The 56842-nt window shown below is 44.0% G+C and overlaps 1 protein-coding gene and 1 long non-coding RNA gene across 5 annotated transcripts; one reads left to right on the top strand and one right to left on the bottom strand.

Moving 5' to 3' along the window:
* Positions 1-15011: 15011 nt before the first annotated feature.
* Positions 15012-33173, bottom strand: LRRC52 (leucine rich repeat containing 52). The gene is made up of 2 exons (XM_014841158.3): positions 32481-33173; positions 15012-15464 (listed from the first exon to the last, which is right to left on the bottom strand). The coding sequence occupies exons 1-2, from the start codon at positions 33100-33102 to the stop codon at positions 15139-15141; spliced, it is 948 nt and encodes a 315-aa protein (XP_014696644.1). The 5' UTR covers positions 33103-33173; the 3' UTR covers positions 15012-15138.
* Positions 32833-45112, top strand: LOC106831131 (uncharacterized). 4 transcript variants are annotated; one of them, XR_006519934.2, is made up of 6 exons: positions 32833-32948; positions 33252-33362; positions 38124-38231; positions 41771-41852; positions 42221-42343; positions 43761-44222. It is a non-coding gene; the product is annotated as an uncharacterized lncRNA (long non-coding RNA). The 4 variants fall into 4 exon arrangements; XR_011498230.1 differs by having other exon boundaries at positions 43764-44222; XR_011498232.1 differs by lacking the exons at positions 32833-32948; positions 33252-33362; positions 43761-44222 and adding exons at positions 33439-33536; positions 44343-45112.
* Positions 45113-56842: the final 11730 nt, after the last annotated feature.

Genomic DNA, 56842 nt, shown 5'->3' on the forward strand with positions numbered 1-56842 from the left:
GTGCTTCCCTAGTCATGCTCACCTATTCAGGTGCTTTTCTCAACTTGCATTTCTAAAAAAGGAAATCCCATTTTGGTTTGCTTTTGATTCAGCTCTCCTTGTTGCAGCTGACTTGATATCTGGGGTATTTCCCTTCCTGGTCATGGCACGTCAGAGCCACAGGGATGATCTGACCTTGTCCCAGTTAGGCGGTTTTCTCGTCTGGGCCCTGGTGACAAGGGCCCAACCTTTTTGGCACACTGGATTCTTTGCACGACATCAGGCAAGTGATAGATTCCTTTCTGTCTCTCTGCCTTGGCCTGGGTACCGGGATTCTGGAGTCAGGTTACATAGGTTCGAATCCTGCTTGCTGACTGTGAGCTTGGGCATATTGTTTAACCTCTCTAAGCCCCCATTGTCTTCATCTGTAAAATGAGGACCAGGAGGTGGTTGTGAGGTTTAAATAAAGCTATGCTTGAAATGAGGGTGCCTGCTTTACGGTAAATAGTATTGCAATTATTGTTATAGATGATTATTTTTATTGTTTCTCCACTTCCTCAGTTCAAATTCTGTCAGTCTTGCAAGGCCCAGCTAAGTCCCTGCTTCATCCACGAAGCTTTTTCTGTCCGCTCAAGCCAGCAAGAAACTCTGTCCTAAATTCTCTTGATCGTTCATGTCTGAGATTGATGCTTGATTATTCCCTTTAATATTTAATGTTGTGTTACTATTTAATATTGTACTAGGTGCTAATTTGTTTCATCCTTGGGCCCTGGTGTAGAGAAAAGCCCTTGAATACTGATAATAAAGATTATTTTTGTTTTAGATTTATCTTTGTTTTAGCCTCTCCACTACCAGTTATGTGGTTAGCATTAGCTTTTCTCTCTGGCGTCATGATTGAAGATGTACAGGTCAATACACTCAACATGAACTCATTTGGGATACACTGAGATAAATTGGCAGCATCTACACTGCAAATGGCAACATCCTTGGGTCCAACATCCAGCTGACTTTGTCCACTTGCTGTTCTTACTTGATGGAGAGAAGGTTCTTGTTCAAGGAGAAGTGCATTTTAAGGCTCAAGCGAGTCTCTGATGGAAGACCTTGTTTTGACACTCATCTCCTCCTAAAGCTGGTGATTCTCAGCCCTGAATGCACAGTAGAATCACCTGGGGGACTTGGAAAAAAAAAACCTGATGCCCAGGCTACATTCTGGGCAGTTAAACTTGAATCTTTGTAGTGGTGCCCAGATATAGTATTTTTAACAACCTTACTGGCTGATTTTATTATGCAGCCCCGGTTGAGAACATTGCACTGCTCTAAAGTCAGGTTCCCCAGCCCTTCCACCTGGTGAATGGACTTTAGCTTGAATTACCTGCGTTCAGTCTGTTTTTCTGGGGTGTTGACAGCAACTAGCTTGTAGGAATTAGCTTTTAAGAGAGCATGGATGTCTTAAGGGTCCAGACCGTGCCATGAAAGAGACAGCTTATTATCTGAGAATGCCTTCAGTCAGGCTGCTCATGGACACTCCGTATGCCTAGGAATAGAATTTTCCTTGTCCTGGGTCACTGGTGCCATAGCAGAGAACTGACAGGGCTCCCCGAGGACCTAAAGTATTTATAACTCTTACAGTATTTCTGCAAGGTGAGCTTTGCTGCCAGAGGCCTGAATCGGGGCTGTTAAGAGTCACTAAGGTGGAGGAGTTGGGCACAGCTGCTGCAGGCTGCTGCGAAAGAGCTCTTAGTGCTGAGAGAGAGGGGCTCAGGTGTCCTTCCCAGAGAACAGAGAGGTGGAAGGCCGGGAAGGAGACTCACCCAGGCTTATTCACCACGTCTGAGATATTTTGCAGAGGAATCAATTAAGACCTTTTGAAAAACAGACTTATTGGGGTATAATCTACATATCATAGACTTTGTCTCTTTTAACTGTACAATTCAATGAATTTTAGTAAATTTACAGGGCTGTGCAGCTGTTTCCACAGTTCAGTTTTAGAATATTTCCATCACCACCAAAAAGATCTTTTGTGCCTGCTTGCAGTCAGTTCCTGCTCCCAGCCCAGATCCAGGCAACCACAAATCTGCATCTGTCTCCATAGTTTTGCCTTTTCTGGATGTTTTCTATAAATGGAGTCATATAAGATGTAGTCTTTTGTGTCTGGCTTTTTTTACCCTGCATAATATTTCTGAGGTTCGTCCACGTTGTAGTATGTATAAGTATTTTGTTCCTTTTTCTTGCTAAATAGTATTATATTGTATGGATATACCACATTTTATTTATCCACTCATCAGTTGATGGACATTTGGATTGTTTCCACTTTTTGCCTGTTGTGAATAATGCTATGATCATTCATGTGCAAATTTTTGTGTGGCCATATGCTGTCATTGCTCTTGCGTAAATAGCTTAGAGTAGACTTCTTGGGTTGTATGGTAAATTTATGTTTAGCTATTTTTTTCTTTTGGTGAGGAAGATTGGCCCAGAGCTAACATCTGTTGCCAGTCTTCCTCTTTTTGCTTAAGGAAGATTGTTGCCGAGCTAACATCTTTGCCCATCTTCCTCTATTTTGTATGTGGAACGCCACCACAGCATGGCTTGATGAGCAGTGTGTTTGTCCATGCCCCGGATCTGAACCTGTGAACCCTGGGCCACTGAAGCAGAGCATGCAAATTTAACCACTACACCACCAGGCTGGCCCCTGTTTAGCTTTTTATGAAACTGCCAAATGGTTTTCCAAAGTACCATTTTATATTCCCACCAGCAACGCATGAAAGTACCAGGTTCTCCACATCCTCACCAATGCTTGTTATTATCTGTCTTTTTGGTTCTGGTGGGTGTGATATGGTATCTCACTGTGGTTTTAACTTGTTATTTCCCTAGTGATTAATAATGTTGAGCATCTTTTCATGTGTGTCTTTACCATTCATGTATGTTCTTTGGCTAAATGTCTCCTCAAATCTTTTGCCCATTTTCAAGTTTGTTTGTCTTATTTTTTAGTTGTAATAGTTCTTAATCAATACTAGATATACATTCCTTATTAGATATATGATTTGCATATGTTTTCTCCAATTCTGTGGCTTGTCCTTTCACTTTCTTAATGGTGTCTTTTGAAACTCAAAAGTATTTAATTTTGATGAAATGTATCAAAATTTATCATTGTTTTCCTTTTTGAATTGTGCTGTTGGTGTCTTACAAGAAATCTTTGCCTACCCAAGGTCGTGAAGATTTTCTCCACGATTTTAGGAGATTCTACATTTTCTTCTAAAACTTATGATTTTAACTCTATGTTTGGGTGTATGATTAATTTTGAGTTAATTTTTATGTATGATGTGAGTAGGGATCTAAATTAACCTTTTTGCTTGTGGATATGCAATGGTTCTGGCACCAGATTTTGACAGGATTATCCTTACTCCTTTGAATTGCCTTGGTGCTTTTGTTGAAAATTAATTGACCATAAATATAAGGGGTTATTTCTGGACTCTCAATCTTGTTCCATTGATTTATATGTTTATGGTAAGTACCACACTGTCTTGATTACTGTAGCTTTACAATAAGTTTTGTAATTTGGAAGTCTAAGTCCCCAACTTTGTTCTTTTTCCAAATGTGTTTGGCTGCTCTGGGTCCTTTGTATTTCTATCTAAATGTTAGAATCAGCTTGCCAATTTCTACAAAAGGCCTGCTGGGATTTCTTTGTGTGTGTGTGTTATTGAACCTATCCTTCAATTTGGAGGATAATTGCCACCTCAACAATATTGAGCCTTCCAATCCACGAATACGGAATGTCTTTCCATTTATTTAGGTCTTTAATTTTTCTCAGCCATGATTTGTAGTTTTTGGTGTACAAGTCTTACAACCAATACTTGTTTAGAGTTTGTGTGGTCTTGCTAGGGAGATCTGTCTTTTTTTTTCTTAGGGGTCTCATTGAAAACGATGGAGAGAGATGCACAGCCTAGCAGTCAAGAGCAGGGTGCAGTGTGGTGAGCGGGAAAAGCACTGGCCTGGGGGTCAGAAGAACCAACTCTGATCTGCAGCAAGTCTCTTAAAGTCTCAGTGTGCTGATCTCTAAGATGAGCATAATATAATTTATTTTGCTTCAAGGTTGTGAGGATTGGAGGTAATGTTGGAAAAGGCTGGCATATAGTAGGTGTTCACTATTTGGTGCCTGGCACTGTTGGTGCCTTTGATGGTGATGATGATAATTATACAGCATCGTGTGTTCCATTAAAGGGGAGAAGCAGCACTGGGGGAGGTGCTGCTCTTGGGGCTCTCATCCTGGCCATGGAGTTTCTTTGCAGCTCAAGGTGAAGCTAATGATCCACAGTGAAGTAAATACACCACCTCATTTGATCTTCAGACAACTCATTGAGTTAGCTATTTTCATCCACACTTTGTACCAAGGAAATTGATGTTCAGAGAGATAAAGTCAAGTTCCCAGGGTCACAGAGCTAGTAAGAGGCAGAGCAGGATCAAAACCCGGACTTGTCCAGCTCCAAATCTTGTGCTTTTCCACTATCTCTCATGACCCTGCTACCTCCACTAGGTCTCATCAGGGGATCTACCAGGCAATGATAAATTCTGGGCAGAGCATATAACTCCTCACAGACAAATGAACACTGATAAGTGAGTAATAATACATCTTGCTTATCTTTCTTACTTAACATGTTAAAGGTTTAATTTTGACTCACGATTCAGAAGGCAGGTGTGATTTTTGTACCAAGGATTAGATGGGAAAACCAAGCTTAATTCATAAGGGGTGATCACTGTGAGCTATAACAAAAAGTCACGTGGTTTACATGGCCGTAGAGACTGAGATAAAAGGCAACCTTGTTTCCTGTTTTTGGTGTGACCTGACTTGAGCACCCAATTTCACCTTATAGCTTACAGTTTTTCAACTGCAGGAGCATTTGTGGGGCTTGTGTCAGCATGAGATTTCAGATCCAGAGCTGCAAATGTCCTCCTGCTGGCTGCTCTGGACTTGCTCAACAGCAGCACAACTAGCCACAGAGGAGTATGGTCTAGAGCTGAGCCTGCGCTGACGGTTCGCCAGTCTTCTTCTTGCTTCCCGTGCAGGAGATCTACGTTTGATTTCTAGCACATCCTCTAATATGGCAATATGGAGAGTGCCCGGGCTTTGGAATCAGATGATTTTTTGTCTCATTTCCGTTATTTACTAGCTTTGTGATCCTGGGAAATGTGTTTAACTTATCTGAGCCTCAGTTTGCTCATGTAGAATGGTGAAAATAATTGTCATGAGGATTAAAATGACTCAATGTCTATAAATTGCTGATTAGTGCCAGGTGTATACTACGTTCCAGACAAAGAGTAACTTTGCTCCTTTCTACTGGAGTTTGAAATGACTAGATTTAGTTTTGAAGAAATCTCACTGTGGACAAGTATGTTAGTCAGATTTTGCTGCAGTAACAAATAGCCCCCAAAGCTCAGTGGTTAAAAATCACGTATGTTTATTTCTTCCTCATGTCACCTGAGGGCTGAATTAACTGTGCCTTTGCTGGGTTTCACTGGTTAGGTTCTGCTCTTTGTATTTTCTCATTCCAGGATCCCAGGTGAGAAGCATGCTGCTCTCGTGATGGAGGGCAGAAACTCAAGAGAACTGGAGCCAATCCATACAAGCATATTTAAAGTTTCTGCTTGGACGTGGTATAGATCACACCTGCTCACATCCATTGTTGTACGGCCAAGCCCAAAGTCAGTTGGTGGGGAGAATACTCTACCCAAAGGGAAGCAAGGTATGAGCTTTGTAAATGAATGAACAATGGACCTTAATTAACAGGAAAGAATGTTGATAGAGGCAATTCTTGGTAATCCAATAATTAATCATTACGTATGTGGAATATTTGAGCCTCTGTTTTTGTCTTTCCCTTTGGCGGTGGTAGTTTGTGTACTTTTTCAGTCTTTCTGTTTTAGAGCAGAGCTCATGAAAGACCATTTGTCAGTGTCTAAGAAAAGACTTTCCCACCTCTTATTCTTCTCAGCCACTTGCTGACTCATCCTTCTTTGCTCATTTTAATGCTGGATTTCTTAGGCTCCTCTCTCTTCTCCTTCTATACTCTTTTCTCTGTGGGACATCATACATAGCTATGGCTTCGGCAGACTACTCTCGGAGGAATCTTATCTCAACCTTCTCAGCTCAGATGCCTTGATCCCCAGACCCATATAGCCAGCTGCCCTCCTGGCATCTCTGTGGTGATGCTGTATACATCGCAATATAATAAAACCCAACTCTGGTCACACTAAGTGTACCCTCTAGGACCAGAGCAGCCAGCCAGTTGTGTACATCAAACAGTAGAATTCATCCTTGCTACCTCCTTGTCTCTCACTCTCTTATCCTATTCATCTTCAGAGACCCTTGTCTTTACTTCCTAAGGGCCTCACTGATCAGCTACTTCTCTCCATCCCCACCGCCATCACCAAACCATGGCTCTCCTTCACCTGGAATCTTGCAGTATCCCCCAACTGTCTCCCTACATCCTCTCCTTCCCCTTCTAATCTGTTTTCTGCACTACAGCTACTGCCGGAGTCATTTTTTTAAAAAAATTCAAGTTTGCTTGTATCTCTCTTTGGCTTAAACCTCTTCAGTGACTCTCTATAGCTTTTAGGATAAAGAGCAAAATCTTTTCCATGGTCCTCAGGGTCCTCCATGATGAGGCCTTTTTCTGACTCTCCCATTTTATTTTGCATCACTCTTCTTCTTATTGTCTATATTATAGCTACAATGTTCTCCCCTTTCAGATCCTTGAATGTGTCACGCCCTCACCTACCTTGGGGACTTTGCACCTGCTTCTCTCTGGAATGTTCTTACTGTGACCTCCATCCTTGAAATCTTGGCTCACATGTCCCTTCCTTGCTGAAGCACTCCCTAGCCTCTCCAGGCTGAGAGAGTTGTTTTCTCTTCTATGAGCTAAAAACGTTTATGCATATCTTTCTGTGTGTAGAATGTGTCTTGTAATGTTGTTGTTTGCTTATGTGACTCTCTGCCTGGGCTGTGAGGTCTGAGGGCAGAGCTCTGTCTCATTCTATAAACACTTTTTCATTCTTTTGATCTTAAATAAAACTATGTAAAAGCCCTCTGTATGGTTTAGAGAAACCAAAATTCTCTGCTAAACCGCGTAGTCACAAACATAGAAATTTGGAGATGGAAGGGATGTCAGAGCTCTTTTCCACCATCTTTATTTTAACTAACAAAGAAATTCAAGCCTAGAGAGAGAAAATGACTTATTTAAGGTTATGCAGCAGATGTCAAGTAACGTTAATCTTCCGAGTCCCATCTGAAAAGGATGGGGTGCTAAGCGGACTCATTCTTTCCCTGAAGTTACCATTTTTCAAGGGCGTACTTTGTGCTAGGGATTGTGTTAGGTCCTTCCTATAAAAGATCTTTAAATTTTAGAACCACAAACTGAGTTTAATCCCATTTTATCTTGAAGGAAAATGAGAATGACAGAGATCATAATGCGTTCAAGGTTCATGCAGCTCATGAGGAAATGTCTCACTATGTGTGTGATACTGATCCTTAGGGTGAATTTCTTTTTACTTTTTGCTCATTGAGTCTGGATAAGGGGTTAAGACCAGATCAACCTAGGAGACTTTAGTAGAAGCTGGTAATCTTTAAGAGGCTTCCTAGTAGGAGATGTGCTAGGTTTCTGTGTTTCACTGTGAGGTTGTTGCAGTACGAGCTTCGGCGAGACTGCCATTCAGAGCTTTCTGGAGCTCCTACCATGTATATTGCTCTGGGCCAAGTTCAGTGGAGGTGAAGAACTCTAAGTCATGGACTGCCTCTGAGGGAGACCAGATCGAAGGATTAGGCCAATTCTGATCCACTTTGCTGATTGAGAATGAGCCCACAGTCACTTAAATGAGTTCAAGAAGTGGCGTCCAAGTAGACCCCAAGTCATATACCAGACTGTATGCTTCTTAAATGTTCCTCTCGGCCTGAATAATTGGCCTGCTTAAGAATCCACTTAGTCTGCACCGTTTCCTAATCTGATCCTTGTCAAACACTTGTCATGGCCTTCAGATTGCCCCGCATTCCCAGTGGCTCCCCCCTTACTCCTCAGCAGGACCAGAACTATTACTACCAGAGCCGATTGCCAGTGTACTCTCCCCACCGTCTGGCTACTTGCAAAGAATAATCCTTTTGAGTCTTGATAGTAACAGGTGATTTGTTTGGCCTTATTTTCTAACGTTAGCTTGTCGACAACCTGTATCAAATCCATAGGCTTGGAATTCGAATCCTAGAGACAAGGAGTAGTTAGTGACAGGAAAGAGCTGCTGGCAGAATCACGCAAAACCGAATTTGGAAAAATTTATTTTGTTAATTTGCCTAACATGGAGTCTTCTTCTTTGCACAGAGAGGGAGATTAACTTGGTAGAGAAAACACAAACCATGGTGTCAGGAAGACCTGGTCACTGAACATCTGGTACTAGGCAGGTGAAATAGGGCAATTGCTAACCTTTTTAAACCTTGGTTTTCTTATTCGTACAATGGAACAGTAACATCTTTCAAAGTTGCGGAGAGGCCTTGTGAGTTGGAAATCACTCTGACAACTTGAGGTGCTGTTCTGTGTGGAGCTCAGTCCTCTCTTCCTCAGGTGGGCTCTGTTTGAGGAAGCGTGAGGGGCAGGGGGAGTTGTGCACACCATTACCCACGAGGTATCCTTAGCCCCGTTGCAACCTTGACATCTCAGAGATTTCAGCTGTGTAGATGGAGCAGCAGGTCCCACCCACAGCCAGGGCTCTGCCAGCTCATTCAGGCAAAGATCTGGCAGAAAGAGCAACTCTGACAGATGGGCCCGGGGCTGGGGGTGGTCACCAGACATTGCTTCCCTGTCACCCACCTTGGTTAACCTCAGGTACACAAGGTTAAATTACTCATACTCCTCAATGGCACCTTATCATCATTTTCCCATGCTGAGTTCCTCTCATTTAATTTAATCCCTTTACCCTCACTCTAATTCACCATCCCGTAATGACATTCATTTAATATGTTTAAAAGTGTATTTGAAATGTATGTAAGTGGTATGGTGTTGCAATCATTCAGTTAGTCAGCAAAAATTTAATTAGTGCTTCTTTTGTGGTAGGCTTTCTTCTAGGCCTTGGGGGACATCAGTGAACAAAACCGCAAAAACCCCTGACCTCACAGAGGTGAAGGTGGGGGTGGGGAGAGAGCACTTATTACTTTTCAGACTCCTGTTCATTTTACTTATTTGTTACATGTGAATCGTTGTCTAAGGTAACAACAGAGCAGGGGAAGGGGGACTCTGTGTGTGTGTCTGTGTGTGTGTGTAGAGGATTTTGAGGGCTTGTAATTCCAGGCAGAGGGAATAGCCAGTGCAAAGGCTCTGTTGCAGCATCAGTGCCTGGCATGTGTTAACAACAGCGGGGCGGCCAGTGAGCTGGGGAAGAGTGAGCAATGGGGACAGCGGTAGAAGATGATGTCAGTGAGGTAAAGGGAGTGGCAGGGGGCAGGGGAAGGGAGAGGAGGCAGATCAGGTAGGGCCTTGTAGGACATTGTAAGGACTTTGGCTTTTGCTGTGTGGTTTCAGGGTTTGGAATATCATGGAGGGTTCTCATTATGTTTCTCTGTTTTTTCACTCGACGTTGTGTTTTTGAGAACCATCTGTGTTAATTGCTTAGAACCATTCTATAGCACTCTATAAATTTTACCTGGTGACTCTTCCAACTCCCTGCCACTACACATCATACTGCAGTGGATGCCCTCATGTGTGTCTCATTATGGATTGTGTGATCATTTCTGGGGAGGTACACCCAGGAGTGAGTGGACTTGCTGGGTGGTCGGGTGGGCACACACTTAATTTGGCTTAAGTAGTGCCACATTGCTTTTCAGGCTGGCTCCACACATCTGTGCTCCCTTCAGCAGTGTACAAGGGTTCCCGTAGTCCCACATCCCTGCCAACATGTGGCATTGTCCATCTTTCACTTCTTTGCCAATCTAGTAAGTACACAGTGACATCTATTGTTTTAATTTGCATTTCTCTGATTACTAATGAGTGTGAGCGCCTCTTATATGCTAATTAGTTTTTTTGGGTTTCTTCTTTTATAAATTGCCAGTTCATACTCTTGGCCAATTTTCCTACTGGGGTTCTTGTATTTTTCTTTTGATTTGCAGGAGTTCCTTGTACATTCTGAAAATTATCCTTAGTTGTTTTCAGAGGGTTAGATTTGAGGTGGCCTTTGAGGTAACCTAGTCTAACCAACCCATTTTAGTTAGGGAAACTGAGACCCATCAATGAAGTGACTTCTGAAGATCACACACGTAGTGGAAAAGCTGAGACGAGAAGTCAGTACTTTCCCCATCATATCATGTGAAGTGAGGATCCTTTTCTCAGGGCAGGAATGACTCTTGGGTGTTGCTGGTGCCCCATCATCTGCATTTCTTTGCAGCAGTAGGACGCGTACCCTGACCTGTTGGCCGAGACCAACTTTGGACCCAAGAGGCCATTGACGTCTATGAGGCCCTAGGTCTGACGACTGTTTCCTCCTTCCCACTCACACTATCACTACTTTATTTTAACACTTTATCTCCTCATGATTGAGCACTGCTTTTCAAATATTAGTGTGTGTAAGAGTCACCCAGAGAACATAGTAACATGCAGATTACTGCCTCCTGAGGATTTTGAAGCACTGAGAGATCCTTAGGATTCCGATGCAGGTGGCCCGTGGACCTAATTTTGTGAAACACTGCACCAAATAGTTTCATTAGCTACCTGATCGATCTTCTGTCTCCATCCTAGAGTCACTTCAATCTGTCTTCCAGCCTGCCAAACAGAATGATGGTCCTTCCCTGAACACATCTCTCTTTGTCATCCCGCCATGCTTTCACCCTTACCATCCATCTGAAGTGCTCCTTCCTCTGTAAAATCCCATGGTTTACCAACATCTAGGCCAAACCTGGTCTTCCCTAGAAAGCCCTCTCTGATTTTTCTGGGAATCAAGCTCAGGGGCACAGTGCAAATGAAGAAATATGGCTGGGGGTAGGAACATCCCCCTTGCTGGCACATTGTCCTGTGAAATCATGGTGCACACCCCTCTGTGTAAGGGGGCTAAAGACATCTCCTGAAGGTAGCAACACCCTAGACCAGCCAGTCTTTGTTTTTTTAAAAAGCACTGCTTTTTATCAAGTATACACACACATGGTTTATTTAAAGAGTTGTAGTTCTACACAATTTGTTATGAGAAACAGCAGTTTCCTATCCCTTTTTGCATGTTTTTTGCTCCCCAGAGGCAGACACTTGAAACTCTTTTTGCTGATTTTTTTTTTTGATATCTCTAAAGAATATGCTTATCTTGTTCCTCTTTGATTTTGTGGTTTTAGGCACTGTCTGTTGACTTTCCACTGAAGAGGAAAAGGATTTAACCTTCCGTCCTCCCCCACACCGTCCACACATGCCCCTTCTCATCCCCTGTGTTTTATTGCTTGGCCAGTTTTTACATCCAGTATGCCATGGTGGGTCTCTCTGCCTCAGGGTCTGGTACTACTTACCACCTGGCTGTCCATATCAGAAATTCAGGGGACCAGCCCCGTGGCTGAGTGGTTAAGTTCATGCACTCTGCTTTGGTGACCAAAGGTTTGCAGGTTCGGATCCTGGGAACAGACCTACACATGCTCATCAAGCCATGCTGTGGTGGTATCTCCCATAGAAGGACCAGAATGACCTACAACTAGGATATACAACTATGTACTTGGGCTTTGGGGAGTGGAAAAAAAAAGAGGAAGATCGGCAACAGGTGTTAGCTAAGGGCCAATCTTCCTCACCACAAAGAAAAAGAGAAAGAAAAGAAAAAAGAAATTGGGCACTCTCCTTAACTCCTTCCTCTTTCTCCTAATCCTCCCTCCACTCATTCTTCCCCAACCTCCCATATCCAGTCACTCATGGAATTCTGTCCACTCTCCCTTCAACATAACTTTTAAATTCATTCACTTCTGTCTGTTCCCACTGCCACTGCCCTTCCTGTCACCTCATGTTTCCCCGAGAATATTGCAGTAATGCTAGTCTCCTCACTTCCTGTCATAATTCCCTCTGGTCTCTTCTTCACCTTACAGACAGAGTGAACTTTCTAAAGCACAAATTAGACCATGTGATTCTTGTGCGTAAAACTTTTGAGTGTCCCTTGGGGTCCACAGGGGAATGTTCAAATTCCTTATCCTGGTGGGCTAGACACAATACTCTCTTTACCACAGCATTTTGTCTTCCTCCCACACGGACTACATTTCTTTGCCGTAAGGCTGGGGCCATGTGAAATGTGAGCAGAACTGACATGTGTCATTCCCAGGCAGTTAAGATCAAGGTGCCTATTGCATCTCTTCTCTCTTCTGCAGTGGTCCTCTGAGGCCCATGTTCTAGGTGCTAGAGCTACAGGTGGAGGAGGGCTGCTCTACTCACATCAGACTTGAGAGTGAGAAATGAGTCTTTGTTGTGCCAATGAAACTTTGGGGTTTATCTGTTGCTGCAGCACAGCCTATCATAACCCTGAGTCACACAAGGTCTATCTAAGGTCCTTCAGGGGCTGGCCTTGCTTCTCTCCCTAACTTGATTTCTCCTCTCTTCAACTCTATATTCTAGCTATAAAGATGTGCCGGGCTCTGTCCACTTCCAGGCGTTTGCACGTGCAGTTCTCATTATTTAGAATGTCTTGTTACCCGCTCCCTCTTTGTCACTCTGCCTGCCTAGTCTCAACTCAACCTTCAAGCCTCAGCTTTGATGTCCCTTCCTCTGGGAAGCCTTTCAAGATTCCCTACTACTACTGGGTGAGGTGCCCCTTAGAACCCCGTGCCTACCCTTCACTTACCACTCTGTCTCCAAATCACCCATTTTTGTGTCTCTGCCAAACTAGACGCTAAGCTCCTTGAGCCTGTTGACTCTGCCCATTTATCGTGCTCTCCTCGGGGCCAGGCAGAGTAGGTGCTGGCTCTATTTCTTTTGGTGGAAAGATCCGGGAGATCTTAGAGGAGCGGCTGTTGTAAAAGCTCCAATTCAGATTTCTTTTCCTAAGACTTTCAGGGTAGTTGAATTCCTGAAAGAGTATTGAGCAGTGGTTTGGGGGGACAGTCTATAGTCAGACAGAGTTGGTTTGACTTCTGCTGCTCTTACTAGCTGTGTAATGTTGAGCAAGTTGCTTGACCTCTTAAGCCTCAATTTCATTACCTAATGGGGATAATAATAATATACCCCCTTGCAAAATTATTGTAGTAATTAAATGAGTTGATATATATAAGCCCTTAGAGAAATGCTTGGCATACAAAGTGCCCAATAAATGTTAGATGTATTATTATTTTTAAGAATATCCTAAATGCAAATGCGGTAGCTTAGATTGGATCCTGGAACAGAAAAAGGGCATTGGAGGAAAACTGCTGAAATCCAAATAAAGTCTGAAGTTTAGTTAATAGTAGTATTCCAATGTTAGTTTCTTGACAGGTGCACCACTGTGAGATAACTTTTGGGGGAACTAGGTGAGGGGTATATGGGAACCCTGTGCTATCTTTGTAACTTTTCTGTCTAAAATTCTTCTGGGATATCTGATTATAATTGCTATTCATTTTATTCTCACAATGTCCCTATATGTGAGCACTAGAATGAGTGCCATTTACAGATGAATAAACGGAGGCACAGAGAAGTTAAATAATTTGCCCACGGTCACAATCCGGATCACAGAGTAGGAATGACTGTTGGGTTGGGATTTGAACAGAAAGCAATAGTAAATGTTAGTTGAGCCCCTACTTTGTGTAAGGCACTACCCTCTGTGCTGTGGCAATAGAGAATAACAGGCGGTCTCTGTGCTCAAGGTCATTACAAATAGGAAGCCCAAGTTCACACAGAGGTAAGGATGGAAGTGGGGACAGGAACGTAGCTCATGCTCATAACCATTGCGCCAGACAAACTGGTGGGAGTTACATGCGATTCACAGTGGAATTGCAGAGGTTAAAACAGATTTGGTTGGAGGCTTAGGGACAGCTGGCTTCATGAGTGGCGGCTTTGATCTGAGTCTTGAACATGAGCATACTTGATCTGGGTAGAGAGTGAGGGAAAGCCTGGAATGGCCTTTGGGCCTGGGTTGACTCACCCCTGTCTCTGCTCCCTTTCCCTTCTTCTGAGCCGCCCTGAGAGCTGGACCCCACTGGTGTATACTTGGCTATTCCCTGTAGTACCCCATGGAAGACAGCAGCACATAGTACACAGGGCACAGGATTTGGGGGCAGGCAGCATGGTGTCCAGCAATTGCTCTGCTGCTTATCAACTGTGTGATCTTGAGCTGGTTCCTTAGCTTCTCTGAGCTTCAGAAAAATGAAGGGAACAACGACCACCTGACCTGGTTGTTGTGAGTGTTGACTGGGTGAAGAAATGTGTATCAAGCTGGGTCTGAGGCTGGGTTCTTGGTAAGGCCTCAGTCAGTGGGCCACCTCTGCATGCCTCACTCCTTTGTTTTGTCCAAACTTGATGAGCTGGTTATGTTGCCACACATTTCCTAAGGAGGCAGCTCTGTGTAAAGGAAAAAATGTGGACTTTGGGAGGCTGTGCTGCCGACTGGTTGGGTGACCTCGGTCACTTGTTTAACCTGTGCAGGCCTCAATTTTTCACTAAAAAGTAATATCAATGTTATAGGATTGTTGTGACAATGTTATAGGATTGTTGTGATAATTATGAGATGGATATAAAGATGGCCCATGGACATATTCCATTAATGTCAGTTCTTGTCATTGTGCCTGGTATTCTTTTCCATTTGATTCATATTAATCTTGACTTTCCTGCAAATTGTTTGCTGTTTGCTGAGGACAGATCTTAAATCTTGTATTTCTCGTATCCCTCCCTCCAGCACTTAGCTTAGGGGCATAGTTGGAGCTCATTAAATATGAGTTGGCCTGCTTTTGGGGTGGGCTTCCTCAGCATTTAGATGAATCCAATAGCTTTTCTAGACTTTTCTAGACTCTGATCTACGTCATCCTGCTGGACTCAAGGACATGCCCTTAGGCTGGTTGAGAGGAAAAGGACCAACCTGTGAAATGGCCACCAAACATTTTATTTATTTTACTAATAGGTTTCAATATCCAAGACAGCACTGAGGGAGTAGGAAGGGGAGGGCGAGAGAGAAGGCAGGGGGCCTGAGAAAAATGTAACAGAGAGTGTTCTCTGACAACTAAATCAGCTGAGGGAACCCATCATGGCCTGAGTCAGCACTATGTGGAAAAATCGTCCTGCTGACTTCCACCCTCTGCCCGTGCTCGTCCTCAGCCTCATCCTCGCTCGACTTGCGGAGGGCATTCTGGTAGAGCACGGCACACACGCCTGTGAGCCAGGCGGCCACAGTGCCCGCGGAGAAGATGCAGAAGCCGATGAGCAGCAGAAAGATGTAGTCTTGGCGGTCCAGGTGTGTGATGCACATGTACCGGAGCGGGTTCCCCACCTGTGTGATGGGCCACCCTGCCAGCTCTGTGGGCTCCACGCACGTGGCATTTGCATCATCTATGAGGAAAAACATAGCAGGCAGAGTGCTGAAACAGCAGAACTCCTGGGGTCCTAAGGCCAAAGGGGACCTGGAGAGGCTGTCTGGACCTTCACTACTGGAAGTGTGGTCTGTGAGTCAGCAGCATTGGCATCACCTGTACCTCATTAGAAATGCAGAATCTCAGGTACTGCTACCAACCCTCTGAATCCTAATCTGCATCTTACTAAGACCCCTGGGTGATCTGTGGGCACATTCAAGTTTGAGAGGTCCTGAGCCTGGGCTGCTTCTTGACATGGTCTTAGCTGCTTTCACGTCACCTCCTGACAATGGACTTTGCTTCTTAAGGATCCTCAAGGAATGAGAGACCACAACAGGAGCTGGGAGGCTGGAAGCTTAAGCAAAATCGCCATGGAGTGTGGACACTCCACAGACCTCCACAGATGTTCATCGTCTCCCTCTCTCCCCTCTTTTTGACCCCCACCTGCCCCCTTCAACTTGTCTCTTTCCCTTCTCCTGTGCCTGAGCCCAGCCAGAGACCACCCAAGGGCATCACGCACCACTTGGCTCGACTCTCAGGAGGGACGAGTTTCCCTGAAAATGCCTACTATGTGTTCGCTGTGTGCCCCCACCTGCCACCCAGGAGAAATCGGGGGTTGGGGGGCTCAGGGGAAAGAGACAACCAATAAGGGAAACAGTTCTGCTTCTAGTGGTGATGTTGGCCTCCCTGGCTGATCACACGATCTACAGAAGTCTTCCGTCCTTTTTAGCAGCTGACTCAGCTGCCTGGCTACTTCTCTGAGCACCTTCCCATACTGAGCACCGTGGATTTTAGTATATAACAGAAAACAAAGTGGGCTCTGGAGCCAGACAGACCAGGCATCAAATCCAGACTCTGTCCTTTACTAAGGTTGTAAAGTTTTGTAGGATACCTGATTCTTTCTCTGAATCCCATTTCCTCATCTTACAAGTGCCGAGAATGACACCGCGGGTGAGAAGGCAGGCTGCTGTGCCTGGTGCACAGTAGTTCCACAGAATACTCTTGCTCTGTCCTCAGCCCTGCCTGTATCCAGCTCTGTATACTCCGCCATGCTGGTGCTGAGGTGCCTTGTGAGGCGTCCAGGTGAATATATACAGCAGGCATTAGATAAATGAGCTTAAACTCAGGGTTGAGACCAGGGCTTGAGACAACCACCATCAAAATCATAAAAGCGACTAATATTTACTAACCTCTTACTACACACTGAGTGATTTGCAAATGTTATCTTGTTTAATTCTTATAACAGCCTTGGAGTACATCATAGTGTCATCCTTGTTTTACACATAAGGAAACTGAGGCTCCGATAGGTTTAACAATTTGAAGATTTGAGATAACCTGCACGATCTAGGCAGGAGACAGAAGACAGAATACCGGACTGAGCTATCTGAGCTTGTTTGGCAGAAGTGGGAGACACGAACAGAAGCTAGTGTGGACAGAAGCTTCCTCTAAGCTTTAGGGTAGAAACTCCAGACTAGGTGACCACGGAAGTTAGGGAAATCGGGCTTAGACTGGAGCTAGAATTAGGAGAATTAGAGAAAGGGATACAGAAGGGAGCTGACGGGGGTGGAGGCAGTTGGGTTTGGGCGGCTGGCAAGAGCTGACCAGACCAAGTGCTCTCTGAGTCTGCTCCAAGCTGGACATATTCCCTGTACCTTGCTTCTGTGTCAGGGCCCCTCCGGTGAAGTCGTTTGTTCCTTTCAGGAAAATGGTGTGAAACATGATGCTGTTAGGACTCACTCTTGGAGGAGGCGGTAGACAGAGGAGGGAAAGCCAGCACAGGGCCTGTCACATCTGCCATTTGCGATGATTACAGAAGAAAGGAGGGGAGGAAGCCCCTCTCTAGAATGACTCTGGGATGGTGGCCCTCAGGGTGACCCTGTCCCGTGGGATTGCTCTCAAGTACAGGCAAAGGCGTTGGGGCCTTGGGCCTCCATTTCATCTTGCTGTCAAGGGGCAGGAACATAATTACACCTCTAGACCTCTCTCCAGTCACCTGGTTTGAGGCCCAGGAGGTCCCAGAATGGGACTGGTGAGGAGCAGGGGAGGCTCCTGGAAACTCAGGAATTCTATGGGAAGAGCTCAGGTCACCTGCCCAAACTATCAGAGACATGGCATGGGAATATACAAAGAAAGATGTATTTGAGAAAGGAAACTGTGGGATTCTGAGGGTCTGAGGTGTGTCTAGGAGGGTTTATCTCATTCTATTTTTAAAAAATTGGGCTCTCAAATTGGGGCTTGGGTGGCAGAGATGAGACTAAACATTAAACGCACATTTCCCCATCACGGAGCATTACCTTGAAAGGAGCAATTAGGCAGTGATTTTAATGCATTGTTAGGCTGCTCTTAAGTGAGGGATGTGGGTGGTTCTGGGGGGAGGGTTTCTCTACCGCCCCATTCTCTCTCCCCCTCCCCATTCCCTGATACTGCCAAGGTGCGGGCTCTCTGTGTCTCCACCATTTCCTCATTTCCCAGCTCCAGGCCATTTCATACCCTCCTGCCAGGTTTCCCTTACGCAAGCACAGCTCATCCCAGGCACGCTGTGGCTCAAAACCCTCTTCTGACTCCCCTCTGGACCTCCGAATAACATCCAGACCACCTGGCCTGGTGTTCAGAGCCCTTGGCACTGCTCTTTTTGCATCAAATGCCTCTTCCTTCAATTTTTGCGTGATCAAGTCCTTCCTATCTTTCAAGGTCTAGCGTAAACGCATCTACTCTTAAGAGCCCATCCTCAACCCCTCATCCTCATAGCTCAGAGGACAAGTGATTGTTGCCACTCCTGAACTCGTCTACAGCATTTCCTCGTATCACTCTTACTGAATCTGTCACCTTCTACCTTGTTTGGTGGTTATCGGTCAGAAAAGAGGTGCGTTTTTTCTCCACGATGAAACAGACTTTTCGCTCTTGAATGTGTAATCCATGTCTGATCATTACTGTTCTTGTTAATAAGAGCTATCATTCATTAAAAGAACTACTTAATTTTTAAATGTTTGGGGATTTTCTAGTAATATTTTTATTATTGAATTCTAGTTTAATGCTACTGTGGAGACCTACTCTCCATGATTTCAATCCTTTGAAATTTATTGAGAATTTGCTTTATGGCTGAGCAAAAAGTCAATTTTAATACATTTTGCATGTGCACTGAAAAAAATGTGTATTCGATCCTCGTTGGGTACATTGTTCAATGTATGTCACATAGGTTGTGGTTTTATGAAGATATATATCTTTATTGAGTTTCTATCTTTATTGGCTTTTTATCTTTTTTGACTTTTTATTGACTTTGACTTTTAAAAAACTGTTGTCTCTTAGTCAAGATTAGTCCCTTAGTTGTCTGTCAGTTACGGTGAGCAGTAGATTAAAGTCACCAGTTCTGATTGTGCATTTGTCTATTTTTCCATATAGTTCTGTCAAGTTTTGCTTTACATATTTGAAACTATGTTACTAGAGGCATACAAAGTTATAACTGTTACATCTTTCTGGTAGATTCCCCTTTCCTCATTGATCAACGCTTCTCTTTATCTCCAGTAAGGCTTCTTGCCTTGAAGTCTACTTTGACATTCGAATGGCTGTATCAAATTTCTTCTGTTAGTATCTCAAGAGTCCGTTGCACCCCTATGTTCATCGCAGCATTATTTACAATAGCCAAGACGTGGAACCAGCCTACATGCCCAGAAACTGATGATTGGATAAAGAAGATGTGGTATATATACACAATGGAATACTACTCAGCCATAAAAAAAGACGAAATTGGCCCATTCACAACAATGTGGATGGACCTCGAGGGCATTATGTTAAGCGAAATAAGTCAGTCAGAGAAAGACGAACTCTATATGACTCCACTCATAGGTGGAAATTAGTATATTGAGAAGGAGATCTGATCGGTGGTTACCAGGGAAAAGGGGGGGTGGGGGGTGGGTACGGAGGGGGAAGTGGTGTACCCACAACATGACTAACAAAAATGTACAACTGAAATTTCACAAGCTTGTAATCCATCATAACATTAATAAAAAAAAAAAAAAAAGAATATCATCTCCAAATGGGAAAAAAAAAAAAAAAATTTCTTCTGTTAGTGTTTGCATTATGTATCTTTTCCCATCCTTTTACTTTTAATCTTTCTATCTTCCTGTATTTAAGGCATATTTTTCTAAGCAGCATGTGGCTGGGGTTTTTTTTTCATCCAATCTAGCAAACTTTGTATTTTAATCAGTCCATTAGCATTTAATGTTAGACTGATATATTTGGATTAACTATTTGTTTTCCATTTGTCCCACTTATTTTATGTCCCTTTCTTTCTACTTTCTTGCCCTCTATTTATTATTTCATTCCTTTTTTTTCAGTCTGTTAGTCAAACATTTTTTTCCTAGTCTGGTATGACTTTAGAGATTACAGACCCATCTAGTGATCCTGGAGTGCCTGAAATGTGCTAGGCACCATATAAGGTGGTTTACAAAATTAAACTCTACTCTTGACCACCCCACCAGATAGTTTTAATTATTCCCATGCTACAGAATGAATAAATTGTTCATCAATTATTCCCTCTCTGGCTTTCTTGATCTCCTTGCCACTGACAAAAGGCTACCAGGTACTGTTGTGTATGCTGTACACTGCACAACTCCACGGCCTTCGTTCACATTACCCAGCGGTGACTAGACCTTATGTTATCCCTCCATCCGCCCCACTCTGTGGGCCCAGGGCATTTGCTCCAGTTAAATCTCCCAGGTACGATTACAGGTGTCATTAATGTTTAAATTCTTCCTGCAAATATTTCCTATGGAAACATAAACTACCCCCTTGTTTATTTCCACACATGGCATGTTGCTCACAGGCAGAAAACCTGTCTGCCAGCATCAGATGAAAGCAGGCGAAGACTTTCTTTGGCCCAGAACCACACCTATTAGTGCGGGAGCCCAGGACGCTGCCCTTTCAGAAAACCAGTCTGAACCCAAGGGTTATAAGAGAAACTGTCCCTTTTCTTGGCCTGCAGAAGGGAGCACAGTTCTGCCTTGCAGTCTGCTGCAGGTTCCCAGGATTTGGCACCCCAGGGGAGCCAAGCGCAGGCTGCCCTGGGCCCCCTGCACCAGCGTGCTTGCTCAGGAACTGTCTGGGCTGAGCGGAGGGTCAAGCCTCCAGGTGGTGGCAACAGAAAGTGAGTGGACGGAATTTGGAGCCTCTTCTCTCTGTTAAACTGCAGCTACCCCTGAGAGCACAGCACCGGCTTCTATCAGCTTAAGCACTTTGTCCTGAAACTTCCACCTTGCACCCAGAGAAAGGTCAATTCCCCCGTTTCTCCTCATTCGGCTCCAGCTTGCCTGGGCATCATTAGTACATGTGCTGCCAAAGCGAGCACTGCCTGGACATCATTAGATGTACAGGATTTTGTCTTCTTTCTTATTTTTCCCTCCAGCTAAGTTATGTATTTGTCAAGGAGGTGGATTTCCCACCTATTCATTTGTCTGCCTCCACTCACTAGATTATGAACTCCAGGAAGACATGGATTTGTTTTTCTGTTTTGTTCACTGTTGCATCCCCAACATCTAGAACAGTGCTTAACACGTTCTAGAGCTCAAAGTATGTTTGTTGAATAAATTAAGTGTTGTTTGTTATTAACATCCCTAGGGGTCAACATCATTGGCATCATGCTCAGCTAGAGGAAAGGGAATGTGGGGAGACAGAAGACCATGGCTGGGTCGGCTAACCTCTTGCCGCCTTGGACGACTCTGTACTAGGCGGACTCTAGTCCCTGCTTACCTCGTGAGAGTTTGGGGAGGATTCAGTGAGCTAAGGGGTGTGAAGTCCTGGAGGAGGCAGGAACAGATGGTCTCCAGGACTAAATGGAGGGGTTGGCCTGGAGCTGGGAAGGGTCACCTCTTCTGTCCTCTGAGACTGCAGAGAAGGAAATGACGGTAAGTGCGGACGGGGACGAGTGTGAGGAGGCAAGTGCTGCAGGCACGATGGTGAAAGGTTGTTATTATTGTTTCCCAATTACTGTTTGAGAACTGTTTGAAAGCAGAGACCCCATTTGACCACCTTTGTATCCCTAGTGCCTGGCATACAGTAGATGCTCAATAAATGTCTGTTGCATGCATATGGGAGAGATTGGGTGGATTAGTGATCTGATCTCATACAGCAGTGCTTAAACTCTTGTGCCTTTGGCCTTGCTGTGTAGGACAGCTTCCCCGATTGCAATTGGAAAGGATCACTATTATACTCGGCCATACTGTGGATGGCCCAGAAGAGATGACTCCCCCAAGGGAACCTAGATTGGGTCGCATAGCAGCCCAACAGCACCAAAGCCAACTGGCCAGCAAGGCCCCCTCTCAGACCCTCAGGCATTGTCCTCTGAGCATTTCTAGCCCTGGCATTGGCGTCTACCTCTGCCTACCTAGAGCGTGTCTTTCTCATTGCTCAGCTGTCTTCCCACGATAGCATAAGCCAGCGTTCAGTAAACTATAGCCCAGGGGCCAAATCGAGCCTGCTGCGTGTTTTTCTGCCTATTTTTGTAAATAAAGTTTTATCGGAACACAGCCATGCCCATTCATTTACGTATTTTCTATGGCTGCTTTCACACTACAAATAACAGAGTTGAGTAGTTGCAACAGAAACCCACAAAGCCTAAAACATTTACTATCTGGCCTTTTATAGGAAGCATGTGCTGACTCCTAGTCTAAACCAACGCTGGCATCTTGAAACCTTAAAGATCGGGATGATTTGGGTTTGGGCAGTACAGTTCCTAGCTGATACAGTTTTTTTCCTTGCATAAAGAGTCTATATTTTTGTAAAGGTTAAACGCGATTCATAGACTCTTGGAACATTGTAGAAAAGACCTTGAAATTCAGCAAGTTCAACCGGATTATTCCTGTGCTTTAAAGGTGCTTTAGGCTACAGACTGGTATTTTGCATAAGTGGTTGTATATGGGCATGATTTAGAGGTAGAAAGACCCCTTTTCCTTGTAATACTTTCTCATGTGCTTGTCAGTACCCAGAATTCGGTCAGCAGGAGCTAAAACTTTTCATTCCACCAACAAGGTAAGGCTTAAAGTGTAAAGTCTTCGGAAAAAGAAGACAATGACTTGAGCCCTACCCACCTTTCTTGAGTAGGTTTTGATGAGGGAGGGGATCCAGCTGCATGGCAGGGCTGGGGGAGGTACCAGGGGGTTCTCGGAAACTAAAGGCAAATGCTAGTTTGCTCTCAGTTTAGCCTAGAGCTGAACCTACTTAATAACTACCCATCTGCTCAGAAAAATCCAGATAGTGGACAGTTGTCCTCATGGATAACAGGCAATTTAGAAAAGCTCAGTAGCAGAAGGGCACCACCGTTTACCAATCGCCCAGGCAGAATCTTGGGAGTCCTTGCTTCCTCTCTCACATCCCATATTCAAGCCGTGAGCCAATCCTGTTAGTGGTGCCTTCAAAATAGATCCTGATTCTTACCTTTTCTCATCATCTGGACCATTACCCTGGGCTAAGCCACCGTCTTCTCCTCCTGAACTGTGATAGCCTCCTCACTCATGCCCCTGCCTTCCCCACAGTCTCTCTCTATCTAGCAGTGGGAGCCATCTGTAAATCATAGATCCTGTCACTGCTCAAAATCCTTTCTTGAGTCGCACACAAAATAAAATCAAAAGCTTCTCTGTGGCCTCCAGGTCCTATATGATCTGGCCTCTGACTAATTTACCATTTCACTTCTTACCTTTCTCTCCTTCCTTCACTCTGCTGCAGCCATACTCATCTTCTATTCTATCGAGCTCATTCTACCCCAGGGCCTTTGCATTTGCTCTTCCCTCTGTCTAGAAAGCCCCCTCCACCCTGCCTCATATTTCCATGGCTTGTCCCCTCACTTTATTCAGTTCTCTGCTCAAATGTCACCTCCTTAGGACCGTCCAACCTAAAGTATCTGCCTTGTCCTCAGTCCCAGGCACACTCTTTCCCTCGCCTTACCTTGTGTTCCTCTATTGCACTTACCATTACTTGACATTATGTCATGTATTTGTTTATTTATTCCCTTTCAACTGGAATGTAAGTTCCATGAGAGCATGTCTGTTTCTGTTCATAGCTGTATGCCTAGTGGCCGGCCCAGGCCCTGACACCCAGTAGGTGCTCAGTAACTACTGGTGCAGTAAGTGCCCTCAGGTGCCAGGCTGGGCTCCTCACCCATGTGTGAATGTCCAATAGGGTTAATGAAGCGCGGGCTCACCTCAACCAAATGCTGTGGCCAAAGTCTCATAGCTGTTAGAAGAAACTGTATTTAAAATTACAAGAGTTTGTTCAACAAGACTTTTTAGTCTTAACTATGTTTTAATTGGGTGTATCAGATGTCTTAGTTGTTCCTTTATTTGGGTTGAAGGGGAGACCAAATCCACCACTATTCTGATCAAAAGAGATAGCATCGTATATGGGTCAAGCATGGGGTAGGTGTTTTTACACAATGTTATCATTTTGAAAGTTTTATAACACCCTCCCCCACCCCAATAGCGCTAGGGGCCCCCGAATTGGACTCCCTGTGGACGATGCACCCCAGCAGAAGGGCAGCATCACAGCACCATTTACCCTGTCAACCCACACTGCTCTCCCCCTTCTCTGCATCCCATGTGACACCCGGAGCCACCAACAGGCAACCGGGCTCTTCACTTTCTTTAAGAGTCGTAACAACAACAACGATAGCTAACGTTAGTTGAGCACTTACTATGTGCCCCTCTAAAATCTTCATGTGAGTTATTTCATTTAACTTCCACAGCAACTCAAAGAAATAGGTACTAATTTATCTCCATTTTACTGATGAGAAACCTGGGTCTCATGGAGACCATTGCTCAAGGTCATGCACTTGTTAAGTGACAGAGGCAGGATTAAAAACCAGGTAGTCTGAATCCAGAGCCCATCTTAGTTTTGCCTGTTCAACTAGAGTGTGATCATCTCAAGAACAAAGGGATATTTTCCAATCACCTAATTTGGTTGGTGTTACCAGAAGCATCATAGAAAACATCATGTGAAACTGTGTATTTCTCTAGATATAAAGTCACTCTTCGTCTTTTATCTCACTGATAAAATTGTTGTGGGTCCCTCAATTCCACATGCTCACACTCACGCCCGCGTACTTACCCTCACTTCCTTCTTGGAGTTCCAGAGGAGATGTCTTTCCCCATTCAGGCTTACCCCTCCATTAGGTTCTGGAGACCATCCACTCCTGCCTCCTTGGGGGCTTCACCCCATCAGTTACCCCTCACCCCCACCCCATGTCTTTGCCCTGCCTTGACTCCTTCCCATCAGCAGATAAACACATACTTGGATCTCTTTTCTCCTAAAAAAGTATTCCCTTTATGTGTTTCCCCTCAGCTATCATCCCACCTCCTTTAATCCACAGCCACCCTTCCTAGAAGACTTTACACTGTTTCCTCTGCTCTTTCTCTTCCTTGTCATTCAGTTGGTTACCCATCGTTGTCTGGTGTCCACTCCCACCATGCCCTTGGAACTGTCCAAGACATCAGGGACCTCTTGGTAGCTAAATCTGATGGATACTTTTCCATCCTTATCTGACCTGCTTCCATTCTTTGGAACACTTTCTTCCCTTGGCTTCCATGAATCTACTATGAATCTACCCTTCTCTAATTTCCTTTCTCCTCTCTGGCTGCTCCTGCCCAGATTACTTCACAGCTTGCTCTTCTTATTTGATTCTTCAATATGGTGGCACTCTCCAAAGCTTCTGTCCTTGCCCTATTACTCTCTCAGTCTAAACTTTTTCCCTGGTTGATCTTATCCTTTGTTTGGTTTCAGTGGTCACCAGTGAGCTGATGATTCCCAAATATATATTTTATTCTGTGTTCTCTATTCTGAATTTCTGGTCAGAACATCCAAATGCATACTGGCTCGCAGGGACCTCCCACTCACCACGCTCAAGAGGGGACTTGGCTTCTCCCCTAACCTCCTCACTGCCTCTCCCCCAAGAGCATCTATCTCAATGAAGCCCCCACAGTTGTCCAAGCCAAAGCTTTGGGAGTTATCCTTGATTTTTTTCTTTCCCTTTATTTTTCACATCTCATTTATTCATTCTTTCACTCAATAAATATTTATTGAGCATTTTCTCTGTGTCAGGACTTGAGCTAGTTTCTGAAAATTCAGATATGCTCTTTGTTCTCATAGACTTTCCTGTCTATCGGAGAAGACAGAGGTTAAATTAATACAAATCTATTAATTAATTAGAATTCTGCCAAAAGTGACAAAGGGAGTACAGAGAACTGTGAGAGGGCGTAGCTCAGTCTCAAGTCCTGTTGCTCCTACCTTCTAAAGGATTCCTTCTGACCTGTCTATGCCTCTTCATCCCCACTGCTGCTATAGGCCACCATGCTCTCTTGCCTGGATGCCTACAGGAGCCTCCTAGCCCTGCATCCAGGCTTGCCTGCCTCCCAAAGCTTCTCAGGATACATTGCATGTTCCCCAGAAAATCATTCAAATGCCTTTCATGGCTGGATCCCTCTTTCTCTTTCTAGCTGCATCCACGCTTTGCTGGATTACCTCCAGGTTGGGCACTTCTTCACCTCTAGGGACAAGGAAACTGGGGTTGGCTTCTTTGGCTAGCCTTGCACCCACCACTGCCTTCCAGAGGCCTGAGTGGTGTTGGGTGACCAGAGGGGTCATAGATAGAGGCCTGGCATTTCTGAGCTTAAAGGAATTTTAGATCACCTACTTTCAGGGATCCCAACTGGGTTGAGTTAGGGAGTGTATGAGAATTGCCCAGGATCCTTTCTGAACTGCGCAGCCTTGCCACCCCCAACCCTTCTCGGATTTTCTAGATGGTTTAGGGATCACTGACCCTGTTGCACCCCTCTCTGCCCCCTCATTGGCCTCATGAGGCTGCTCCGTTGGCTCGCAGCAGGAGAGAGCCATAAGGCCAGGGGGTTTGTGATGAGGTAGGAGAGACATGGTAGCAGAGCAGTTGACAGCCTTGGAAATGTCTGCTGCCCAGCTGTCCCCCTTTTTGGCATCTGGTCTTTACTGCAATTTCCCTGATGGAGGAGATGGGTTAGCATTAATAGCAGAAGAGTGTGAGGACCTGAATTCATTCTGGAAATCTAGCTTTTGGCACAGTCGTAGATGACTTTGTATTTGGTAGGTTGAAATAGGGCCATTATCGTATTACAGCAGCCTTGAATACAGGATGAAATAGCCTCAGAATGAAACTAAGATGTTCTTTGCTCAAAATGCCCTCAAAATGACTTGGACCTGAAACAGCACATGACCCAACCCATCTGCTCCCTACAGCTGTCCCTGAGTGGCTTTGTCCCCCTGCCTCTGCAGCACTCCTGCCCAGACTCCTCCTTGATTTGTGGGCCCTACCATCGGGCTCAAGCAAGACTTCCTAAGGATTCAGCCCCTCTGTCCTGAAACTACCCCCACTTTTACCCCTGGTGGCCTGTCACTTTCTGAATTCTCACTGTTTCTGGTTGTTCCCTGTCAAATTGCAAATACCCTTTGAGGGAGACATATTAAAACATCATTAGTCACTAACGTCTCAGTGCAAATCAATTTATTAGGCAGTTGGAGCAGCCACTGTAGATCTAGAACACAGGCCATTGTCGTAGGGTTCTCAAAATGGGGCCTAAGGAGTGCCTGTGCCAACAGCTCACTGAATCAGAATCTCTGGATGTGGGGCCCAGCATTCTTGTGCTCATCAGAGTTTGAGGACCACTGATTCAGCAGGCCAGGCCTAGGAGGAAAGTCCAGGGCATTGAGTCCTTTGGGGATGGAGGCATTGTTCAAGTGAAGTAGAGGTTGCTTAAGACAGGAAGTGGGAGAAGGCAGGAGTTAGAGGCTGCCTGCTTCTTGATTGCACTTCCTAATAACGTGATCGTAGCCCTCATCCCTAGGAACACTTCCACCTTGCACTTACTCATCATGAACTTTCCCATCTGGGACCGTTTGCTGACCCTCTTTACTTTCCTCTTACTTGGTCTAAGTGCATCTTATCTTTCTATTTAGGTCTTCAGATGGCCTTAGAGAGTATTTAATCCTATTCCCTTATTTGAAAGACAAGTGAGACTCAGAGAGGGGAAATGACTTGCCCCAAATCACACAGTGGCATTGCTTGGACCAGGATGGGACTTCCTGGCTTTTAATTCTATTTACTCTCTCTTGTATCTTTAGATTGTCTTATTAAAGACAGGAATTACGACTTCATTCTCTGTGATAAAAGCACCCCAACCTTATAATACAATGTTGGGCACATAAGGAACATCAATGTTTCAGAGTTGAACGGACTGTGATCTGCCCGATAGTCAGGAGATATCATGGCATTGGGGGAAAACGTTGAACTTGGATCTCAGGAGATCTCCAGGCTGGGCTTAGCTCCACAGCCACCTACCTGTGAGGGGCTGGATTCTAAAGTTCCAGCATAAGCATCCTATGTTAAAAGGCTGCCCTGACCAATATGGTAGCCACTGGCCATCTATGTGGCTATTTAAGTGAATTGAAATGAAATAAAATAAAAAATTCAGTTCCATGAGCGAAATTTCAAGAGCTCAATAGCCACATGTAACTAGTGGCTACTGTACTGGATAGCGAGGATACAGACCATTTCCATTGCTGCAGAAAATTTTGTTGTACAGTAGCGGACCAGACTTTGGGGGTGGACGGGAAGGGGATGTAGGAGGCCAGGTTCCTTATGTCCAGGAGCTTAGAGTTGCATGAGTTTTTGAAAGCTTCCTGAGAGGCATTGAACCCTGTCCTGCTGGGGAACTCCATCCTGGGAAGAGCTCAATTGTCACTCTCATCTTCAAATAGCATTAATGACTGGAAAATTACAGTTCCAGCCAGGAATTCGTCCTCCTATGTGCTGACCGGGGCCAAAAAGGAAAAGGAATCTGTGGGTCTGTTTTAACTCTCTGTTGATCAGGGCTTGCGAGAGCAACCTTGCAGCTGGCACATTACAACATACCTCCATTTCTGCCATAATTTTCAAGTTTGGAAAGTGAATATGTGAACTCTTTGAGGACTGATTAGTTTTCAGTGCATCTGGTGAGTATATCATTAGAGGGTTTCTTTTGATGAGAAGACTTTTGGTAATGGCACCAAATCTCTTGCTGATATTGGAAAGTTTCAATATTACAATTCGGTGTGGCCTTATAATGAAATAAGATGAATGGAACATTTTGCCTCTTCTACAGCCCCACCATGGGGGGTCACCTTACCCATAATGTGACTTAGGGGAAGGACATATTATTGCCTTCATGTCTTTTGTTTTAAGACCTCTCCATTTTTTTCCTGGACCTTGGCTTCCTTCAAGGTTCTCCACTGTTGTAGAATTAATCTTGGCTAATTGGATTTCCTAAGAATTCACTCCTCCCTCTGATATGGGACACATATGGTGCAGATGACCCACAGTCATATGAGTCTCCATACACAACCCCAGGCTTCTTGGCTAGTTACCTCTATGAGCACTGGTTTGGCACATATAGGTGCTCAATAAATATTTAAATGGACGAACAGATGAACTGAGTGGTCGTATAGAAGTCTCTTACTTCATTGCCTTTCTTTTCAAGGGCTCTATATACTGGCATTCCACTGTCCTACTGACTTAATGCTGCTTCACAGGTAAAATTTCCCAACACTAAGGTTCAGTGTCTCCCTGGGTCTAAAATGAAACCAATATTTAAGTTGGATTCTGATTTATAAACAACCAAGTTACTCAGATTATTTCATAGAAACCCTTCCTATATCCTGAAATGTGATCACATGGAGAGAGATGTGCGGACTCCATTCTAGACCACGCCAAAGACCACCATTTTGATAGTAAATGTGGTATAATAGGTTGGCTTGAGGTTGAGAGTTCACCAAGAGTGTTTGTCAATAGCAAAGACATTTTCACCCAAAAGAGACCACAAATCATTGTATGAGAGTTTCACAAAATAAATATCTTCCATAATGCTGAGGTCTCGCTAAGGGGGAAGAGAAGTATCTAGTGAATTTTACTGTGTGTGTGTTCAACTTTATGTGTACATGTGTGTCTGTTCATGTATGGGTGTGTGTCTCTACATTTATGTGTGTGTATGTGCTATATGCATGTAATATATGGGTGTGTATGTATGTGAGTAGATGTGTACATATATAAATATGGTATGTATGTGTAGGAATATCTTTGTGTTTGTATATGTGTGTATATATGTGTGTTTGCATATGTGTTTATGTGTATGTTTGTGATTGTATGTGTGTGTGTGTATGGGAAGGGAGAACCAGCCTGAATAAGGCACAAAGGAAAGCAAACACTGAGGTTAGAGTCAACCTTTTGGAGTTTGGGTGGATTGGGGTGAACCTGGATTTGCAAGGGGAATGCAAGCATATCATAATAAGTTTATGATGGTTAGGGCTTATTATCCAATGAAAATGATCTTGAGTGAGTTCCAAGCGTAGCCAGATAGGAAATAAAGCTGAAATTTAGATGCTGCGGCCATATGCTCATAACATGACTTATATTTATAATTAAACTGACTTACAGAATCATAATTATCATGTAATTTGAGGATTTGAGAGATAGTAGTCTATGGAAAAGATCTGAGTTTGAAATCTCAGGAGGTTCAAATCATTTTCTTATAATTTACTAACTGCGATTTTGGGCAAGTCAGTTTATTTTCTCGTCCATTGGATAGAGCTACAGATACCAAACCTAGCCTCTTCCACAGTCCTAGGGCCTAAAATTTAAGGGTTGATATGATACTCACAGAAAATGAGACAGCATGTGTGAAAAAACTTCAGCAGCTGCAAAGCTCTATATAAATATCAATTGTTCTATGTCTGGCCTTGGCTCACTGTTTTTAAGAGATAATAGTAGTGAACTGGAGCACTGAGATCATAGCTCTGCTTGAAGTGGACTAAGAGGGTTCTTCCGGGCCACCAAACAACAGAGAAAGATGAGCAGATTAGCTGTCGTAGGGGTGTGTGTTTGTGTGTGTCAGGGGGTCCCACTGGCCAGTGGATGAAAGCTTTGCCTAGACTCTTCATTCACAAGGAGCTTACAGACTTGATAAGACAGATAACCCCTTCTGATGTTTTTGAAAACGTGAGGTGAAACAGGTCTGGTTTATATCCCTATGCAATCCTGGATTGAATAGAGTCAAGGCATCCAAAGTAGTTAGCCTGAAAATTTTGAGAAGACACAACTCTGTAACCAGAAATTTGATTAAGAGAGATTTGATGGGAGATGAAGTGGTAGCTTTACAGTCTAAGGAAGAAGCCAAGCTACTTCACCCTTTTCAGCTAGGGTAGGAGGTCCTCCTGGCAACTCGGGGACTCTGCTCAAAGTAAATGTGTATGTATGGTAGGGAGGGGGCAAGAGAAGATGATGCTCTTCCACAGGCTAGTTACCTAAACATTGACAGGGTAGAACCCCATTTAGGAAGCACATTTAGCACATGAGAATGATTAATATTGACCCTCTTTTAGAGAGCTTTCTAGAAATCACCACATCACCAGTCATTGGGAAAAGTAGAAGACATTATCTCTGGCTCCTAGAGAAAGTGGTACAGAGAGGTAAGGTAATCGATCCAAGATAGCTGCTCCTGTATCCTTTAGGATTAATACTGTAAAGACGATGGCCTGACAAAGTTCATGCCTTTTATTTATTCGAACTCAAGTTGAAGCACCTGGCAGCAGGACCAGGTGCCTAGGGCACAAAATTTAAGGAGACCCTCACTCTCAGTGCCTCCTTCAATTTTGCAATCTAGGAGCCTGGCTTGCCTCACCATAGTTCAGGCCCTGCCTGGGAGACATTTTAAGACACGCCCATTGGAAGGCCAGGAGGCCACATTTTTACTTGCTGTCATCACTCAGTTCCCCTAGTTCTCCTTAAACTCTGTCATTTTGGCCAGGAGTCTTTCCAGGATATTGCCACATGGGCGGGACTTCATCGTGGCAGCTTCAGCATGACTTTAGTGAAGTTGGTGTGTGAAAATATTTTCAAAAACAAACAGGGAAGGGAGAGAAGATCTGATTTTGGTAGGGTTTGATTTTCTATCCAAAGCCCACTTTTGCCAAATTACATCAGTGGCTCCGGAATTTCTGTGAGGAGTTATTTCACATTTCTCTGAAACTCTGACATTCCTGGGTGAAAATGATATTGGTAGAGTAGGAGATTTGGAGGTTGACGATGTGACAGTAAGGTCACGGAAAAGGAGAGGGAATGAGGCACTGGAGTGCCCCAAGGGCCACGGCAGAGGGCAGGTGGGGACAGTGGATATACCGGCAGCAACTGGCTTGGAAATCTACCAGGTAAGACGAGAATCTGCCTGTTAAGATTGGAATCTCCCTGCTCAGTACAGTGGGCACTGTTGACCCATTCTCCACTGATTCATGCCATCTCTCCTTATGAGATTAGCATCTTGAAGACAAAGGAGCTATCGAAAACCTCCTCTCCTTCCCTCCCTCCTTGTCCAGGCAGCTCATGTGCCCCTCCTTCCATCTCTATTGAACTTCCTCTTTTATACATCACGCTCCTACTAGATTTTCTACTGCCTATGAATGATTGAATTTACTTTTAGATCCTGGAAAAATTCAGTCAGTGAATTAAACAGATTAAAATAGTTTACCAATGGAATACAGTGTCCCTCTATTACTTTGTTACTTTGCAATTATAGTACTTTATCATTTCCAAACATATCATTTTATGTTGACATAACAACTCTCTATGTTTGGTAATATTATCGTCTCCACTTTATGGATGAGGAAACTGAGGCTCAGAGAAATTTGACATTCCCAAGGACAGCCAACCAGTAAGTGCTGAGTTTGGGACCAGAACTCAGCTCTCTGGATTCCTATTCCAGAACTTTTCCTACGAAGCCTTATTGCCTCCCCAGTCAACCCAAGGACGGATCCTGCAGAGCAGTAAGAATGCTTTCAATCATCAGCTTAAACCCAGATTTTCTTTCCCCATCCTAACCATATTTTGACTTCATCTTTTCTGGAACCAATTCCTCCTACTCCATCACATCCTCGTCCCCACACCCAATGAAGCCCTCACCTGGGTGGTCCAGATCGGACACTATTAAGAAGATGGTGAAGTCCAAGAAAGAGCAGTTGCATTTCCAGGGGTTTCCACTCAGATACACGGTATGAAGTGTTAGGATGTTGTGGAAGGCAGCATGGTCCAAGGTCTGCAAGCCGGTATTTCTGAGGTCCAGGTACCTCAAAGAGCTGGTGTTGGCAAAGGTGTACTTATTAAGAGATAACAGGTGAGGATTGTTGGAGATGTTCAGCTGTACCAGGTTGCTGAGCACGGAGAAACTGTATGGGGAGATCAAGGTTAGGTTGTTGTAGCTGAGATTAAGGTAGATGAGTTTGAAGACCCCGATGAAGGTATAATCCATCACCTCTTGAATCAGGTTATTTTGACAGTCCAAGTAAACAAGGTCACTGAGGAGTCCTAGAGTCATCGCTGGCAAAAAAGTGATGCAGTTATCATCCAGGAACAGCCTCCGGGTGTCCAGAGGTATGTCAGGGGGGTATTCGGTTAACTCTAATCCTGTGCAGATCACTTCTTGGGCTTGACACTCACAATTATTTGGACACTTTGACCCCGATACCAGTCCCATTCCAAAGGAAAAGAGTAACCACCCAGGCCCAGGGCTTGAAGCAAGGGACATAATAAGAAGCCGTGACTACCCTCCTTCCACCTTCCTGCGGGCGCTGTCCCTCTGATCAGAAGGCTGCCGAGGGGCGGGGTGGGGCGGGGGACGGGCGCTGGAAAGAACTGTAACACTCTAGCTTTGTACAAAGCAATTTTCCATTACAGGAGAACTGAACAGAAGTTGAAACGCGAGGCCCAGTGCCGCGGCTTGGTGGCTCTGCCGATTGCTCACTCCAGACGGCTGCTGGACGCTTGCCGGCTTGGCGCCTCTGAAAGGTCTCACCCTTTCCCTGCCTTTGCAAGTGAAGGGGAGCCAGGGGAGAGCCACATGACAATGAGGTTGCTAGTTGACACCTTTGTGATGTCAGCAGCCTCAGGAGACTGCCTGGCTGAGGGAGGGAGAGTCCTGCCTCCCCTTCTGGGTGGTGTGGGGGTGTTTTGTATATCGCGGTAAGCTGGCTGTCCCTGCGGAGTCGGAGTCGGAGCCTGCGACATGGGGGAGGGGACCCATGGGTTCACCGTGTGTGTGTGTGTGTGCGCGCGTGTGTGCATACCAGCTTTCCTTGGAGCTGTAGTAGAGGATTAGGTTAGACTGAACCCCTTAATCTACAAGCCACTGGGGGAACAGGGAAGTCCACCTCCCTTCTTTACTGATGAGCAAAGTGACTTCTTTAAGGTCAGTTCCCAGAGTGGCTCTTTTCCTTGGGTATTGAATTTGGATAGGTGCCATTGCTTTGGTGGTGTTGGGAGAAGGCGGCAAAAGGGGAAGCCCCTTTTGAAATGAGACAAGAGGCATTCCTCTGATAAGGTGGTACTCTTAAGATCATATTTCTAGTTTGCATACAACCCTGCGTGCATTGGGAATATATATGTGTATTAGTATTTTAAAAAACCTTTGAACAAGTATCAGCTGCTCCCCCTAAAACAAAACTCAAATGCATATTAAAAAAACCTGAGTGAAATGATAGGCACAATTTCTTACCATTTGTATTCTCCTAGGACTTTTAAAATAGTGAGTGCCTCGCTAGCGCGTCTAGTGTGAGTTCATATTCATTAACTACCTGACAGATGGTGGGAGGGAGGCTTTTTCGAGGGAGGGATGGTGAGTCTGGAAGCTTAAGAGTTAGGATGTATCATCCACTCCGTGGAGGAAGGCACACTGGGCAGAAACAAAGAAAAAGCATCTCAGGAATTAAAATTTATATTTTGGGGAAAATAGAATTTCATTCTTTAAAACATTCATGTATAACTTAGCTGTGAATATTAATAAAGTGCTGAAGCCTATATTTAGCTTAGCACAGTGCCTGGCACCTGGTACGTAATAAATATTTATTGAATGAATGATGCGTGAATGTCTCTGCTGGTTTGTTCCCTTTTCTTGCTTCTCTGCCAAGAGAGAAATTAATAAACTCAAGTGGATTTGTGGCTGGTTAGCTAATGCTTGATTTTGTTTACTTACTCAGCATTCCTAGGGCGACTGGCCGTGAATTAAGATGATGACTTAGGAGTGTTTACCAAATTGGAAGTGACCTTATTTAAGTAGAAATTTCGAACACTTGAAATAATAACCCAAATGATAATTGTACTAATTGACGCAGGATTTTATTGATAGGGGAGTCACCCTTTCCTTATAATTAAAAAAAGTTCCTTGCAAGATCTTGCATGATTGCCCAGGAGAGGAATTTGTTATGTGAAGTCTGTGGAGAAGAATTAATTTCCAAAGTGGACGTTTCCTCTGTTTGCTGGGATGAGGGTGTGGTTTGATGGCGGGATGCGGGCTGGATGCTTTATTTGGAGCGGCTGCATTTGTTGTTTGTTTCCTTTTGATGAGAGCTGATCCTGACTGGCCTGCCAGGGCTCGTGGAGTGATTTTACTGACTTTCCCCTTTTTCTTTTACGCCTTTCTCCCTCTTTCTGACTCTTTCTTTCCTCAGGGAGCCAGTGTCTCCAGGTTGCCCCATTTAATTTCCAGCCTCCTCTTGGAGACTAACTTTCTCAAGACAGTAGCCTCAGGCTCAGGCTTACCTTTTTGGCCATATGACGACAAGTGCTGTCACTTAGAAAAGCCTTAGATAAATAAAGCACACTAAAGGTTATTGAGCGACACCAGTCGGCTGTGTCGCTCCCTCTGGAGTAGTACCATTTTAACAAAGCATCACGAATGGTTAACCACAAGGAGTAGTCCTTTCACTGGAGGTATCTGTGTATTTGTTGGTCCTGAAGTCTGAATACCCACAGGCTAGTTTCAGCTTTGTCAATTTAGACCAGATCCCTAAATGTGTTCCTCATTTTCAGACTGAGTAAATATTTGTTAAATAGAGAATGAGGGCACAGTCAAAGGAAAATAGAGAATGTAATGTAGCCTCTCCCAACCTATCTGATCTCGGAAGCTTGAAAAAAATTTTTTTCATGAAACGTCTTGTGAAACTATTATTTCCAGGATCCTGCCTTGGGAAGTTCTAGACTAGGCTGTTTACCCTTGGTGGAGTTGCTTAATGTCTCTGGGCTTTACTTTTCTCATCTATATATTGAGGGAGGTGGACTAGATAATTCCAACTCTCCTTAGAACTTCCAAATTCCTTCATAATGGAAGGTTACAGGCACTACCTCGTGAGCCAGTAGGGGAAGTATTTGGGGGCTAAGAGAAGAGCCCTCCTATTCTTCTCATCACACTATGTAGCCCCTCTTGTCAGGTGGCTGCAAAGATGGAATTTGCTCTTCCCATAGTGCTGCTCATGCAGCTTCAACAGCAGCTGTGTTGCCCTTAGTGTGTACAGCTGTTTTATCAGCCCACCTCTGCCCTGTAGGTGGCCGGGGTGACCATCCTGCCAGGAGCACAGGTGGGTATCAGGTGAGTGTGCTGAGATGCCCCTGGTATCAGTACAATCCCCCTAACTGAGTGTGGTCTTGGGCAGGCTCCTATTTTTAGCTGTATCTGATACAAACCTGCCCTCCCAACTTGATGATTTCTCTCAGGTACCAGTGTGTCTCCAAAAAGCTCTCCCATGGTCCAAAAGATAGGTGGGCTCAGCCCCTGATATTATAAAAGGAAAGGGCAGGGTGACATAGAGCAAGGTGGACACACCTGAGACGCTTGGCTTCTCTCAGTATGAAGCAGTGTGACTTTGTGGCTCCCAGGACCTTGATTTCCTTTCTGTGAAACCAGACAGGATGATCTCGCAGGGCCCTCCCGAATCTAAAGTTCCATCAAGACCAAGTCTGCAGGGAGAGGATAGAAGCTTGAAGCTTTAAGACCCAAGCACTAGACACAGAGATTTAAACAACTACACAGTGCTGGGCACAGTGTAAGCAGTCCACAAATGTTAGCCAGTAAGTATTTCACCCAGAGGCATGGGTTCAAGCGCAAAGAGAAATGTACTCTGGGCCTACTTGCATTTGCTCAGGAGAAAAGTCACAGAAAGAAATGCATGTGCCATTTTATTAAGGTAAATCTACTAATGTTTTCAATTCAGGACTTCCATGGGGTTAGCAACCTAGAGGCTCACGAGTCAATACTTTGTTGTGCTTCCCGGGTGGGGAATTTAGTGGGTTCAGGTGTAAAGAATGTCAACATTTCAAGGACTTTGGTGTAGGAGCTCTTAAAGGATCCAATTCACCCCAGACTTTCCACGGTGCCTGAGCTCTTTTCAGCAAGGTCATTGCAGTGGGTATGGGGCTTGGGGCAAGTCCCATGGAAAGCAGAAGAAAATGAACAAGAAGTGTTACCAAACCAGGTTTGTTTTTGCCTGCTGCCCAGAAAGCCAAACACTGAGACAGCCAGATTGCAGCAGAGAGAGAGTTTACTTACAAGGCAGCCATGCGAGGAAGCAAGAGCATGAGTCTCAAATTCGCTTCCCCGAAAATAGGGACTCAGGGATATTTATGGGGTAGGGGGCAAGGTGGTCTGAAATGTGAGGAGAGGTGATTGGAGGTGAGGTAATTGATGATCTGCGCAAGCGTAGTCAGACTCCATGCCTCGTCACAGGACCCACGTTCACAAAATGGCGGCATTAGCATGATCTGAGGGTGAAGTTTTTAGCCTCTTGATGTCAAAAGGTCGCCTATTGGACACCTGTGTGTACCCAGTTGATGAGTTGGTGGTCCCAATTGGCCTGGAGTGGACAAGGAGTTCTAATTCCTGAAAAACAGCTCAAGCACCCATTACCTTGGTGACCCAGGCTCCAGGAAGATGTTATCCATAAGAGCCTAGTAGGAGTCAGGTAGCATATTGCCTAAACAGCACAGTTAACAATGGGTGGGTTAAACAGCTAAAAGCTATCATCAGTCATTGCAAAAAGGAAAAAACTTTAGTGCTTAGATCCTTAATCATCAATGGCTGTTTGCCAGTTTCAGAAGGTCAACCTGAAAGAGAAAAAAAAAGTTCCAAAACATGCTGGAAAGGCAGGGGCCTAACGGCCAAATATCTATCTGTCTATCTATGTGTGAGCCTTGGATCTGGGCTCACATTTTTGGTACCAGTTGGTATGAACTATTTTTGTCTTTTCCCTTCAGGCTGCCTGAGTCCTGCTCAGAAGATCCGGCCCCTCCAGAGCGCAGGCCGGAGGAAATCGCTCCCTTTGTTCTCAGGCTTCGTCCACATTACACATTTGTGCAGCATTCATTATCCAGGGGAATCCAAGGGGAAGCCTTGAAATTGCAACCTATTTTGGGGAGATTGGATCACATTTTTAGCTTATAACAAATCTATATACTATTGCCATGGCTAGGCCTATGTGTAGTAGTTGTTATGCCTGAAACTGACACTGTGACTTTGCCCGAGCCTGTTGATTTGGGAGGAAAACACAGACTCTCTGTGTAGATTTCAACATGGGTGAGACAACAGAGGTGTAGTATGAGCTTTGAAATGAGAAGGCTCCTTATCAAATGACTTTGGGCAAGCACCTTAGCTTCCGTGGGCATTAATTTCCTTTTTGATAAAACAGGGATGACAAATATTGCTTCTCCATGGTTGTTATAAAAATCGAATGTGATTTAATATAACACAATATCTACTGTTTATTCCTCACCCTGTGTCAGGCATGTGATCCTCTCAGCAACCCAGTGAGTCATGTAGCATGACCCTCATCTCACAAATGAAGAAAAAGAAGCCCTAAGAGGTGCCTTTTGCTCAAGGTCACAGAGCTGGTGAGTGATGGAGGCAGGATTTGGTCCAAAAAGTTTTATTCCTGAGTGCAAGCCCTTAATTACTAAGCTATGCCACCACATCATGTGCAAAAGCCTCAAAATGCTCATTATTGTTTTTGCAGGCTCCATGGAATAAATTGTCCCCTCCTAGCACTAAATGGTACCTTGACTTCAGACCAGATCAAACCATGGTTGTTATGTGATCTGTTTACGCTTTGGTGTTCTTTGTCTTTCCAAAGGCTTATGACACTTTTCAGCTTTAAATTCTTATATTACCCTTTGAGAATATTTTGTATAATTTTCTTCCTTTTGCAGGCATGGAAGCTAAAAGGAAAGACAACTTGCCTAATCTCACTCAAAAAATGAGTGACAAAGCCAGCAAGGGTTGACTCATCAATGCCCGATGTGACTCAAATTCCCTATGTGGCCACTCCTATAAGGAGAAATTCCTTCCAAGACAATCTGGAACATGCTGTATCCATGGGCAAACCACTGGGGATCGCATACTTATCAAAGCCCCTGATAGCACATAACCACTGTAGCAGAAATCTCTCCATAATCAAGTGTGGCCACCTTGCCCCCTGGTCTAGTCTTCAGAGCAATATTTGATCCTGAAGTCCTAATGCAGTGAAAGCCTTTGGTGGTCTCTTAGGGGGAATCTGTACCTCACATGGGCTCATGAGAGGTCAGGAGGACGACGGAAGGAAATTGAGTCCTGTATCTCCTTCAGCATTCCTTGTGGACAGATTTTCAAGAAAATGTGAAATGTGGGAGGTAAAAACTTTGAGCACAAGCGCTACAGACAGATATTAGAGGTTTTGCTACGGATGCTATGTTGAGGGGTCAACTTAGCATTTGATTTGCAAATTCAAAAGGATAGCATTAATCCTGGGTGAGGCTGGTGAGACTGTCTTTAAGTCTCAAAGTGTTCCTAGTCTCTTTAAAAGGCTGTTAATGTTTTGGAAGTTCTGACTGTCAGAGACAAATGGGATGATATGAGTATCTCATCATGATATTCCTGAAAGGACAAATGGGAAAATGCAGGGAGAGCTAGGGAACTCATAGGAAGAAAGCTTACCCTCTGATGGGCCTTGCAGGGAGCATTAGTACTTTCCACCAGAGCTCACGAACCCTCTCCCAGAGGCAGAGGCTTCCTAGCGCTTCACTTGCTGGATGGATGGAAAAGTTACCTTTAAAGCCTGGTCATAGTCCCAGAGATACTAAGCAGGAGGAAAGCAGATAGCTGAGTGACTGGTTAACTTTGTGATGAATGCTTTTGCTTCCATCGCCAGGCAGATCTGAGCTGTTCCCCGTGAGCGCCCTCATGAGGGCAGATGTGGGTGAGGCATCCCCCTGCCTTCCCAGGGTCCATAGACTAGTCTAAGTATCAGGGGCAGGATGGCTAATCTGTCAGAGGGCTCAAAGAGCCTCTGCTTCTCGGATCTTGCCATCTTCCTTTCTAGAGAGCCTGCTTCAAATGTCGCTCCAGTCCCCAAACTGAGGAGGGTGAAAGGTTGGAAAGATGCCTATGAGAAAAGTCTGGTCCACGTGTCCTGCTGCGTCATTTGGCCACCCACCTTCACTTCTTTTTTCCCAGCTTATAGCTGCCACACTTCCGTGCAGAAACAGGCCACGTTGGGTTCTTTCTGTGATAGATTCTTTTGCTGTTGCCCTAGTAACAGAATTATTAAACCGAGTTCCAGCCTCGAGAGTATTTGTGCCTGGTGAGGTAATGTCTGTCGCATCCAGCCTTTCTTTTCATTCCCACCCCCACCACCTGCCTTCAGGCCCTCATACCTAGACCAGTGTACTCATCTCCTGCCCAGCCCTCAGTGACTCCTGCCCACCCTCCCCACCAGGGCTGCTCCCAGCCCAGCAACATCTTTTCTCAGGCTCAGAGACTCTGTGTTGGCCAAATTCTCCATCAGCGTGGCATTCAGAGCTCCCCAAGATGGCCCACACCACCATTCCTAACACCCACAGAGCTCTCTGCGCTTCAGCAGAGCAGGCCATGGCCGAAGGGCAGTGACAAGGATTAGATCCAAGAGGAACTAAAGAGGAGAACCCATAGGGCTTAGCTAGTGACTGGTTGGTTGGGAGACAATACAGTGTAATGTTTAAGCATATGGGTTTTGGCATTAGACTGTCTATAACATTTTAGCTCTCTCACTAAATAGCTGTATGACCTTGGGCAAGTTTCTAACCTCTCTAAGGCTCAATTTCCTTGAATGGAAAAAATGACAGTACCTTCCTTGTAGGGTTCCTCTGCCCAATAAAAGGTCTTCTAAAGTGCCTAGCTGAGCAGTTTTGAAAATAGAAATACACCAAAAATGTTAGCTGTGATGATGAAGATGGCAGAGAAAGGGGGAAGGGTCGTGGTACAAGAAATGGAATTGAGAGTGGTGCCTGATTTTGGTGAGTGGGTGGAAATCGTGCAGATAGAGAATCCAGGTGCAGAAGGAACAGGTTTGTGAGAACAACTAATGCTTTGTTTTGGGGGCTTGTTGAGTTTGAAGTGTCATAGCTCACTTTCATTGATTCTCCCTGAGTGCCAAGGACGATGCCAAGCACATTACACACATTATCTCCTATGTAATTCTCACAACGCTCTCTTGAGATAACTATTATTAACACATGGCAAGGTTAAGTAACTTGACCACTTATTAAGTAGCAGACCTGGGGTTTGAACCCAGGTCTCTGTGTCTCCAGAGGCTATACGCTTTACCGCTATACACACTGCCTCCTGAATACCTTTGTTATAGTTATGAAGTCAGTCCTTTTGCGCATGTGTGTGTATGTGTGTGCTTTTAGTGCTAAGATGGTCTTTGGGAGAACATAATTGTCTGCATGGCTTCCTGCCTAGGCAGCTCTCTGCCCCCTTGTCTGGGGTCCCTGTGTGTAAATTTGGCCCCTAGACTTGGGGACTTCTTTTATGACACGTGCTCTCCAGAGCTTGTGCTTAGAGTCTGTGGCTAAGTGCTCACCTCTCATCCAGGTCTTACTTCTTACTACCTCATTCAACCCCCACCTTCCACATGGGATCCTTGATCTTGAAGTGAATTAGCATCTCCAAGCGTCAATTTCCTCCTCTGAACAATGGAAGCAGTTATAGAATTGTAGTAGCCATCAAAGAGATAGATATTCCTTAAGGAGAGGGGCCATTTCCGATTTCTCTTAGCATTCCCAGGGCCTGGGCCAGAGCTGGGCAGATACCAGGTGCTCTCTGATTCCTGAATGAATAGATGGACAACTGATTGCGTATGCTGCTATAAGTGATGGAGGGTCCATCCCTTTCATTTGACTCTACTGAGATTGCTTCCTTTTCTACTTGTCCTGCTGTCCTGGGTGGTTATCCTGATTTATTATGCTTTGGGGATGGATTTCTTTGAACTTCTGGAGTCAGCTAACAGCAATGGTTGAATTGGGTTATAACCTTGGTGTTGGGTGTATGCCTGTTTATGTGATGGGGGATGAGGAGAGGGAGGGAGATGGCAGAGGTGGAGGAACATGGGGTAGACTGAATCATATTTCCTCCACAGACTGTCTTTGTAATGGGAGAAGATGCTCTAAGAACCCAGGAGCTATGGTGAAATCCTAAAGGCCAATGTGATGGTCTTGGAGGTGAGGCCTTTGGGAGGTGATTAAGTCATGGGGGTGGAGCTCTCGTGAATTAGATTAATGCCTTATAGAAGAGGCCCCAGAGAGATCCCTAGTCCCTTCTGCCATGTGAGGATACAAGAAGTTTGAGACCCAGAAGAGAGCCCTCCCCCACTGTGCTAGCACCCTGATCACAGACTGCCAGCCCCCAGCACTGTGAGAAATATATTTCTGCTGTTTATAAGACACCCAGTCTGTGGTATTTTGTTACAGCAGCCCGAACTAAGACACCGGGGTGCAATGAGTTGGTTTTTAGCAGGAGTTTTCTGTTCTTTCAATAACAATGCTTCAATATGACAACTTTTAAATATTTTTTCCTCTTATCATTCCAGGTACTTACACTTTCAATAACCTGCATATGGATTTCAACGCTATTTAATTAAGCCTTAAACCTATAAAAATGCACATTTAATACTCAAGTAAGCCCCTGAAGTGTTCCCTCTGAAGATAAACAGGTGAGATAGCTTCTTGAGCTCAGAGTTCTGAGATAATTAAGATTAGTTGCCATAGAGAGCGAGAAAGAGAGAGACAGAAATGCATTAAAATGTATCATACTTTTTGTGTTTAGGAAAGTCATTTAATTAAACATTCAGGGCCATCAAATCTACCTAGACCCAGATACCTATTAATGTGCTGGCCACATAGGCTCCAGAGTGATCTTTCTTTGTCCGGAAAGCTTTCTAATTGCTTCACTCCTCTGCTCAGAAACTTTTAATGGCTCACCATTGTCCTGTGTACAGATGGTGCTCAATCTTCTTAACATGTGATATTCCAGGCCTTTTAGGAACTGGCTAGGAACTGACCCAGCCTGCCTTCTCACGCTCATTTGTTAACACTTAGCCACAGAGAGCTTGCTGGCACCTGCTGCCGCTTGCATTGCTCCAAGTTCTACATTATTTACCCTTTGGATTCTCTTTCCCGTGCTCAGTCAGCTTTGCGTGCTCCTGCTCACCCTCCAACACCCACTTCAAATTCTGCATCCAGTTTAAGTGCTAGGCTTTCTTAGACTTCGTATTTTTATGACGTCTCATCGTAACGTACCATAATTATACATGTTTCCCACTAGACTGTCAGCTCCTCGGGACCCAGGGACCTATTCATTTTATGAATATTTGCATATTCATTTAATGCCTGTCTCATAGTAGGTCTTGAATCACTCTCGTTAAAGGAGATTAAGTTAATGGCATCACATTGCCAATTAGTAGTATGTGTTATGAGGTTATAAAGACTTTTTAAGGGAATGAATTATCTGACCCTGATCTTCTCCGTGATGCCGCTTTAAATTCCACCATGTCCTGTTGAAAGAGGATCATCTTTGGATACCTGGCAGCAGTAGCAAGAAGCTCAATCTAGGGTTTACTGATTCCCCTTCGGTTAATTGGTAGAAAGGTCAAAGTCAGAGGCCACAAAAGAATCACTTCCTTCATGATGCCAAAAGCATCCTATAAGTGCTCTAAATACTCAGTAATGGGAGGTCCCATAACTTGGTGGTTAAAACCAGAACTTTGGAATTAGGTGGACATGATTTATCAGCTGTGTGACTGGCAACTCACCAAACTTCTTTTTTGTTTTGTTATCTGTAAAATGGAGATAATCATATTTTATCCTAAGGTGGTTTTGAGCATCAATGAAATATTCAGGCCGTGTGATTAACTGGGCAGCTGGCATATAGGGAAGTGTTTAACAAAAGGTAGTAGCTATTACTTTTGTTTGATTTTGTAATGGTTACGAGTTACTAATAAAATATAAAGTAGGAATATGAAATAATACAATAATGTAAGTTCCCCCCATTTTCAATTTTTCAATACTAGAATAGCAATTGCAGTAATAATTACTAGTTTGCTGGGGAGTTAGAATATGATTTGTTATTAGTAGCTGTTTGAGTGCTGTCAGAAGTTAGAGCCGAGCCCAGAAGAATTCCAAAGATGCTGCTTAGCTAAGGCCGCCAGAGGAAGCTGCTCAGACACCTGTGATTCTGAGCACAGCAAGACCCGCAGAGGAGGTTCCCCACCCGGACAGTCCAAGTATGTGTCTGATGAGGCCAGGACACAGCCACGTGGATATAGACCTTCAGCACAGCCACGCAAAGCACACACACTACAGGCTATCTCTCTGCACACAGCCCTGGATGGTATGAGACCATTGCCTCCTTCCTAAGCGGTGCTTAGGAAAGCATTGACAACTTTCTTGGGGTACTAAGTGAAGGCTACATCTGAAGCTGCCTCTTGGTTCTCTCCCTAGCAGACCTGTAACTCCTAAAGCCTGTCACTCGTTTTGACTATGAGAGTCTGTGTGAGTACGTAATCTCTGATGAATAAAATCCACTAACAATTCAACCCATGTCCTTGGTGTTTTCTTAAACACTTCTGTCTATGATCATGCATTTTCACAGAGAAGAGTTGCTTTAATGTACTCTGCTTTTATAATACGTTGCTTTCTTTTTCTTTTTTAAAGGTAGGAGGTTTCTGCAGTCAACCTAAAGCACACCTGATTCTGGAGCATGGGAGGGAAATTATGTCTGTTGTGGTCTGCAAAGGAGGCTGAGGTCTGAGGAAACATCCAGGGTGTCCCACTAGGTCCCATGCGTGCTCATGGACTGGCCCCAAGTCCTCGTAATATCCAAGAGATGTCAGTGCCCCTTCAGAGCCTCCAGAAGCTGCTCTGGCTGTGAACCTGTTCTCTTCCTCACTCCTCTTGCCTCAGTTCTCCTGAAAAGCAAGCATGTTGCTGAGGGGCAGCCTAATTGAGGTGGACTCAGATGAAGATCTACCTGGAAAGAGCCTAGAACTGAGAATCTGGGGACCTGCCGTTTAGTCCTGGTGCTTTCCTAAACTCACCGTGCAACCTTGAACAAGTACTTTACTCTCTAGGCTTCTGTTTCATCATCTGTGAAACAAGGGAGCTATGTCTTTGGGTCTCAGGTTCTGTGGAGCAAGGCCAAGGACAAGCAGTGGGGTGGGAAATAGCTCCCTCACCTTTACTGAAAGGCATATTCCAGCCGTTCTTTAAGAATGGTGTTGTACAAGCTAATGATGCCTGATTCTGCGACTGTGCAACCTGGAATTGGCAGTCAGGAGGTCTACACCCGGGAGATACTGGGAGAGCAGCGGAGACGTTAACTTGGAGATAGCAAAGCTCTGAGCTTCCTTCAGAGGGGAGTGGAGAGGGGTCCTTCCGCAGAGGAGCCGCTGTCCCTGGAGCCTGTCAGAATAGTTTATTTATATAAAATCAAACTCTGGTCTTTGGTCTTAGTGGTAAGGAACTTCCTCCCACAAAACAAGACAAAACAAAACAGAACAAAAACAAAACAAGGATGTGGTGGTCTCCGTTTGAAGAAATCAAGGTGAACTGGAGAAGTTTGAGGACCCTAGAGGGGAAATAGGGGAGGTTGAGGAGTTATCAATAACTTATTAACGTTATTTATAAGTTACCTTATCAATAAGGTAAAACGTGTCCAATTAGAACAACACAAGTGACCAGACAGAAGGGGATTTTCTTTGTTTAATTGAAAAGATAGTTCAGGCCTATAGGAAATCATTGAAACGGTCCAAAAAATTGTCACTGAAAAATACATTCCCCTTCCAGTCTTGCCCTTTGGTCGCCATTTGCAGAGACAACCATCTTGGACAATTTGTGTATCCTTCCAGAAGCATTAGGCCTCATCTGCACTTTGCTTTTTTATGCAATGATATATCTTGGAGATTGTTCTATAACAGCACCTATATTCATTAATCATTTTGACAAACTTTTGAGTGCCTACTAACGGCCAGGCACTGAAAATACAGCAGTGCAAAAGCCAGGCAAGATCTCGGCCCTCCTTAACATTCTAGTGACAATACCAGAAGATAAACAAGGAAATGATGATTATGTAATGTAGTGCCAGGTAGTTCTAAGTGCTGTGAAGAAAACATAAACACAGAATGAGGAGAGAAGTGATGAGGCTCTTTCAGATAAGATGGCCAAGGAAGGGCAGCCTGGGGAGGGGACATAAGAGAGGAGTAACTCATGCTGAGGGAGGGGGCATGGTCTTTCCAGGTCCAGGGAACACCACGGACAAAGGCTTCAGGGTGGGGTGTGCCTGGCATGCTAGAGGAACAGGAAGGAGGTCAGTGTGGCTGGGGCAGAATGAGGCTGCCATGTGGTCAGAGAGGAGGTCACAGAGGCAGGGAGGGGACACAGCCCATGAGGCCCTGAGGCTGTGGTGAGGAGTTTGGTTTTTATTCTAAGTGACATATGGAGCCGTTGGATGGTTTGGGTAGGGGCATACCAGCTGATAAATGTTTTATAAAGATCCTTCCTGCAGCTGTGTGGTGAAGAGACTGTCAAGGGGCAAGAGTGAAATTGAGGGAGACCAGGTGGCTGCTGCCATCTCAGCAAGCAGCTGACAGTGGCTCGGTGTAACAGCAGATTTGTATTTTGAGAGTAGAGCCTACAGGATGTGGGATATGAGTGAGAGGAATGGAAGCGATTCCATGATTTTTGACCTGAGTGACTGGGTGAATGTACTGCATTACTGAAATGGGGAGCCACTTATGGAAATGAGGAAGAAGGGGCTAGTGTGGTGATTGCCACATTCTGGCTCAGGTGTGTTAAACTCAGCATGCCTGTTTCATGTCCCAAGGCCAATATTCAGAAGGCAATGGGATCTATGAGTCTCAAAGGCATCACTTAGGGTAGGGCTGGAGATACAAATTTGGGTGTCATCAGATGGTATTTTAAACCCTGGCCTGGATGAGCATCAGAGATTGAATGCAGAGAGAGAATGTAGCGAGAAGGCCAGGACTGATCCCAGGGTCCCTCTAACATTTAGAGGTTGGGAAGAGGAGGAAGGGCCAGCGAAGGAGATGGAGACAGGAGAGCCAGGGAGGGAGGAGGAAATATAAGAATGTGGTATCCTGGAAGCCCAGTGTAGAAGGTGCTGGATAAACCCCCCCAATTCTTTTTCACATCTGCACTGCATTCTCTTGTACGGCTGTGCCATAGATTATTTAACGAGTCCTCTCTCCAAGGCATTTGGATTGCTAGCAGTCTTTTGCTGGCAAACAAGGCCACAGTGAATGTGGTTGACTTTATCAGGAGTTCTGAGTGAGGCAATCACAGGGAACTGTTTAAAGGACTCTGTTTTCCCCTGAAGCAGCATGAGTAGCACTGGCTTGCTGAGAGCCCTATTTACACACACATGAAGGAATATTGAGGGAGCCAGAGGTTAGGAGCAGGAAAGCCCTTCTGAAACCACTAGCCCCAGCCACTGCTTCTATCGGCGAGAAAATGAACTTGTCCAGAGTCATCCGGCACCTTGGACACAGCCAGTGTTGGAACACAATCTCTTGACTCTCAGCCCACTCTTGGCAGGACTCCATATTGCATGCCAAGGCATTTCCAGTGATCACCTTCCCCAAATTTGCTGAGCTGCGGGATGTGGATAGATCACGATTGAAGGCAGTGAGGTGTAGATGAATGAGCAGAGATTTGGGGCCAAACAGACCTGGAGTGAATCCTGTCTCCAGCACTTAACTAGGTGCGCGTCAACGTACTTGACTATGATCCTTGTTGTTTGTAGAGTGGCAATAATTGCACCTATAACAGACAATGGGATGCTGTAAAACCCCTGGCCCAGCCCTGCATGTAGCAGACGGTATGTGGGAACTCCTTCTCTCCTATTCGAGTTCTTCTCTTCCTTCCAATGCAGTTGTTACAAGAGAGAAATTGAAAACTTCCTCGTAAACCTTGAAGGAAGCAGAGACCTCAGAAAGCCAACCAAAGACAGTCCTCTGTGTGTATGTGTGTACTTCAAAGCTTTGTCTTCTTCTGAAAAGAATGGCCTAACACAAATGTCTCTAAGCAAACTAGAATGTATTAGAACTGTTACTCTCAGAAGACGTGTGGTCATAAGAGTAAGAGAGATTAAGGAAAGCAGAAATCCTCATTCTAAAATAAAAACCCCTATTTTTCTGAATATAAAAGCTTAGTCTCTGATTATCATGCTTTTTGCAAAAATATGGGAAATATAGAGAAGGATAAAGAAGAAAATAAAAATAATACACAATTCCATAACCACTATTAACAGTTTGGTATATTTCCAGTTGTTTTCTTATGTAGATACAGATATGTGCCACTCAGATCACCCTTCAAGAGAGACCTTGCCTCCAGCTGTTAGCTCCTTTGGGACTGGCCTCAGTATTGGAGCCAATATCCCACTGCTCCAGGGGTGGCCCCAGTCAGTGACTGAGCAAGTTTGTGCCATGATAGCCTGGCCATTTCTCAGGCAATTTCTGCTCAGACTGTTGTTTGCTTTGTATTTGGCTTTGTGACATATAAAAGTTTTATGTTTTTATGTAGACTGTCTATTAAATTTTTGCTTTTGTGATTTCTTGCAGGGTTTTTATGCCTGAAAAATCTTTCTTCATCCAGAGATCAGGCAAATTTTCAACTACATTTTCTCCTTTTGTTAATAGTTTTATTTTTATGCTTAACTCTGTAGGGGAGGAAGACATTTACCCACTCTGGGTCCTTCTCTCTGGACAATGAATTAAATTCACTTGAGACAGAATAACAGGAGAAAATTAAACAAAGCTTTATAACATGTATACATGGGAGAGACTCAGGAAAACTGAGCAACTCACCAAAATGGCAGAAGCTCTCACCTTAAACGCCACCCTCAGCTAAAGACAGAGGAGGATGTTGGGGATGGGGGAGTCAGTTATGGGAGATTACCAGAAAAGCACAGTAAACAAGAGTAAGGTTATTATGCAGATTTAAGTCCTTGCCTTCTGCATTGGTTAAGAGTTTCTAGAGATAAGGTCATCCCCCATTCTTCCCGGTACAGAGAGGGAGACACCTTTACAGATGGAGATTTCCCTTACAAATGTAAATGTGTCTTAACAAAGGGTAACTTCTACTTCTCAGAGTTTCTCTCATGTCTGAAGTTTTTAAAAGTAACCAGCCCAGGGCCGGCCTGGTGGTGCAGTGGTTAAGTTCACATGTTCCGCTTCTCGGCAGCCTAGGGTTCACAGGTTCAGATCCCAGGTGTGGACCTGGCACCATTTGGCATGCCACTCTGTGGTAGGCGTCCCACATATAAAGTAGAGGAAGATGGGCACGGATGTTAGCTCAGGGCCAGGCTTCCTCAGCAAAAAAGAGGAGGACTGGCAGTAGTTAGCTCAGGGCTAATCTTCCTCAAAAAAAAAAAAAAAAAGAAAGTAACTAGCCCAAAATAATCCTCATGCCAAAGAGAGGTATCTTGGGGTGGCCAATTCCAGTCCCCCACAACTCTTTAATCCATCTGAAACTTTTTTTTTTAATGGTGTCAGGTGAAGGATCTAGATGGAGTTATTCCCAGTTTTCCTAGCATCATTTATTGCTTGATCAAAGGCAAGTTACTTAACATGTTTTAATTTCCATTTCCTTATTCAGAGAGAAGATAATGTAAATACTACCTTTCAGGGTTAGGTTGAAGAAAAAACTGATGGCATGGATATGAAAGCATTTTATAAATGGTTGGTTTCACAGTTGTTAAAAGTGAGAAAATAATGTGTGAATGAAGGCTTATTTGGCATAGCTTTGTCCCAGTCCACTTAAGAAAACAACCCCAAATAGGGCTGACTCCCTAGATCCCAATGAACCCAAGAATATTTGGATCCACAGAAAGGTTTTATGATGCCACAAATGACGTCAAGTGTAGGCTGTTTATAGTGAGTACAGGTCAAGGGCATATGTTCAGGGGTGAGGAGTGAAGGAGAATGCAGAGCCGGTGTGAGGTTGGGGGTGGTGATCCATTAGAGAAAGTGGCCAAAGCCTGTCATGAGTAGACAGTATCTGATGAGGGGAATCACTTAGTTATTCTTTTCTGAAGTCCTAAAGGACCACAGATAGAGTGGATTTCAGGACTTATTTAAATGATAGGAGACACATGGTTTGGCGCAGTGAGAGGACGGGTTTTCCAGGCATTCTGTGCTGTTTTGGAGCTGGCTCAGGGGCTGGTCGAAGCCAGGCTCAGAAGGGTGAGTTGGATTGTGCTATCTTGGCGAGGCCATGATTTCAACTCTTCATTCAGACAAGAGGAGAGATGTCTTGTTTCTCATCAGAGGGAGATGCAAAAGAAGTTTGCTGGCAGATAGAGCCAACTCTTAACCACCAAAAAGAGAACAGCTGAAGATCTAACATAAAGAAGGCTCTCAAAACTTAACCATTTCACCTCCAAAGCCAAATTATTTACTAAGCTGTTTTCTTCTTTCCTCTCTTTAAATCTACCAGTGTACTTAAAATGTGTTCAAGAAGGAAGGGCTACAGAAGGTGTGGAGTTTGATGGAACCCTTAAAAGAGTACTGTCTCTAAGAAATGGTAGAAGAGAGAGAAGTATAGGAAGAAGAAAAATAAGATGAAGATACATTCTTCGAAGTTAGGAATTCTATCTCCCTCATTTTCGAGTGATTTAGGGAGTTTAGTACAGATTGTAGGACATCATGAGTTCACAGTTTATACTGGTTGGTTGAATTAGATAAAGCACAGCCTAGAGGAATGGCTTTAGGTTAACCAAGAGTTAACATGGTGCTCTTGAAGAGTAATTGGTGGTGGCTGAGTTATGGTAACACTGCACATTCCTTGCTAAGTGCACATTTCCTGTTCAGGACCTGGATTTGATGGGGCCTCTTACAAGGAGGTGACTTGGGTGGTTCTTTTTATTGGGGGAAAAAAATGAAGATAATTCAGTCTGGCCTTGGAACCTAATTTCTCATTACTCCTCATCACAAGGCCTCCATCCTAGCCGGGCAAGTCTACTCATTATTCTCTACATCTAAGCAGCTTGCAGATCCCGCCTCTGTGCCTTTGTTTATAGCAGTTGCTTGCAAGTGCTGCACCCATTTCTCTCTCTACCGAGATCCTACAAGACCCAATTCTAGCTTCTTTTGTAAAGCTGCCTGGTAAACCCAGCTTTCCTCCCCTTCCAGTAATCTCTCGCTATTGGAATTTCTCCTCTCGCTATAATTATCTATGTGACTTATTTGCACTTATGTTCTCTGATGTAAAGTTAGTGTTTTATATACATATATTTAAATTTCCAACTAGACAGTATATTTCTTATTGTCTGAGACCTATTTTATATTTCATTATTACCTCCCCCCAACCCCCACCATAGTGCTTAGTAAAAATCTGGCCCCATACCAGGTAGTCAAAGGTTATTTGATAATTTGACAATTTCAGAAGATTCCATGAAGCTCATCTCCAGGTAAATCATGGCATCTTATTTTCTTTGTGATGCTACAACACAGGAAAAAAGGCGATGATGCTTGATTTAGGCTTAGGACTCTCAAGGGGAACAAAACAGTTGCTGTGAGGGTGGGTAGGCAACTGGTCAGTGTTCCTCCTCCAGAACTCTACGGGCAAAACTGGCTCCATGGATGCAAAGTCAACTGAGGCATGACCTTGGCCTCTTTGCGCAGGCTAAGTGTGGGAGACAATAATGACACTGATGACTGCAAGACAGCATGGTAAGTATTATGATAACAGCACGTATAGGGGACTATGGAAACCCAGAGAAAGGACATCAAAATGAGTGTGGGTTAGGCCATCAGGGAAGACTTCCTGGAGAAGGCAGTGCTTGACCTGAATTTAGACACAGAACAGAAGGAGGAACAGATTTTGTTGACCATCACAGCCCAAGTCGGGAAAGGGTTTTTGGGGAAATTTAGAAAGGGAACTTTTCTAAGACGAAGTTTTTTTTTTTCTTTTTTTTTTACAAAGAAGAAGCATTGGGAAACCAAGGGGATTTAATTACAACTGCCTCACGAGCAGGATTTGAAAAGGAGTGGGAGGCTCATGGAAACCTTAATTGCTGAGAAAAGTTAAGAAGAGAAATATGACAGAAGTAATGGGTCTGTATGTATGTCATGTCTGATTTGTCATTTTTCTAGACAGGCACTCTGCCTCCTGCCTTCTTCTAGGTTAGAGAAGAAAAGATCCTTCAGCTGCTAAGGTGAAGATACTATTTAGGATGCAGAAATAAGACCTGGAGATACTCCTTATTCCTTTTAGGGAAGAAAAGGTCCATCTCAGGTTACCTCACTGTTAAGAAGAATAATAAGCATTTGTTCAGCGATAATAATGTGTGAGGTGCCTGAGAGAGCCCTGAATTAGGCTAAATAATTTCTTCCTTCCTTTAGAAAATAAAAAACAGCTTGCTTGGTTTCTCTTCCAATTTATTCTTGTGGTTTTCCATCCCTTCGGAAATCCAGGAGGATGCTTATTTTATGAGCTTTTGTAGACCAGCCCTTCTACACTCAGAGAGGGTGACCTTGTGTGCATTAAGCTGAGCCTTTAAGATTAATGCAATATGCAGGAAAATGTGATAAAAGATACAGCATTAGCAGCTTTCAGTTTGTAAAGTGGCTGCATGTTGAAGGCATCTGGAAAAATTGTAAAGCACAGCACGATCAGAGCAGAACTGATAGATGACAAGACAGAGAAGTGGCCAATTCAGAAAGATGGAACTGGACCCAACCTCCTGGCTTGTCCACACAGGGATTGCTAGAGAGAGGGCAGGAGTCAAGGATGAAGTTTTCACAACTGTAGAGCATAGAGGTGCCAGAGGAAACAAGTCTGTGGGTACACACAAAAGAGAATCAACATGGGTGAGAAAAGAAGAGTCTCCGTATAGAGGTAGAAGAGTAGATTACGTGATCTCCAAAGTTCTGTCCAACTCAAACTTTGATCCCATGACTCTCTGAATCAGGACTTAATGAGATTTTTTTCGCAGGCTCCAATATCTTGTAGATCAATGGAGTCCTTGGAGATAGAGATATGTATACATACACACATACTCACATATATACATACATACATATATACATATGTGTATCCAAAATTTCCATGAGCTTTAATGGTTTACATTTGTATAGCGCTTTACAGTTTGCAGGAGGCTAATCTCACAGGTTTTATTGGTTATCTGTTGCCACAATGATGTTGTGTAACAAACAACCATGAAATCTCAGTGGCACACAACAATGAGTGTGTATTGCTCATGTGTCTAGAGTTTGCTAGGTGGCTCTGCTGGTCTTGGCTAGGCTTGCTCACATAGCTGGAGGTTTGCTGGCTGTCAGTTGAGGCTCAGGTGAGGCTAGGATGGCCTCAGCTGAGATGACTTGGGGACTCAGCTATGATCCATGTCTTCTCTCTTCCATGGAGCAAACTCGTGTATGTTCTTATGGTGACAAACGAGGTGGTAGAAGAGGCATAAGAGAGCAAGCAGAAACATGCAAGGACTCATAGACTGGCCAAAGGAGGTCACACAGCTGAACTCAGCATCAAGGTGTGGGGAAATATACTTCTCTCCTTTTGTTGGAGGAATTGCAAAGTCACTTGGCAAAGGGTGTAGACACAGGAAGGGAAAAGAGTTGGTGAAATTACAGCAATCTACCACATAGAAATTGCCTCTCTTAATCCTCACAGTGTAACTCATTATCCTTGAAGATTGGTGTTATTGCCCCTCCTTTTACAGATGAAAAAAAAATGGACACCAAAGAGGCAAGAAACTTTCTGAGGCCACATGGCTACTTGGTAGCATCTCAGAAGCAGGAATATTAGTCTTCCTATCACAAATGCAGGGCAGTCTCCATTGTACCATACCATGCTTAATCGAAGCATGAATCCCAGTAGTTTTGTCAGGGACTTCCTAGAGGTGGGTTCGTAAAGTAGAGCATGTGGCCCTCGATGTTGTGTGAGTTGGAGACTACACAAACTTTTACTTATCTATTCCTATCATCCTATTTCTGAAATTCCCAGTGGTCATATAAAATAAAATATTTTCACATCATAATATATCAATCCAAAGAATTCACTATTCATCTAAAAATTAGTTTACTTGTAACTAGGTAGTTCCTTAGTGTATTTGTCAGGGTAGCCTAAATGCTGTAACTAAGTACTTCTAAATCTTAACGCTGTAGAACAATAAAAGTTTATTTCTTGCTCATATTGGTGAGAACTCAGGCACATGGCTACACTTAACAGCAAGGGAGGCTGGGAAGTATAGTTTAACTGTGTGGAGAAAAGGGTACATTGATAAACATTTAGTAAGACCCAAAGGAATGGATCATAGGATACATAAATTTTGCAAGAAAATTAGGAGGTATGTATTAGGTGATGGAACATATAGGACAAAGGAAGATGAGGAGAAGAGCCCATAGTTTGAGGCTCTATCCAGGGAAATGTGTAGATCCGTAGGTTTAAGACATTATGCACAACATACTCTCCACTTAGTAGGCAGGATGTTCATTATGAATTAGGAATCTAAGAACTTCAATCTGATTATTACTTCTCTGCTTAAAAACCTTCAATGTCTACACTAAGAATAAATGCTTAATGTGGGTTACACAGTCTTCCAAAATGTATCCCCTGCCTGTCTGTCCATCCTTATCTACTGCATCTTTCCATTTTCTCTTTTTCCTTAGCTATAATGGTCTTTTTTATTTGTCTAAAATGTGAGGATCTCTCCTCACCTCTAGGCCATTAATCATGCTATTTCTTCCATCTATTCAGAACACCCTTTCATGAAACACTTCTCACTCTAAGACCTACTCATTCTTAAAAATTACACCTTCATGATAGCCAAAGAGAGGTCCAAAATTAAGACACCAAACCACAGATCCAAGAAGCTCAGAGAACACCAAGCAGGATAAACACCTAAACACACACAAACACACACCTAGGCATATCACTCAAACTGCTGAAAGCCAAAGACAGGAGATATTCTTGAAGGCAGCTAAAGAAAAAGACACACTGCATTTAGAGGAACAAAGACAACAGTCAAAGCAGACTTCTTGTGAAAAACTATTCAAGCCAGAAGACAATGGAGTAGAATTCTTAAAATGCTGAAAGAAAAAATTGTCAGCCCAGAATTCCATACCTTGCAAAAACATCTTTCAAAAATGAGGAAGAAATAAGGATCTTATAAGACAAACAAAAACTGGAAGAATTTACTTCCAGCAAACCCAGAACTACAAGAAATGTTAAAGGAAGTTCTTCAGGCAAATAAAAATAATACCGGACAGAATCTTAGATATACACAAAGAAATTAAGAGCACTGAAAATGGAATAAATGAAAATATATTTAAATACATTATTTCTTCAAATATTTTTCTGCTGTGTGTTCTCTTCTCTTTCTGGGATTCCAATTGAATGCATTTTAGACTGATACTGTCCTACAGTTCTTGGGTCCTCTATTTTGTTTGTTTCTTTTTAACCCACTCTTTTTGGGGGGGGAGGGGTTTTGTTTGTGTAATTTCTATTGCCCTATCTTCAAATTCACTTATTCTTTCCTTGGCTATTTAAAGCTCATCTGTTGATGAGCCCAGTGAAACCATTCTTCATCTCTGCCACTATGTTTTTCATTCTAGTATTTCCATTTGATTCTTCCTTATAGTTTCCCTCTCTGTATGGAAATTACCCAGCTCATCATGCATGTTTCCCACCTTTTCCACTAGAGCCTTTTAACGTAATAATCATAATTATTTTAAATTCCCTGTTTGATAGTTCTGACATCTGTATTGTATCTGAGTCTGGTTCTGTTAATAACTTTGCCTGTTGATGCTGTGGTGTTGTTCTTTATATACCTTGTAACTTTTTGATGAAAGCCAGACATCTTGTGTAAGATAGGAGAGACTATCTAGTATAGTAGACTCCAGTAGAGACTATCTATGAGTTAAAATAGTTGTTACACCTGGAAATGGGCATGCCTTTCCCAGAACTGAGTCAGCCTACTCAAAGTTGAATCAGTTTGGGATTTGTTGCTGCTATGGTTACTTTCAGTACAACACAGCTTTCAAATTCCTTTAATGGATCTTGCGTTTAGGGTGGAGGCTGGTTTACTGGAAGGTTTTTTCCCCCCAATGTCTGCTCTACCCTCAGCTTTAGATCTTCCATTTGTATTGTGCTTCAGTGAGGGTCTCTCTCTATGCCTTCCCATCTTTCTCCACAGTTACTTGTGACTAGATGCTTGTTAGCTTGGTGGTGGGGAACAGTGGGAAGCATTCTCTGTTGTTCTGGTTAAGTCTCAGATGTGGGTGGCTATTGTGTCTCTGGGTCTTTGGGGTGGTGCTCTCTCAGTGATTGTCCTCTACCTTTAGCTGTAGTTCTGAGCCCAGCACATATTCCTGCTCTTTCCCATGGCTAAAGAATTTGCCCCCCAACCCCAGACCCATGCTGCAATGGCTTTTACACCAGTGTCCTAAGAGTCACAGGATTTGTTGTCCTTCTGCCAACATTTTAAGGCTTTCATTCTGTAGGAGAGAGAGGGGATATGGATCCAGGTGGAGCTTCATGTGTTTCCCATGGTGGCTGCTGTTCCTTTCTCCCTGCATGTAGCACATGGGATGCTATCTCAAGAGCCTTGTCTTGCTTTAATCTTTTTTGCGTGTACCTAGTGAGGTCTGTGGAGAAGGGCCTGTGAGAGGGTGTAACTTGTCCTTTGTCTGTGTCACTGGAGGTTCTCTAATCTCTTGCTAGCCTAAACTCAGCCTCGAGCAATTTGTTGAAATTTTTAACTGAGTGATTCTTATTTGGGTCCAGAGGCATCTGCCCCAGATAATCAAGAGCTTGTGCTCGTCTCCCTTTGGAGATGCCCATAGTTTCCTTAGATTTTGGGTGGGTTGGTTGCCCTTCAGACTCAGCTCTTCAAAAGAGTTCAAAGAAAGTTGTGAATTTGCAGACGGTCCAACATTTTTTTGGTATAAGGGTAGGAGTGATGTTCTTTCCAGTTTTCTACATCCTAAGTGGGAAGCTAACACATAATTCTTAAAACATTGTTTCTCAATTTTTCCATTTTACAACAGTGTAGAACAGTATTTCTCACTGTGTCATTTCCAGACCATCTGTATCAGAATGGCAAGCTCATTAAAAATGCTCATTCTGAAGCCACACTCCAGACTTACAAATCTGAAAATCTAAGGCATATGTATTTTATC

Source organism: Equus asinus, chromosome 25 (assembly GCF_041296235.1).
Source record: "Equus asinus isolate D_3611 breed Donkey chromosome 25, EquAss-T2T_v2, whole genome shotgun sequence".
Taxonomy (NCBI): Eukaryota; Metazoa; Chordata; class Mammalia; order Perissodactyla; family Equidae; genus Equus; species Equus asinus.

What these genes read in the sequence shown, in the direction of transcription:
- LRRC52 (XM_014841158.3), bottom strand. Translation starts at nt 33,102, where the DNA reads ATGTCCCTTGCTTCAAGCCCTGGGCCTGGGTGGTTACTCTTTTCCTTT. An exon ending in GTCCGATCTGGACCACCCAG is followed by an intron (nt 15,465 to 32,480) that starts GTGAGGGCTTCA and finishes TTTTCCTCATAG; the next exon opens with ATGATGCAAATGCCACGTGC.